General features: G+C 41.1%; 1 protein-coding gene and 1 long non-coding RNA gene across 2 annotated transcripts; one reads left to right on the top strand and one right to left on the bottom strand.

The window, feature by feature from the left end:
- Nucleotides 1-3,102: 3,102 nt before the first annotated feature.
- Nucleotides 3,103-17,001, bottom strand: ndufb9 (NADH:ubiquinone oxidoreductase subunit B9). The gene is made up of 4 exons (XM_072570802.1): nucleotides 16,831-17,001; nucleotides 10,880-11,072; nucleotides 7,026-7,139; nucleotides 3,103-3,402 (listed from the first exon to the last, which is right to left on the bottom strand). The coding sequence occupies exons 1-4, from the start codon at nucleotides 16,914-16,916 to the stop codon at nucleotides 3,274-3,276; spliced, it is 522 nt and encodes a 173-aa protein (XP_072426903.1). The 5' UTR covers nucleotides 16,917-17,001; the 3' UTR covers nucleotides 3,103-3,273.
- Nucleotides 17,002-33,592: 16,591 nt separating this feature from the next.
- Nucleotides 33,593-48,156, top strand: LOC140477242 (uncharacterized). Its single transcript, XR_011960685.1, has 3 exons — nucleotides 33,593-33,657; nucleotides 46,653-46,934; nucleotides 48,095-48,156. It is a non-coding gene; the product is annotated as an uncharacterized lncRNA (long non-coding RNA).
- Nucleotides 48,157-72,089: the final 23,933 nt, after the last annotated feature.

The raw sequence follows: 72,089 nt of genomic DNA on the forward strand, positions 1-72,089 counted from the left end.
CTCTTGCTCTGGCCTTTTACTGGCACTTGATTTTTCTCATCAAGGAATGTTGATGCAATATTGTCTGCCTTAATTTCTCTGCTCCCTTCAACTACTCTAACCTATATCTCTCTGAATAATGCCGCTCTCTGTTCCCTCCGGTGCAACCACAACCTTGCAATCAAAGTTGCTGGTATGGTAGTGCAGTTGTTGTCTGGTGTATCAGCCATTACCTGGCAGAGGCTGAGTGCCAACTCTCAGGCACATTCTCCCATCTTCCCCGAATCATGACACCACTATTGAATTGTAGTTTCCTAGATTGTCATGGATCTTTCTTTTCCATAGTTTCCCACTTCATAGTCCACCAACCCTGCATAGTTTTTCTCTTTCCAAAAAGACCCATCATTTCAGCATATTCTTGGCCCACTTAACTTATTTCTTCCTATCTTGATTCTATTTTTCTCCCCCTTGTTCAGTCTCTTCAAATTTACATTAGTGATTTGCATGATACTTTAGATCAGTTCCAATACTTCCAGTTTTCTGATGCTAGCTGCCTCCTCTTCACCATGGATGTGTAATCCCTCTACAAGTCCACTCTCTATGAGGATGGTTTGAAAACTCTCATCTTTCTTGAAAAGCAGCCTGAAGAGACCCCATCCACCATAACACTCCATCACCTGGATTAGCCTGTTCTCACTTTGAACAATTTCTCTTTTAACTCATCTCCTTTTCTCCAAGTCAAAGATTTGGCCATGAGCACCTGCATGGGTCCCAACTATTTTGAGTCTTTTCGTGGAATTTGTGAAACATTCCTAGTTCCAGCCTACATCGGGCTCCCCGACTTTCCCCCGTCCACAGCAGCAGAGACCATTCCCTCTATGACAACCTGGCCCACTCTTCCATCATTTCTAAAGCTTCCTCACACCCCATGCCACCTTCCTGTGCAATCACAGCAAGTGTAACACATGGACATTCACCTCTTCCCTCTTCACCGTCCAAGGTCCCAAACACACCTTACAGGTGAAGCATCATTTCATTTGTACTTATTTCAATCGAGTCTACTGCTTACAATGCAGTCTCCTTTACTTTGGTGAGACAAAATGCTGACTGGGTGACTGCCTTGCAGAACACTCCCATGGAATTACCTAGCTATTCTCAGGCTGCAAGGCCAAAATTAGGTGCATGTTCTCAAACTAGGATACAGACTCTTCAGTATTTAGATAATGTATTATTTGGGTGATAGTGAATCTTTGAATTTCTGTATTCCAGGAGGTTGTGGAGGCTTTGTCATTGAGTACAATACATTCTAAACTAACATCTAGAAATTTTGATTGAAGTTATCAAAAGATATGGGATAGTGAAACAAAATGGTTGTCTAGTTGAATGGTGGAGCTAGTTTATTCCCACTTCCTATATAAAAAGTACTTGATTAAATTATGAATTATACTACTGGGCTCATTAAAAACGTACAAATACATATCAGAACTTACCCTTGTGGATACAGCAAATTACATATTGCTAAAAATAACACTAAGTAGAAATTAACATGTAAACATAGATCCTACATTCACTTTGTGTACGTCAGATGCTTAATCTAGAAATTAATTTGAATTAGAGTGGTGAGCCATCTCAGTGCCCTTCATGAGCATTGTTGGAGGGGGTTGATATTGGAAAGCGGGGGGTTGCTGGCTACAGACTTGAAGAGAGATTTTGCAAGGCTTTTTTGAGTGGGATAGAAATGTTTTTGTCAGAAGGGAATTCCAGGACTTGTATCAAGGCAACTGATGCATATTCACAAATGATTGTTATGGAAGTTGAGAGGTATCACAAGCCAGAATTACAGCAGCATAGAAATTCCCGGGGCGTTTCACAGACCTAGAAGATAAAGAGAAGGCCTGACCATAGAGGGCTTGTTAGTTAAATATTAGGTAGTTTCCACTCAATATTTTATCTATTTAAAAATAACCCTGTTTTGACCAAATCCAGCAAGAGCACAAAAGTTGCTTGTTTCAGAAACAAAACCAGAAATTGCTGGAAAAAACTCAGCAGGTCTGGCATATCTGTGGAGAGAAAACAAACACAGTTAACATTTCGGGTCCAGTGACCCTTATCAGAACTGATTATAGCTAGGAAAAGGGATATAACACATATCATTTGGGACTTTCTGTTTCTGTTTGTGAAGGTAACATTTTCCTTTAAGAAGTCAAAGTCATTTAGAACATACATTATTTTCAAGAACCTGAGACACTAAGTGCCTAGTGGGGCACCTGTTGCATTAACTGAAATGTTTATACTGCTAAGTTTGACAAAGAGATAAAAGTCACTAGGTGAGTCTGACTTCAGCTCAGGAACGCAGTATCCATCCAGCAGAAGCATCAAATTTTCAATTTGAGAAACAAGTTTCACCCCATCAGAGGGTTTCGTTCTCAAGCTTCCATGTTGATAAAGACTTTATAGAAGTTTAAGATTTCGGAATTGAAGAGGTTTAGATCAATAGAGCTGGAAAAAAGTCAGAAAACTGGACAGTTAGTTATGAAAGAAATTTAGAAGTTTAGGTGGGAGTGATTTTTCTCTGGGATAGTGTACCTTTAAAAGGTATAACTGGAAGCAGATTAAAACAGATTTTGCTGTTCAGGATGTTTCTAAACTGTCATTTAGTTGTTTGCTTGTTTTCTTCTGTAAAGGTACTTGGTTAACGTTGTGCGGATATATTCAATGACAATCATCATGCTTACCACTACAAACAAATGACCCTCAAACCAGGCTTCACTGCTAGGATTTTGACTTATCCATTACTATTAGCTGGGTGAATAACAGCCTTTAGTGAACAATCAGATTCAAACTCTCAGATACCCTAATGATCATAGAAATAAAGAAATGAATTTTTTTTTGAAGTCGTGTCAGTTATGTTTGTTTGTGCACACATATTTAGGATAGGGAAGCAGTGCACTCAAGTCAGGAAGGAAGTGCTGGGGAAGGTGGATAAATGATTAAATAATAGGAAACATATAGAAACTTAATTTTAACAGCAGCAAAAATGGTCAAGGATTGAAATTAATATAAAACAAAATATCAATACAAAAAAATTAATAAAAATGAAAAGATCCTAGTACAAGTTTCACGTAGTGTAAAATGAAGCCAAATATTTAATTTCAGCTATTTATTAGACTTCATCAAATTCATTATCATCATCAGAAACATTTTGAAAAGGTGTCGACACCACTTCTTGATAAACAGTCTCCTGATGACCCCATTAGGATGATTTTATTTCTGTTCAGAATATCTGATGTGTGTCTATGTTGGGCGTTCACGGGGTCTTGTGACAATGTTCCACCACAGTGGAGGAAGATCACCCTCCTTACGAGCAGGGGGAAGAACCTCGCTCTTAGGATTATCAGTCACTTCCTGCTTCAGCTGCTTCACCTACAGAATGAATTAAAATGAAATGTTACTGTGTAGATTATTCTTTTGTTCCTCTAGTGCCAGCTATTACATTGTAACATCATCAAGCAATTCCTCAATGCAATTTTACTTGCCAGTCTGTAGCCATGATCTGACTTTAGTTCTAAAATCGATAACCACTGTAAATCAAGGCTGACATGGCCTATGACCAAATTGTGGCAACAATTTTATTTCTAAAATGTGTAAAGCAATTTTTACTATAGACTTTTAACATTAAACAACTTGATTATCAAATCACCTGGCTTAATTTTTTCTAAGGTTCAGACTTGCTGTTTAAGAAGGGTGGTAAAGACAAGCCAGTAACTATAGACCGGTGAGCCTGACCTTGGCAGTGGGCAAGTTGTTGGAGGGAATCCTGAGGGACAGGATGTACATGTATTTGGAAAGGCAAGGACTGATTAGGGATAGTCAACATGGCTTTGTGCATGGGAGATCATGTCTCACAAACTTGATTGAGTTTTTTGAAGAAGTAACAAAGACGTTTGATGAGGGCAGAGCAGTAGATGTGATCTATATGGATTTCAGTAAAGTGTTTGACAAGGTTCCCCATGGGAGACTGATTAGCAAGGTTAGATCTCATGGAATACAGGGAGAACTAGCCATTTGGATACCGAACTGGCTCAAAGGTAGAAGACAGAGGGTGTTGGTGGAGGGTTGTTTTTCAGACTGGAGGCCTGTGACCAGTAGAGTGCCACAAGGATCGGTGCTGGGTCCTCTACTTTTTGCCATTTACATAAATGATTTGGATGCGAGCATAACAGGTACAGTTAGTAAGTTTGCAGATGACACCAAAATTGGAGGTGTAGTGGACAGCGAAAAGGGTTACCTCAGATTACATCATGATCTGGACCAGATGGGCCAATGGGCTGAAAAGTGGCAGATGGAGTTTAATTCAGATAAATGCAAGGTGCTGCATTTTGGGAAAGCAAATCTTAGCACTTAATGGTAAGGTCCGAGGGAGTGTTGCTAAACAAAGAGACCTTGGAGTGCAGGTTCATAGCTCCTTGAAAGTGGAGTCGCAGGTAAATAGAATAGTGAAGGCTTTGGTATGCTTTCCTTTATTGGTCAGAGTATTGAGTACAGGAGTTGGGAGGTCATGTTGCGGCTGTACAGGACATTGGTTAGGCCACTGTTGGAATATTGCGTGCAATTCTGGTCTCCTTCCTATCGGAAAGATGTTGTGAAACTTGAAAGGGTTCAGAAAAGATTTACAAGGATGTTGCCAGGGTTGGAGGATTTGAGCTACAGGGAGAGGCTGAACAGGCTGGGGCTGTTTTCCCTGGAGTGTCGGAGGCTGAGGGATGACCTTATAGAGGTTTACAAAATTATGAGGGGCATGGATAGGATAAATAGGCAAAGTCTTTTCCCTGGGGTCGGAGAGTCCAGAACTAGAGGGCATAGGTTTAGGGTGAGATGGGAAAGATACAAAAGAGACCTAAGGGGCAACCTTTTCACGTAGAGGGTGGTACGTGTATGGAATGAGCTGCCAGAGGATGTGGTGGAGGCTGGTACAATTGCAACATTTGAGAGGCATTTGGATGGGTATATGAATAGGAAGGGTTTGGAGGGATATGGGCCAGGTGCTGGCCGTTGGGACTAGATTGGGTTGGGATATCTGGTCGGCATGGACGGGTTGGACCGAAGGGTCTGTTTCCATGCTGTACATCTCTATGACGTCAGTTTTCAGTACTTATACAATTATTAATGTCTGTACAATGATATGCACTGGAATATCTAATAGTACTATGGAGAGTTTTGTAATGACCATAAGATGCAGGAGCGGAAGGAGGCTATTTTCCCCATCAAGTCTGTTCTGTCATTTAACAAGATTATGACAGATCTTCATTCCCTCATTGATTAAAAATCTCTTGCAGTAAGGAATTCCATAGATTCACTACATTCAGAGAAATCTCTCCTTATCTGTCTTAAATGGCCAACCCTTTATTCTGAGATCATGCCCTGCATCTCCCCACAAGGGGAAACAACCTTCCTGCATCTACTCAACTATTCTAAGAATTTTATGTTTCAATGAGTTGCCTCTCATTCTTTTCACTTCAACAAGTACATTGGAATGCATATATCTTTGTCCTACCATCTACATTTCTGTGCAGTGAAGTGAGAAGAGACAGGTGTTCTCTCCCACTCACTCAAACACGAAAGGGAAAGATGTAAATGGGGAGGTTACTATACTGCATTCAACAGTTATATAAAATTCCATATTTCTCAGTTGTGTTTCAGTCAGTAGCACTTCCACCATTAAGACAAGGTAGAAAACCTAGACTGCAAAGATGATGTTGACCTTTTTTTATAAAACGTTTTTTTAAAAAAACTTTAATTCAACAAACTACTGAAACTATTAAAATTCATGGCTTTCTGATCTATGCACTTTATGATTTCTGATCTAAGATTCCCACCTACTCCTGATAACCATTTACCCCATATCCCAATCTACCTCTACCCTGACAATATTCAAGGACTCTTGTTCCAACAGTTTTTGAGGAAGAGAGTTGCAAATACCCATGGCCCTGAGAAATGTCTTCTCATTTGTCTTAATTGCATGGCACCTCATTTATAAAAAAAAGGACCCCCTTGTTCTAGATTCTCCCACAACTGAAGCATCTTTTCCACAAGCACCTGTCAAGACCCCTCAGGATTCTGCATTTCAAACAAGTCACATCTTACTAAAACTCTAGTGAATCCAATCCTAATCTGTCTTAACTTTTCCTCCCAACATTAGCCATTGTTTCAGAGATACGTCTGGTGACTGTACACAGTAGATGTGGTGTCACTAATGCCTTACATAACTGAAGCATAACCTTGCTATTCTTGTACTCAATGGTCTAGGAACAGCCTTTTAAATTACTTCCCGTGTGTGAATAGGAATGGTTTTGCAAATCATTCACAAGAACACCTGAATCCCTCGTAACACTGCAGTCTCTTACCATTTAATTTTTAAAATTTTTTTCCTGCCAAACTGTGCAATTTTCCTAATTATGCTGCTAAATCTTTGCCTACTCACATAACCTGTCGTTTTGTAGCTTCATTATAATCTCTTCACCAGAATATTTGGAAATAATTTTGTTAAGGTAATAAGCCAGGAAGAAAGTATCACAACACAAATTCTATGCTGTTTGTTTCTCCTCTCTGACAAGTTGCCTCTTCTAATTCAACTCTATAGTTTGCACACCATACTCTTGAATATTCCGATCTTATAATCTACCATCCAATTTTCTTTTGAAAAGAATTTAAGAAATTCTTTACAGATTGATGACAAAGAATTCTACATCCCAGAAAAAGACAGCATTTATCCATGTAAAACTTTGCATATTTTCAAATTGGAATGTAATAATAAAAGAAATTGTGATGATAATTTCTTTACAAATACTGGTTGACTTTTGTACAATAACTGCAATATCTTGCTGTTAATATGTTTGATTGTACTGATGATTTACTAGTCTCACAATGCTACAGAGTTCTATAAGATGCCATGATTGTGCTTTCTCAATGAAATGATTTTAAGTGAATGGAAAGCAAGTAAATGAAACAATTGGTTACATTGGTTTACACCATTAACTCATACCCACCTCTTTCTCCCAACTCATGAGACGCAGCTTCTTCCATTGCTCTCGCTTGGCAAAATAATCTGGATACATTGCCTTTTCAGATGGATGCCAATAATCCAAATAAAATTCTGGTGTCTAGGAGAAGTAGAGAAAAACATTTCAAAATAAAATTAAAAACTCAATTTGAAAAACCACTTCATCACAATAAAATATAGTTTGATTTCCATCCATTAGTAAAACAGTATCAAGGTCAGGGAATAAGTTGAGATGAGCAATCTTCAAGTCATCCATTAGATATGTCAAAGCATGTCAGAACTAAGTGCAGTTCTTCAATTAAAGGTCAACTCTAAATTTCAGTCCTGCTGATAACACTGTATGTTTCATTACAAATCTGAAGTACTAAGACTTCAGACTGCTTCTCAACCTTCTGATGTGGAGGTGCCAGTGATGGACTGGAGTGGACAAAGTTAAAAATCACACAACACCAGGTTATATTCCAACAGGTTTATTTGTAATCAGTAGCTTTTGAAGTACTGCTTCTTCATCACCTGATTAAGAAGCAGTGCTTCGAAAGCTAATGATTCCATATAAACCCTTTGGACTATAACCTGACATTGTGTGGTTTTTTAAACATCAAATAGCTCAATAATCAAGAAAAGTCACCAAGCCCCAGATAGATCAAGAGTAGTTGGTAGTAAACATGAAGATTGGACAATTCCAGTTATCTGCTGAGCTAGAAAATGCCAATGAATCAATAGCATTTGATAATTAACATCAATATGACCAAGCTGTAAAGAAATTTAAATAAATCTGATCATCCTCCAACAAACCCTCTCGGAAGCATGTATTTGCAAATACTGATAGAGGACTGAATTTCACTCTGAAAACAGTTGAAAAAAAAACAGACCTGCCAAAATGTTATCGGAGAGGAGGATTCTGGTGGCAATTGGAAAAATGTCAGAAGGTCATCAAAGACTTGGAGTCCTAAAACAGGTTAGAAAATCCTAATTGAAGGATTCATAGATTAAATGAGTACTTACTCTCAGACTTTATTAAGAGAATTAAGTGGTGCTATTAACAATAAAAAAGTATTAAGATAGATGTGTAAAACAAATTAGGAACTTAAAATAGAGGGTGCTGGGACAGATGATATTCTCAATGGGTACAAAAGAAAAGAGCTATGCCTGCCCGTAGTCTTCAGCTTAGTAGCTCATGGGAGTTTGGATTGTTCTGGGACACTACTAAAACAGCTCTATTCCTTGAAAAGACAATAAAAGGAGACTCGGGTTAAATGGAATGCATTAGATCAACACAATAAGTTGCTTATGGAACTCATGATGATTACAAAATGAAGGCAGTATCATAGTGGTAATATAATGGACTAAGAGACTATGAATCTGGGGATACATCTTCAAATCTCCCACAGCAGCTTGTGGAGCTTAAATTCAACTAACAAATCTGCAACTGAAATGTCTCAGTAATGGTGACAATGAAAGATTGTAGATTGTCATTAAAAACTCACCTCCTTCACTAATGACCTTTAGGGAAGGAAATTCTCCATCCTTATCTGAATGATGTAAGCTGTGAGATTTATATATTTTATTTTTGAATTTCAATTAGTGGCTTTTATTTGCATGCCTGAAAGAGGTTTAATGATTAACTTGCAAGTATTTTTGTAATCAGGGTGAGGTCTTTTAAATTAGTCTGAGAAAGACTTGTGGACAGTAACGGGATTTTCTTTAATGATTTTTGAGAAGATTTGTAGCTCAGGCTGATGGTAAGTATGTAAAGTTAGCTCACTGAGCTAGAAGGTTCGTTTTCAGACATTTCGTTACCGTACTTGGTAATATCATCAGTGAGAGTCTTCAGTGAAGCGCAGGTGGTATGTCCCTGCTTTGTCTGTATGTATGGAAACTAGTGATAGTGGGTCATGTCTTTTGGTGGCCAACTGGTGTTCATGTATCCTGGTGGCAAGTTTCCAGATGGTTTATCCAATGTAGTGATTTTTACAGTTCTTACATGGTGTCTTGTAAATTACGTTAAGTTTTGCTAGTTGTATCGAATGGATCCTTTAGGTTCATTAGTTGCTGTTTAAGTGTGTTGTAGGTTTTGGGCTACCATGATGCCAAGGGGTCTACGTAGTCTGGAAGTCATTTCTGATACATCTTTGATATAAGGTAATGTAGCTATAGTTTTTGGTTGCTTTGTGTCTGCTTGTTTGGGTTTGTTTCTGAGGAATTGGCAGATTGTGTTTACTGGGTACCGTTTTTCTTGAAAACATTGTATAGATATTTTTCTTCTGCTTTTTGCAGTTCTTGGGTGCTGCAGTGTGATGTAGTTCGTTGAAATAATGTCTTGATGCAGCTCCGTTTGTGGGTGTTGGGATGATTACTTCTGAAGTTAAGTATTTGGTCTATGTGTGTTGTTTTTCTGTAGATGCTGGTTTGAAGATCTCCGTTAACTGTACCTTCAACTGTCACGTCTAGAAATGGGAGTCTGTCTCCTCCTCTTTTGTGAATTTTATGCCTGTCAGGAAATTGTTGATGGTGTTGTAATTTTCCTCTAATTTGTTCCATTTTGTGATGACAAAGGTGCCAACACGTAGCAGACCCAAAGTTTGGGTTGGATAGATGAGAAGGCAGCTTGTTCAAGTTTCTGCATTACTGCCTCCACTATGAGACCTGACATTGGGACAGTTTACCAGCAAGTAAACATTGTAATGCATTATGTTTTCAGACAGAAGATTCTGGAATTTTCTTGGAGCTTGGGTAAAATATTCATAGCTGGGGGGAAATAAAGTTTATGTTTGTGTTTCAGTTTAGGCAATTCTGCAAGGTTTTTAGGGGTAACTGCTTTACATATTCAACTTCTACTGAGAAAGACATTAGATAGTTTAGAATTATTAAAAATAGATAATTAGTTTAAGCAGTTCAATAAAAGACCCAGAGCAGAAGTATTTGGTTAAAACCCTTAAGGGGTTATTTGAAGTTGAGAAGGTTTATGCTCACTTATATAAATCAATCAAGGAAGAGGCTAACAAATTTTCACAACCAAGAATTAAAGCCACAGATATGTCAAAACTTACATGGATTGGAGGAATTCTTCCAGTTCCATGTACTATAAAGGCATGTATTTGAAATTGATGGGGTTGTTCTTTTAACCATGTGTCTTGAATCTTTAAACATGTGTAATACTTAAAATAGCCTTTGCAAAATATTCCTTACTAACATCTGGGAACTGGGTCAAAATTGGGTGAGTTCTCCTACAGATTGGTCAAAGATACTATTCACTAAAGTCTGACTCTCAGAATCATGCTTTACACGCTAGTAGAGTCCCAGATATCACCATAACTATCCTTAGATATGGCTGTACAGAGGTACACAGTCTAAAGAAGGTTGCCCTGAATGTCCTCAACATCAACTCTGAATCTCATGAGGTTTCGATATACTGGGTCAAATATGGGCAAGCAAAACTCTTCATTATGACCCACTACGTGAAGAAAGCACCAAGGGTGGCAAGGACATTGATTATACTTTAGTGAGAAACTTCAATGTCCATCATGATGACTGGCTGCTAACCACTGATGACAAGAGCTGCACAAATTCATTCAATGCGATTCCTTTCCTTCCTTCTTATTTGTGCCCTTACTTCATTTCAAAATTCAACTAATTTGAAAAGTGAAGTTAGAAAAACAGGAGTTCTTTTTCTCTCTCTATGTCTCGCCCAATCTGTCTCATTTTCGAATGTGACCTTTTTGTAAGTGTAGACAATTAGGTTCCACCTTATTTCACTCTAAAAACACATAGAATATATAGATATTAAGGACTTAATATAGATAAATATTAGTTTTATATCGCATAGATTTCACCTCATACCTTGTAGCAATCGTATCTCTCGTAAGATGTGCCTCCTGGTGAATCAGGGAAGATGTAGGGCTGAGAATGCTGCGTTGCCCAGAATTCTTCCTCACCAGCTTTCAGCAGCTTAGTAGCCTTCACCATGTCCTTTTCATCTTTATGTTCATCAAACCTTGCTCGTAGCATGCAGGCATAAAAACGATACTTGTCTCTAATTAGGAATAAAAGTAAACAAACAGTCCAAACTACTGGTAGAGGTATTTTGTGCTAATCAAGGCAAAGTATTTTATAATTCATTCCAGCGATTTTGCATTCTAAAATGGTAGTGGATGTAATCAAGTATTACTATTGTGATTTTTTTTTGGCTGTTTCAGTTACCTAAAAAGGTTCCTTCTCCAGATAGCACTGGAAGGCAAAATGTTCAAAACTAGCATGCCATTGTAGATCACAATAGATAGTAAAGATATGACAGAAATAACATGATTTGATCCAAAAAAGCTTTTTCTTTAGTCTCTAATAATATGTTTCTTTCTTTTACCAAAATAAAAAGTCGTACATTTGAAAGATCTGTACTTAGTCAAATTTTAATTGTAAAGCTTTCTTGAATTTCTAGAATTTGAAGAAGGTTACTTTTACTCCACAGAACATCACAAGTACAGTGTGGTTCTGTTCAGAAACCTGCAGTCAATAGAAATTTTAGTGATACTTCATCACATTTATTAAGGTCCAACCCAAAAATAAAAGTGATCCTCAAATAAGTTCCTGATTTAAATGCTGCTTCATCCTCACAAGAGGACACCATGCATCACTGCTCAATATACAAAGCGACCAAACGGACCCCTAACCCTATCCAAAATGTTATCATTCAGGATTAAGAACCCAAGCTAGTAATTCAGAATATTAAAACAAAGCTGTCAAAGGGAAGAAGACAGAAGAATGGGGTTGAGAAACTTATTAGCCATGATTGAATGGTGGAGCAGACTTGATGGGCTGAATGGCCTAAAAATCTGCTCCTATGTCTTTTGATCTTATGGGTCCATCCATTTATACACAATTCTATGAACTGGTTTTTGTGATTTGAAGGGAAAATGAAATGGCAATTTCATAAGAAACAACAAAATCTTGGAGGTAACATCCAACAATGGAAGAATGTCTCCACTTAATCCAAGCATTATCAATGACTTCATTTCAGCACAAGTTTGGAAGGAGAGCTTTATGTTGACAATTGGACATTTTTTCACTCCATTCACAATTGCTCTGATAAAGAAGTGGGTATCAACATCCAGGTTTGCCCTGATAAATGGTGGTTAAAAATCATGCTAAACAAGCTGTCAGCAGTTACTGCCTATAAGAGAATGCCTAATTACACATCCACACATCCCAGCTGACTAATAATCTATTGGACTAGCCAGATCCAAGAACATGTAAACAGAGTAGAGCCTATTACTCTGCAACCAATGCTTCTATGTGTTCTCACCAACGATAAAGTTTTAGTCAGAAGTGTGATGGATTACTCATCAATTGCTTGGCTGCATAAAATTGCAGTCAAGAGCGTGGTGCTGGAAAAGCACAGCAGGTCAGGCAGCATCTGAGGAACAGTAGAATCAATGTTTTGGGCATAAGCCCTTCATCAGTAACTTTCCTGGTGAAGAGCTTATGCCCGAAATTTCGAGTTTCCTGCTCTTCGGATGCTGCCTGACCTGCTGTGCTTTTCCAGCACGACACTCTCGACTCTGATCTCCAACATCTGCAGTCCTTACTTTCTCCTGCATACAACTGTGGTAGTAGTCAAAAAAAGCACAACAGCATTTAGAACACTACGGTCAACGTTTATCATCAAACTAAATTTTAATCCATCCACAACGTATGTGTTATGTACAGGATGTATGACAGCATCTCAAAATTACTTTAACACCACCTCCAAGGCCTGCAACCTCCAACATCTAGATCAACAAAGGAGCTCCACCCTGGAAATGAACCTGGTGATTATGTTCAAGTCATATTCAATTCCAAGTCAAAATTGTGGAACTGTCTTTGGCATCGTCACAAAAATTCCACTGGTTCAAGGCATCTTCTCAGAGCAACTGGATGTGCAATTAATCCAGCTAAGATTGGCACATTACGCAAGCATATAAAATAAATTTTCAGGATTTGATAACTTTACAAAGTACCCAGTGAATGAGCAATAGTGTCAATGTTAGTTTGAGTAAAAGAAATATGGTTCATAAAAGTCGGTAAGAAGAAATAACAGTAATTCAATTTCATGCTAACACTGAATTTACTTTTTCTTTTAAAATACATATTCATGGGCTGTAGGCTTAACTGGCTGAGCCAGTATTTGTCACCCATCCTGATTTGCCCTCAAAAGCTAGTGGAGAGCTCACTTCTTAAACCACAGTTGTCCATTTGGTCTAGGTAGATACACAATGCTGTTATGGATGCACTTCCAAAATACTGACCAAGTGACACTGAAGAAATGGCGATGTATTTTCAAGACTAGATAGTGAGTGGCTTGGAGGTGAACTTGCTGTAGTATTCCCAGGTATCTGCTACCCTTGCCCTTTACTTGGTTCAGAAGGTGCTGTGTTAGGAGGCTTGGTGAATTTCCGCTGTGCATCTTACAGTTGATGGACATTGCTGCTAATCAACACTGGTGTGGAAGGGAGTTGATACTTCTGGATGTGATGCCAATCAAGTGACTTCTTTGTCTTGGATGGTGTCAAGCTTTCTGAGTGTTGCTGAAGCTGCATTCATCCAGGTAAATGGAAATCTTCAATAAGACTTCTGACTTGAACCTTGTAGATGGTGGACTGGTTTTGCCAAGTGAGGTGGTGAGTTACTTGCTGCAGTATTCCTAGCTGCTGACCTGCTCTTGTAGCCACTGTGTTTATATAGTGAGTCCAATTAAATTTCTGGTCAGTTGTTACTCCCATGATGTTGATAGTGGGCAAGTTAATGACATGAATGCCACTGAATGTCGAAAGTGTGATAGTTAGATTCTCTCTTAACTGTAGAAAGTAGGAACAGGTGTATGCCATTTGGCCCTTGAAGCCTACCCTACCATTCAGTTTGATCATGACTGATCATCCAACTCTATGTCCTATTCTGCTTTCCCCCTCTCCATTCCCTTTGGTTTCTTTATCCCCAAAAACTAAATCTAACTCTTCTTGAAAAGAGTCAATGTCTTGGTCTCAACAGCTTTCTATGGCAGAGAATTTCACAAGCTCACCACTCTTTGGGTGAAGAAATCCTCATCTCAGTACTAACTGGCCTCCTCCACATTCTTATTCAGAACTATGGTCACAATTTTTCAGGGTCATTGGGAATGTTCTTCCTTCTTTTTTATTGTCGTTTCCTGTTAAGACTTTTATAGGCTTCTTTGAAAATCCTATTGGAGATGGTCATCAGCTAGCACTCATGGGTACAAATGTCAACTGTCACTTGTCAGCCCAAATCTCAATATTGAGTCGAGACCATGGTGTGGAAAGGCACAGCAGGTCAAACAGCATCCGAGGTGCAGGAGAATCAACATTTTGGGCATAAGCCCTTCATCAGGAATCTTGATGAAGGGCTTATGCCTGAAATGTCGATTCTCCTGCTCCTTGGAAGCTGCCTGACCTGCTGTGCTTTTCCAACACCACTCTCGACTCTGATCTCCAGCATCTCACTTTCACCTAACAAATCTGGATATTGTCTAGTCTTGCTGCATTGAACAAGAGTTGCTTCAATATCTGAGAACTGATCAAGTATGATGGATTGAAGGTCATTGGTGAAACAGTTGAAGGTGTAAGTGCCCAGGACATATTTTTGAGGAATAAAGTGTACTGCAACAGGTTCTGGAGCAAAGGTCTTCAGTACTGTTGCTGGGATATTGTTGTAGGCCATAGCCTTTGCAGTAACCATTGCCCCCAGCCATTTCTTGACATTATATGAATGTAAGTGGTTAAAGAATGAGATCAGAGATGCTGGGAACCTCTGGAGGAGGTTGAGATGGGTCACCCATGTGTTATTTTTTGGATGAAGATTGTTATAAATGCTTCACTCTTATTTGTTGCAGTGATGTGTTAGGCTCCACCATCATGGAGGATGAAAATACTTGTGGAATCTCCTTCTCCAATGAGTTGTTTAATAGTTGACCACCATTTATGACTGGCTGTGGTGGGATTGCATACTTTAGATCAGATCTGATTGTTGTGGAATTACTTACCCGTATCATTTGTTGCTTATGTTGGTTGGCACACAAGTGCACTGAGTATAGGTTCATGAGGTTGACACCTCAGTTTTGCATATGGCTGGTACTGCCCCCGGCATGCCTTTTTACACTCTTCATTGAACTAGAATTGATCCCTGGCTTGACAGTACTGATAGACTGGGGAATATGCTAGGCTTTGAGGTTGCAGATTAAATTGCAGCACTATTCTGCTGCTGCTAATGGCGCACAGCACCTCATGCATGCCCAATCTTGAACTGCTAGATCTGTTTAAAGTCAATCATCCCATTTAACAAGGCGCTGGTGCCATACAACATAATGGCGGGTATCTTCATTGTGAACATAGGATTAAATCTCCATCTGGATTGTGCAAGGGTCAATTCTACTGATACCGTCATGGACAAATGCAACTCTTGCAGCCAGATTGGTGAAGATGACATTAAGTATATTTTTCCTAACTTTAGAAATTGCTGATGAAACTCAGCACCTGTGGGGAGAGAGCAAAGTTAATGTTTTGAGTGTGGTGACTCTTCACAAGACTTCCGCTTTCTCCCCACAAATGCTGCCAATTGTACTGAGTGTTGCCAGCAATTTCTGTTTTTGTTTCAGATCTCCAACATCTGCAGTTCTTTGTTCTATTTTAGAATTTTCCATTGTATTAGTTCTTTCATTGTCTGCTGCAGATCCAGTCCAGCAGCCATGTTCTTTAGATTTGGTAAGGTAGATAAGTAAGACAAAGATCAACCAAGTTGTTCTTTCTTTTTGCACTGAATTTCCATTTGATAAAAAATCCTGAGGGCACCTGCACTATAGATTCTAAAAGGATGTACCAGCTTTTGTGATAGAGTTTAGGTCAAGGGCCACATTTTAAAAGTAAGGGGCCTGCTCTTCAAAAGAGACATTAAAAGATTTTTTTTCCTCTCTTGGGATTTGAAACTCTGTGAAATTATCTTCTCCTGGCAGCAGTGGAGTATTTTTAAAGGGAGAGTTCAACTAAAAAGGGAGTGCAGAGGTCATGAGAAAGAGCTAGGTACAGTTGAGACCACATTATTTTGTCACAACTGATATTATTTAACAATTGGAATGGCTTGAGTGACCAAATGGCCACTCCTACACGCAATCTGTACATTCTATAATGTTGGAATGGTGAAGATGGCAAAATGTTTCTGAAGGAGAGTTACTGGACCCAAAACTTAACTCTGCTTTCTCTCAACAGATGTTCCTAGACCTGAGTTTCTCCAATAATTTCTGCTTTCATACAGAAAAATGTTTCATAGCTTCAAATTTACATTAATACTTTAAATTAAAGAATTGTAACAATGTCAGGCTGTTGGAACTAAAGCTGGAAGTAACAGAATGCTAGGCAGATTCTATACAAAAAGACAGAATTTGAGTTGATGTTTCTCTTGATCAAAATACTATTCCAAACAACCAAACAACTCCTCTCTTTCTTTCGCTCCACAGATACTGCCAGTTTTGCAGTGTTTGTACCGTTTTCGGTTTCCATCTCCCAGCATCCAGCAACATTTTCTCCTGACAGTTTGCAATCTAATGAATAAAGGTGTCAACGTAGTTTCAAAAATCGTGCATTTGTCGAATATTGCATGAGTTCAGTTACATGTAACATTCAAATAAAATATCTCGATATTGCATTTCAACACCAAGCGATGAAGAATTAACGATCAAAAGTCCTGACTACATAACTTGTCAATTCCTCTGGTCTCTCTGACACTCAATCCCCGTGAGAAGAAGACCAGACCTGAAAATGCACCAGGATTCCAAGTGTCGCAGAGCCCGTTTGTAGAGCCGAAGCACTTTTTGCTGGTGAGTCAAATAAGCAGCCATTGTTTCATCTGTCCTTTGCCGTCACCTTCCCACTCGGAGAACCCTGGGAAATTGGAGGACTGCGAACAGCCTCGCCGAAGGCGATCATGGGAACGTGGAGGATTGTAGCCAATCGGCAAATGGGGCAACGACAGGAAGGCGGAAGATTACATTTGCCACCGACACAAAGCCACCTGTGGGAACATTTAAAGTCAGTCATAAGCGAGGAGGTTTCTTCCACTCACTGAATATAGACCATAAACCATAGGGGCAGAAGTAGGTAATTAAATCTATCGGTTCTATGGCTTAATGGTTGGTCTGATAATCTTCAACTCCATGCCCATTTCCCCATTTGATTCCCTTAGTAATGAAAGTAATGAAACCCTTCAACATATATAATATTCCAGTCTCAAGCTTTGTGATAAAGAAATTCACAGATGCACAACAGTATGAAAGAAGAAATTCCTCATCAATTTTAAATGTACTATCTCTTATGCCCTCTGGTGTTAGGTTTCACGACCACATTTCCACATTTACTCTGTCATGTCCTTTAAGATATGTTTCAATAAGATCACCTCTCATTTTTCTGTATTCCAACTACACCCAGAATAACAAACAGAAACTCAACACAATAGCAGGTTTATGATTCTACTCAATGTTCCACAGGATCCCCACTGTCTCCAAGCTGGATGACACTACATCAAGGCTGATTTAGTTTTTAATGCCAAATGTATTATCGTCAATGAATATATCTGTTATGTGCAATACGTATTGTAGCATCTTTAAAATAGTAAAATGTCCCAAGGACCTTCAAATAAGTACTCAGGTGAAATTTGACACAGAGGTAACATTAGGATACATAATCAAAAATTTGGTCAGTTTTAAAAGGACAGTTTTAAGAAACGTCTTATGGGAGGAGAGAGAAACAGAGAACATTGGGGAAAGAATCCAAAAATTAGGGCCAACAATAAAGGTATCCTTTTAAACATTGGTGAGGGAAATCAGGGACACTCAAGGGCAAAGCAATTGAAGAATGAAGATTTCTCAAATGTTTGTGGTGATTAAGGAGGATACAGAGATATGGAGGGGAATGACAAATGATGAGTTTGAAAACAAGCATTAAAGTTAAATCTGAAGTGTTACTGGATTAGGAGTAAGTCAATGTGTCGACAGATAATGGTTTACTGGTGTAAGCGCGACTATAGGTGGAGTTTTGGATGAACTCAATTTTAAAGAGTGTCAAAATGGTTGGTCAGAAGCAATTGTCAATAATCAAATCTAGAGGTAATAAAACCTTGAACGAAGGTTTCTACAGAAGATGTGTAGACAGGTTATATGGAGGTTAAAATTAACAGACAGCGCCAGGTTGGAAACTTAACTTCGGGTCAAATCGGATGCTGAGGTTCTGAATCGTCTGGATCACTCTCAGCGGGGATGCTTAAATAGTGGATAGAAATGGGCACAGATCGACAGAGAGAGAAGGGGTGATTAAACAATGGTTAGAGAGGGATATAAGAACTGACAACCAAAAGTAATGAGTGAGTGAGTGAGTATCAGAGGAAATTGATTCAATTCACCACCAATGCCTGATAAAAGGAGTGGTTTTGGCAGATATTGTCACATTAGGCTTCCATCGGATCATTTACGATGTGGAAGGAGCATGAAGTTCTATACATTCTACTTTTCCGTCCCGTTGGAATTGATGTGAATTTTGGTGTTCTTCAGCAGTGTTTGTTATGATATTTGTCATCATATTCATGATATTTTTCATTAGCATAACTAAATAACATTCATTCTCATGAATCTCCATTAGAACAATTAAAATGTGCATAAAGTATTAGACTAAATGAGCCAGTGGAAGGTGAGGGAATAAGAAAAGAATGCTTCCAGATGACAGAGATGACTCAATCTCTTTCCTATATGGTATACTAACACAGGCCCATCGTAGTCACAATTACTCCGCAGCAAATGAACAAAGATGATCCGAGATTTTGCCAGTTCTCTTCTATAAGTGACAGCACATTCTAAATTTGTGACCTCTATCAAATAGGTGAAGATTTTGCAAGATTGTTTGGGATTCCCAAGAAAGACTATACGTTTATGTAGTGTTCTCCACCATCCGGATTTCACAAAAGGCTCTACAGTCACAGATATAGATTTGAAATGTATTCACATTCGAAACTTTCCCAGGAATGGGAATACCTTCATCTACAAGTTCAACTCCAAGCCGCACACCACCTTAACGAACAGCATTGCCACATTTTGACGTTGTACTGTATTTTGCTGATATTTCTGATTCGGAACAAGCAGGTGGACTAATGTGCGTTAATTATTACGATATTTACATGTGTTTTTCTTGCAACACAACAGTACTTAGGCTTGTCGTTGTTTGTGCGTGTGCGCCAGGATTCCTCCTGCTTGCTAATCTTTGACAAGGATGAAATGCAACGCGTGCACCCGGGCGCGCAGGATGTTCCTCGCGGGATGGATCCGGACCGCGTTCCACTGATGCCAGATTCGAACCGCTGACGGTTACGGAGGTTTGGCTCCGAAGACCAAACACCCTTAATGTCGCCTTTGCGAAATCGGAGCGAGCAACTATTCGCGGCTTGAATACGACAGGATCCTTGCACATGGCCGGAGTAAGACAAGAGTTAACACCACATTTAGTTAGACCCCAGCCTCAACTTCACCCTCCCCGCGGAAAAAAAAATTAATGGAGCGCCAAGCTCTTGGGTGAAGACTTTGCAAAACTGTTTGGGGTTCCCAGGAAAGACTAGCGTTCATTTGGTGCTCTTCATCTGTCGCATTTCACAAATTTCACATAAATCTACAGTCAGAGAAATAGATTTAAAGTGTACTCACGTTCGAAAAGTGTTGTCTTGCAGCAAAATATGTTCACAGAAAGCTCCCACAAATAGTGACTTTTTTTGCAAAGTTGATTTATGAAGAAATTTTAACTGGCCAGGCCACCAGGAATGCAATCCCTTATGTTCTTCAAAGTAGTGCATTGGAATTTTTAATGCCCAGTTGAGAAAACAGGGTCTCAGATTAAGGCCTCATTCCAAAAAGGCAGAATTTTTGATACTGCCCCATTCCTTCAGTTATTGCACCAGCGAGCCAACCATGATTCTTGTGCTCAAATCCTGACGTGCAACTTGATAATAGAAAAACAACATTTCCTTCCAATAGAGAGAGATTATAGAACTACAAGGGATCTGGGTGCCTAGGTATACAAATTGGATTAACTTTGTTAGCAGGTACAGCAAGCGATTACAGTCATAGAGATGTACAACATGGAAACAGACCCTTTGGTCCGATTTGTCCATGCTGACCAGATATCCTAAATTAATCTAGTCCTATTTGCCAGCATTTGGCCCATATCCTTGTAGACCTTTCCTGTTCATATAGTCATCCAGATGCCTTTTAAATGTTGTAGTTGTACCAGCCTCCACTACTTCCTCTGGCAGCTCAATGTTGCCTGTTAGGTCCTTTTTAAATCCTTCCTCCTCACCTTAAACCTATGCCCTCTCATTTTGGATTCCCCTACACTGGGGAAAAGACTTTGACTGTTTACCCTATCCATGCCCCTTCTGATTTTATAAACTCACCCCTCAGCCTCTGACCCTCCAGGGAATATAGCCCCAGCTACCTCATCCTCTAGCTTAAACCATGGAAACATCCTTGTAAATCATTTCCTAACCTTTTCAGGTTTTACAACATCTTTCCTATAGTAGGGAGTCCAGAATTGAACATAGTATTCCAAAAGTGGCGTCCTGTATAGCCGCAACGTAACGCCCAATCCTTATACTCAAAACACTGACCAATAAAGGCTAGCGTACAAAATGCTTTCTTCACTATCCTGTCTACCTGCATCTCCACTTTCAAGGAACTATATACCTTCACTCCAAGGTCTCATTGTTCAGCAACACTTCTCGTGACTTTACCTCCTGCCCTAATTTGTCTTACTAAACTGCAGCACCTTACATTTGCCTAAATTAAACACTTTCTGCCATTCCTCAACCTATTGGCCCATCTGATCAAGGTTCGGTTGTACTCTGAGATAACTTTCTTGGTTATCCACTACACCACCTTACCTCCTATATTCAAGTCCAAATAATTTAAATAAGTGACAGAAAGCTGTTTACCCAGCACCAATCCTTGCAGCACACCACTCATCACAGGCCTCCAGTCCGAAAAGCAACTTTCCACCACCATGCTCTGCTTCCTACCTTCGAGCCAAATTTAGTTGCATGGTAGTGCTCTCCTTCCTGGAGAGCAGTATATTTGATATATAACAATAATACTTTTCTTAAGTGACTAAAAGTCTCAGACTACAAAGTTGCATTTACAGTTCCTGCTTCTACGTTCTTGGAAGTCAGATTTCATTAACATATAACTATACCTTCAAGGGACATCATATTGCTGGGATCTCTTGACATAACTCTCCTGAGCGTTTAGCTATTTAATATATTGCAATGATACATCCTAAAAATCACACATTAATATTTTAAAAGTTAGTTATGCAATCATGTGGTGGTTCTTACCACAAAATACAAAGACTTGCTAACATAAGAAATAGGAACAGGGGAAGACCGTATGTTCTGTCAGGCCTGCTCCGTGCTCTCTCCTTCAGTGTAATTTATAGTCAAAAGGGGTTTGATTCCACTTTCTGCCAGTTTCACATATGCAGTCATGAAATGGTAATGTCACTGCACTAGTAATCCAAAGGTTGAGGCTTATATTTTGACAACGTGGGTTTGAAAACCACCACAGTTGATGGTGAAATTTGAATTCAGTAAAATTTGGAGTCAAATATAAGTAAGTCTTAATGCTGACTGTAATGATTGTCGCAAAAAATAAATCTGGTTCACATATAATGCTGTTTAAGGAATGAAATCTGCCATGTTTACATGGTCTGGCCTACTTTGTTTCAAGATCCACAACAATATGGTTGACTCTTAACTGTCCTCTGGGATGGGCAATAAATGCTAGTCTAGCCAATGATAGCTGTATCCCATGAGCAAGTAAAACAAACAACTTTGAAAAGTTTATTGCGTTCATGATGTGTGCATATTAGTCGTGGTAAATGGCAATACTCAATCAGGATACGGATGGTAATGAGAATAAAGTTTCAGGAGCATGGTTTCTAGAAGGTTTCCAGGTGCCTTCTGGGAGCCAGTCTGCAGCCTGGTTTGAAATTGCATTTTTTTTAAAAGGAAGCTCCCTATTTGGACTTGGTGAAGGTCCAAGAAGACTGGAAAATTGTAAACATTACTGCTTTATTCAAGGAAGGTTGTATCCCAGCAATTATAGATTATAGTTTGACTTCAGTGGTGGGGAAGTTTCGTGAAATAATTACCTGGGATAGAATTAGTAGTCATATGGGAAAAGGTGGGTTGATTAGGACGGGTCAGTTTGGATTTCTAAAAGGGAAATTGTGTTTAACTAACTCAGAATCTTTTGAAGAGGTAACATAAAGGTTTAATGAGAGTAATGTTGTTGATATGCTATACGTGGATTTCCACATAACAAACTTGTGAGGAAAGTTATAGGTCGTGCTATAAAAAGTTGAGTAGCAATGTGATTGTAAAATTGGCTGAGTGAAAGAAACAGAAAGTAATGGTTGATAGATATTTTTTGGGCTGGAGGAAGATGTGTATATAGTGGAATTTCAACTTCCTCTCCCACTCTGCCAAGGACATGCAAGTGCTGGGCATCCTCCACTGCCACATCCTAGCCACCCAATACCTGGAGGAAGAACACCTCATCTTCCACCTTAGGACCCTCCAATCAGACGCCATCAGTGTCGATTTCAGCAGTTTCATCATCTCCCCTGCCCCTACTTCATCCCATATCCAACCCTCCAACTCGGCACCGCCTTCTTGAACTGTCCCACCCGTCCATCTTCCTTCCCACCTATTTGCTCTGCCCTCCACTCTGACCCATTACCATCAACCAGCACCTGCTTCTACCTATAGCCTTCTAAGATACCTTGCCCCCAGCCCAACCCCCTCCTATTAATCCCTCCACTACATTCCTGATGAAGTGCTTATGCCCAAAACGTTGACTGTCCTGCTCCTCGAATGCTTGTGCTTTTCCAGCGCCACACTTTTATACTCTGATCTCCAGCATCTGCAGTCCTCATTTTCTCCATGTAGTGGAATTCCCCAGGGGTCAGTATTGAGGCCCTTGCTTTTCCTGATATGCATTAATGATCTGGATCTTAGTGTGCAGGTGACAATTTTAAAGTTAATTGATGACAGAAAACTTGGAAGAAATGTAAACTGTGAGACTTTCAAAAGGACATTACCAAATTGGTTGAATGGGCAGATAAGTGGTAAATGAGGTTCAACGCAGAGAGAAGTGAGCTAATACACTTTGGTAGGAAGAACATTGAAAATCAATACAAAATAAGGGTACAATTCTAAAGGGGGTGCACGAGCAGAACACCTACATGTGTATGTCCATAGATCATTAAAAGTGACAGTATAGGTGGAGAGAGCATGCTTATTCTCAGCTTTATTAATAGGGGCATAGAGTACAAGAGCAAGGAATTAATGTTGAACTTATACAAGACACATTAGATCTCATCTGTGTGTAGTTGTGGGTATTACAATATAGGTAAATGTGAATTCATTGGAGAGATTGCGGAAGGAATTTACAAGAATGGTTCCATGAATGTGAAATCTCAATTATGAGGATAGATTGAAGAAGTTGGGACGTTTTTCTTTGGAGAGAAGAGGAAATTTGGTAAACGTTTCCAAAACTATGAGAAGCTGGACAGAGTAGGCAGGGATAAACTGTTCATCTTGTTAAAGGAACAAGAATGCGAGGGCATGGATTTAAAGTGAAGTGGAAAAGAAGCAAGGATATTGAGAGAAAAAAATGTTTTCACTCAGGGAGTAGCTGGGGTGTGAAAATGCAATATCAGGAGGTGTGGTGATGCACTTTCAATTGAGGCATTCGAGATGGTGTTGGATGATTATTTGGATAGAAATAGTGTACAAGAGTTTGGGGAAAAAGCAGGAGATTGACATTAGGTAATGATGCACATTGGAAGACATAGATGGCTCCCTCTGCACCAGAATAATTTTGTGATTCTGTGATACGACTTTGCTTCCCATAATGATATTTGGGTGGCACAGTGGTTAGTACTGCTGCCTCACAGCGCCAGAGACCCGGATTCAATTCCTGCCTCAGGCAACTGTCTGTGTGGAGTTTGCACATTCTCCCCGTGTCTGCGTGGGTTTGCTCCAGTTTCCTCCCACAGTCCAAAAATGTGCAGGTTAGGTGGATTGGCCATGCTAAATTGCCTGTAGTGTTAGATATAGGGGAATGGGTCTGGGTGGGTTGCTCTTCTGGGGCTCGGTGTGGACTTGTTGGGCCGAAGGGCCTGTTTCCACACTGTAAGTAATCTAATCTAATCTAAAGAGCACCAGACTGGCAGGGGAAATAACTCTTGTTCTCATGTGCTCATGTTCTCGTTGATGAGTTAATAGAGCAAAGTAAGTTGGTAAAACAATGAAAGGTGAAGTTCAATGTCAAGTCATAGAATCATACAATACAGAAACAGACCCTTCAATCCATGCTGACCATAATCCCAAACGAAACTAGTGTCATCTGCCTGCACCTGGCCCATATCTCTATATCATATATGGAAGTGAACAAACATTTTTATTCACTCACGAGTTGTGGGTGTCGCTAGCTATGTCAGCATTTATTACCTATCCCTAATTGTCCAGAGGGCAGTTAAGAGTCAACACTGTGAATCTGGAGTTACGTATGCCAGACCAGGTAAGAACAGATTTCCTTCCTCAAAAGGAATTATTCGAACAGGTGGATTTTTGTAGAAATCAACAGTGGTTACTATGAGATTAAATTTTAATTCCAGATTTTACTGAATTCAAATTTCATTATCTGCTAATGGTGGGGAACATCAATATGGAGTTCAGGATTACAAATCCATTGACATTAGTGCTACACCAATAAACTCTCAACTGATTGTTATGGAACCCCATTTTGAAGTGAACGCATCACATCCAAGTTTGAGTGGTTATACCTTCTGGCGATTTGCAGAGCTTGCCCATGGCAAATACCTCTCACTGTCACTTTCCAACACAGAGAAACTGTCACGATTACACATTCCTTTTCAGCCTTCCCAGCAAATGAAAGCGATCCCTCATTTGGACCTTTCTGTTTCAGCAATGCTGAGCGTGCAATACACCAAGCAGTTACTAATAAGATCCATGCAAAGAAAAGTGGCTCAAAGTGTCTGCTGTGTTATGCAAAATAATTTCACGCTTTTTTCGTTCTTCAGTTGGGTGCCATAAAGAAATACCTTTATAAGCAAACTAATAATGGGTCTTTTTTTCTGGCACAGATATAGTTGCAGTGCTACTATCACACACAATTACTCTTAACCTATCTTGAGTTAAACTTTTTTGTCCATGTTTGACTCAAACTGTACTTACCTTAGGAGCTACGTGGCTTTAGCAGAGTACCAACAGTTATTGCAATATAAATGGTGTTTAAGGACCCTTGTCACTTTACTGATGATTGAGGGAAGGCTGTATTTGGCCAAAGTGGATTTTCCCTATACTTTATAGATAGGATGTATCTGATCAATTTTGCACATTGTTGGTGGATATCAGTATTTTAGAAATATAGAATTAATAATGTGGATTAGAAAAATAAAAGTTGGGATATTTTCTTAACAGCCAGAGATGAGAAGTTTTACAGAAGCAAAGAGAAAATTTATTCATGCACACAAATCATTAAAAGCTAGGGTGAGGTACACAGGATAATCAAAAAGTCTATTTGAGTGATTCTTTTTAAGATCAAGAGCACTGGAATCAAAAATTGAAAAAGAAATATGCTTCAGTTTGTAAATCTTAGTTAGACTCCATGTTCTTATTTAGTTTTGACAACTAAGACTCAGGAAACATATGCTGGCTTTCGAAAGGACACAGTGGATAGTCACTAGAATAAAGCAAGGTTTAATGGTTAAATAAATGGTTAAATTGTGAAGACAAATTGTTTGATTTGATAAAAGTTTGACAAACTTAATTTGTCTTCGCGTAAAGTTTAAAATTGAACAGGTGGCTTAATCAAGGTATGTAAAATGATACAAGGGTTCAGTAGCTTAGATTCAGAGAATGTATTTCCTCTGGTAGAGGAATTCAGAATAAGAGGGGATAAAATTAAGAGGGTCATTTAGGCATTGCAGAATTACTATCACGAAATCACAGAATGTTTATAACCATTCAGCCCATCATGTCTCTACTTGCTTTCCAAAGGAGCAAGTTGCCTAGTGTTACTCCTCCAATATCTGCCCATAACCTTACAGATTCTTTTTCAGATAATTCACAGTCGATTGCCTCAATTAACTTTGCCTCCACTGCACTCAAGCAGTATATTCCAGATCTTACCCAATCAATGCACGAGAGAAGACTTTTCCACCATGTTGGCATTGTTGTTTTTGCCAATGAATTTTAAACTCTGACATCTTGGTTTTGATCCTTCCAATTCCAAAACAATAGGAAATTGTTTTACCCTATCTCTGTCCAGACCCTTCACGATTTTCAATACCTCTATTAAACTATCTCTTAAGTTTCTCTTATCCAAGAAAGCAGTGTCAACTCCTCCAAGCTATCTTTGTATCTGAAGATCTTCTATCTGTGGAGCCATTTTTGCTATTGTTTTCTGCATTTTTGCTAATATAGTGCTTTCGTAGGGCAGTGGGGCATACTGGAATTGGGAGGGAAAGAAACACTTAGACGTGTGAGAGAGGTGTGTCACAATGCTGGTCTGGTATAAGGTTACTTTGCCTTGAGTTTTTTTTTCAGAAGTTGGAATGGTTCATTGGGACCTTGTTGTTTACCCTAACAGATAGTGCTTTAGACCAAAAGCTTGAAAGATCTTTTGAAAACGGGTATAGTCAAGGGGGTGTGGCCCTCTCTCTAGCTGTGTAGTTCAATTCAGTTCAGGAATGAGTTGAGTAGGAGTCAGAGGGGAAACTGGAAACCTTCTCTCTGTTCTTCTGCCCTTATGATTTCAAACTGTGCCATTTGTTTACTGTTTGTGCTAAGGGATGTGTGTATTGGACTGCTGCAAGTATTTTCGGAACAGCATCACTAAGTTGGGTTTAGACAGGATAAGTTATCCGGTATTGTGTTTTCTGTTCTTTCTGTTTCATTATATAATTTTATAAATAAATTTTGTTTGTTTAAAACTTGGCAGTTGAACCAGCTAATTTACTCCAGGAATATCCACTCTCCACCTCGCTAAACAAATAGCAAAGTTACACTCTGGGGTACATGCTTAAAAATGTTTTGAGGGGACTGGCCCTGTCCATAACAGACTGGGGGCTGTTTGCGGGACTGAACCAGTAATTGATAGTTGTTAGTCTCTTTTATTTTGGGTGCGGATTTGGTTGTTTTAAACAGTGCTCGGATAGCAATGGCTCTTTCAGTCACTAAGGAGTTTCTGGAGATGTGAGAAGTGACCTTAGGGGTTTAACAAAAAGCAAATAAGACCAAGCTGTATGAATTGATAGAGAAGCTGGAGTTGAATTTACCTTCTTCGTGAGGAAAGATGATGTGATTTCAGCAGTGGCTCAGCATTTAAATTTGCTGGAAACACCATCAGGATCTGGAGAGATGGCAAGAATTCAATTGCAAATGAAGCAGCCGGAGTTAGAGGTGAGAGAGAAGGAAAGGGCAGCAGAAATGAAACAGTTTAAGTTATGATTAAAATCAGAAGAAAACAAACAAAGCTGAAGAGAAGGAAAGAGTTTTGACTTCAGAAATTGACACTTAAAAAGGGAAATCAGTATAAAAGGATGGACATAAAGGCTGAAGGTAGGCATAGTGAGGAAGAGAGTGAGGATGAGCAACCCCCTGGTAGTCAAAAGCCTGGTGAGAAACTGTTTAAACATGTTCAAGCATTGCCTAAATTTGATGAGAAGGATATGGAAGACTTTTGCATCTTACTTGAAAGACTGGGTAAACAAATGCAGTGGCCATTGGCAATGTGAGTTTTATTGATCCAAACCAAACTTGTAGGTAGAGCTAGTGAGGTATTTGCATCACTATCAGAAGAGGTATTTGGGGAGTTTGAAGAAGTGAAAAAAGCTATTTTAAGTGCATATGAGCTTATATCAGAAGCCGATAGACAATGTTTCAGGAATCTAAGGAGGGACCCTGGTTAAACCTATATTGATTATTTTGGAGGAGTTCAAAATTCACTGCCTGACATAGTGCGATCTCATGTGGAAGAGCAGAGTTAAAATGACAAGGTTAGCAGCTGAAGTGGCTAATGATTATGAGTTGGTCCATATACCATGGTTTGGCTTCTTGAATTAATTTCAGTCCATGAGGGATAGAAGTTCGGGAAAAGGGAAATCTTCACGATGAAAGGGAAAGGTAGACCTCAGTAAAGCTTATAAGGCGAACTTACCACAGAGTAAAAAGGAGACCCTTGAAGGGGACAAAGAAGGCAAAAAGCTCTGGTGTTTTCATTGAAATAAAGTAGGCCACATGAAATCGCATGGGCTAGGAAAAGCACTTGAAAGCCAGATGTGGAAAAGCAGGATAAGCCTGGAAGTTTTGTTGGAATGGTAACAGAAAGCACAGTGGAAGCTAGAGAGTTGCACCAGAGTGCACAAGCTGATCAGAGATTGGTTAAGGAGGAAGTGCCAGATCTGCTTAAAATAATACCTGCAAAAGGTAAAGTTTATTCACATAGGCCAGGAGTAGCAGGTAAGGAGGTTACAATGTTAAGACCAGTCTGTGGTGCTGAAGGACTATGTACTCTGAAGGACTATTGCCAGAAAAAGTACTGGTAACAGGAATTCATGGTGAGACAAGTGCTCAACTATGTAAATGAGGATAGAGTGTCCAGGAAAGAATGGAGAATTTGTGGTCGGAGTACTGGACAAACTCTCGGCTCCAGGAATACAATTTGTCCTTGCGAATGATATGGCTGATTCACCAATAGGGTGTGCTGTCTACTGTAGTTGAAAAGCCAGTGGAGACTCATGCAATTGAAGCACTGCAGAAGTCTTATTTGGGAATCTTTCCTGATTGTGTAGTAACAAGGTCACAGAGTCACCAGTTGAAGGAGAGATAAGGAAGCTGAAGTGGCTTTAGCAGAGACCGTGTTCAGTCAGGTAGTTGAGATAAAACAGGAGCATAAGACCATAAGACCATAAGACATAGGAGTGGAAGTAAGGCCATTCGGCCCATCGAGTCCACTCCGCCATTCAATCATGGCTGATGCGCATTTCAGCTCCACTTGCCAGCATTCTCCCCGTAGCCCTTAATTCCTCTAGACAACAAGAACCTATCAATCTCGGCCTTGAAGACATTTAGTGTCCCGGCTTCCACTGCACTCCGTGGCAATGAATTCCACAGGCCCACCACTCTCTGGCTGAAGAAATGTCTCCGCATTTCTGTTCTGAAATGACCCCCACTAATTCTAAGGCTGTGTCCACGGGTCCTAGTCTCCTCGCCTAACAGAAACAATTTCCTAGCATCCACCTTTTCAAAGCCATGTATTATGTTGTACGTCTCTATTAGATCTCCCCTTAATCTTCTAAACTCCAACGAATACAATCCCAGTATCCTCAGCCGTTCCTCATATGCTAGACCTGTCATTCCAGGGATCATCCGTGTGAATCTCCGCTGGACACGTTCCAGTGCCAGTATGTCCTTCCTGAGGTGTGGGGACCAAAACTGGACACAGTACTCCAAATGGGGCCTAACCAGAGCTTTATAAAGTCTTAGTAGTACATCTCTGCTTTTATATTCCAACCCTCTTGAGATAAGAGACAACATTGCATTCGCTTTCTTAATCACAGACTCAACCTGCATGTTTACCTTTAGAGAATCCTCGACTAGCACTCCCAGATCCCTTTGTGCTTTGGCTTTATTAATTTTCTCACCATTTAGAAAGTAGTCCATGCTTTTATTCTTTTTGCCAAAGTGCAAGACCTCGCACTTGCTCACGTTAAATTCCATCAGCCATTTCCTGGACCACTCTCCCAACCTGTCTAGATCCTTCTGTAGCCTCTCCACTTCCTCAGTACTACCTGCCTGTCCACCTAACTTCGTATCATCGGCAAACTTCGCTAGAATGCCCCCGGTTCCCTCATCCAAATCATTAATATATAATGCGAACAGCTGTGGCCCCAGCACCGAACCCTGCGGGACACCGCTCGTCACCGGCTGCCATTCTGAAAAAGAACCTTTTATCCCAACTCTCTGCCTTCTGTTAGATAGCCAATCCTCAATCCATCCCAGCACCTCACCTCGAACACCATGGGCCCTCACCTTGCTCAGCAGCCTCCCGTGTGGCACCTTATCAAAGGCCTTTTGAAAGTCCAGATAGACCACATCCACTGGGTTTCCCTGGTCTAACCTACTTGTTACCTCTTCAAAAAATTCCAACAGGTTTGTCAGGCATGACCTCCCTTTACTAAATCCATGTTGACTTGTTCTAATCAGACTCTGCTCGTATAAATCTTTACATCTGCAAACTCATTGAGTTGCAGGAGAAGGATGAAAATTTAAAACAGTTGTATCAAAAGACACATACAGAGAAATAGTCTGAATGCATTCCTGTGTGTTATTACCTGAAAAATGATGTCTTAATGAGGAAATGGAGGCCATCACATATTCAAGCAGTTGAGAAATGGGCAGAGATTCATCAAATTATATTGTCAGTGGGATATAGCAAGGAGGTGTTACGAGTGGTGCAGGAGCTACCACTTGGAGGTCATTTTGGAGTGAGGAAAATACACACTAAAATACAAAGACATTTTTACTGGCCTGGACTGCACAAGGATGTGGTTGAATTTTGCCAGATGTGTCATACATGTCACATAATTGGAAAACCACAGGCAGTAATAAAACCTGCACCTTTAATTCCTATTCCAGCATTTGAGGAACCTTTTACAAGATTCTTAATTGATTGCGTAGGTCCCCTACCTCAAACAAAAAGTGGAAATCTGTATTTGTTAACAATAATGGATGTATCAATGAGATTTCCAGAGGCTGTTCCATTACACAATATCATAGATAAAAGGATTGTGGAGGACTTACTCAATTTTATTTACTAGATACAGACTACCAGTAGAGATACAGTCAGATCAAGGGTTAAACTTCACATCCAAACTATTCAAGGAAGTTATGAGCAGCTTAGGTATAAAACAATTCAAATCTACTGCGTACCATTCAAAGTCACATGGACCGTGAGAAAGATGGCATCAAACACGAAAGACCATATTGAGGGCTTATACTCAGGATCATCCAGATTGAGATATGGGAATTCTATTTTGTGTTTCTTTTGCAATCAGGGATGCACCATATGAATCAACCAAATTCAGTCCATTTGAATTAGCTTTTGGGCATGAAGTGAGAGGACTATTAAAATTAATTAAGGAGAAATTAGTAAGTCAGCATTCAGAGACCACACATTTGGATTATATGTAAACTTTTGAGGACAATTAAATAGAGCTGGGGAGTTGGCTGGTCAGCATTTAAAAGTATCGCAGAATGCAATGAAACAGGAAATGGATAAGAAATCAAAAATTAGCAATTTTGCTAAGGGGGATAAGGTATTAGTGTTACTTCAAGTGATAGGTGAACCTTAAAAGCAAGGTATAGTGGACCTTACCAAATCAAAAGGAAATTGAGTGAGGTGAACCACTCAGTGAGTGAAGTGGGCTTCATACAGAAAGAAATCTCACAGTGTGTGTCATGTGAATATGTTCAAAGGTATTTTGACAGGGAAGGAAAGCAAGAGGAGAAGATGTTAATGATTACAGCACAGAAGGAAGAACGAAGTCCAGAGGATTCTGAATTGGACATTCCTCAAATTAAATTGGACACAGGAAATTGTCAAAAAAATTATTGAGTTACCTTCCTGAGAGAAATCAAAATGATCCGAAAGAGTTATTACTATCACATTTGAAAATACACGGAAATAAACTGGGAAGTACTAACCTAATCATGCATGATGTCGATATGGGCGATGCTGTTCTGATTAAGCAACATCCTTAAAAGCATAACCCTGTAAAGTTGGCACAGGTTCGGAAGGAGATAGAACGCATGCTCCAAGACAGCATAATTGAACTGGGTCACAGTGACTGGAGCACACCCATAGTAATGGTGCCAAAGCCAGATGGTACCAAACAGTTATGTATGGACTATCACAAAGTCAATGCAGTTACAAGGACTAATGCACATCTAGTTCCATGGTTGGAAGACTGTGTTGAAAAAGTGGGACAAGTAACTTAACATTTCTAAGTTGGACTTGCTCAGATGCTACTGGCAGATACCCTTGTCAGAAAGAGCAAAGGCAATTTCGGCTTTCGTAACATCAAATGGACTGTATCAGTTTAAAGTCATGCCATTTAATATGAGAAAACGCTCCGGCCATATTTCAGAGACTAATTAATAAGGTCATTGCGGATTTCCCAACTGTGTTGCGTACAATGATGACCTGGTGATTTGTAGTCACTCGTGGAAGGAACATTTACAACATTTATCGGACTTGTTCGATGGACTTCAGAAGGCAGACTTGGTGGTAAACCTAACTAAAAGCGAATGTACCAAAGCCCAAGTCACCTTCCTGGGCCATGTTATTGGACATGGACAAATGGCCCCACAGGATATGAAAACAAAAGTAATTGGGGAATTTCCCATACCATTGACAAAAAGAGTCGTACTACAGTTCCTGGGATTGAGTAGATTTAATTGAACATTTGTGCCAAATTTTAACAGTGCGGCAGTTCCACTCACTGAATTGCTGAAGAAATGCAAGAAGTTTCAGTGGACAGCGGAATGTCAGAAGGCATTTGACAGCCTGAAAACTGTGTAATCACTGCCCTGGTATTAGCCACACCTGATTACACAAAGTCTTTCAAGGTGATCTGGGTGTCGGTTCAGTGCTCCTGCAGGAAGCCGACGAGAAGATAGAAAGACCTATTGGGTAATTCTCCAGGAAATTGAATGTTCATCAGTAGAAATATTTGACGGTTGAGAAAGAGACTTTAAACTTGGTATTGGCACTGCAACATTACAGTGTTTATAGTACCAGCAACGCATCTGAGACAATCGTATAAGCTGATCATAACCATTGAAGTTTGTGGAGAAATTTAAGGGCAAAAATGCCAGACAGTTTAGATGGAGCTTGTTATTACAGCCATTCAATTTAAACATTGTGCATGTAGCAGGTCGAGAAAATATGTTCGCTGATGCATTGTCTCAACTCGTGTGAGAAATAGAGCCGTTTGATGGTGGGAGAACCACAGACTGAATCCAAATGTAATTGGGCATGTTTGCATGTTTATAGTTAGTGAATGGATATATGTGTTTAAAGTACTAACCAATTTTTAATCTTTTTTAGGATTTTGAAAAATGAAGCCACCTTTAGATATTGATGGTTCATTCTTTTTTAAGGGAGAAGGTGTCATAATGCTGGTCCGGTAAAGGTTGAGTTTTTTCAGTGAGGGGTTAACTGGCCAGGCTCCATCATGTCTGAAGTTTGAATAGTTTATTGGGACTTTGTTGTTTACTCTAATAGATAATGCTTCAGACCAAAAGCTTGAAATGTCTTTTGAAAAACTGGTGCAGTCAAGGGGGCGAGGCCAGCACTCTAGTTGTGCAGTTCAATTAGTTCAGAAGTGAGGTGAGTAGTAGTCACAGGGGAAACTGGAAGCCTTCTCTCTGTCCTTCTGTCCTTATGGTTTTGAAATGTAAGTTGCCTATGCTACTGTTTATTATTTGTGCTAAGGGATTTGTGTATTGTGGTTTGGATGGATAAGTTTTCCGGTATTCTGTTTTCTATTCTTTGTGTTTTATTCTGTAATTTTGTAAATAAATTTTGTTTGTAATAGACCTGTCTAAACAAACAGCAAAATTACAATCTGGGCTGCCTGCTTAAAAATGTTTTGAGGGGTCTGGCCCAGTCCATAACAGGTGTGACAGCAAGAGAAGGGGTGAAGTATTTAATCTAAGCAGAGCTTTTAAGTAAAAAAAAACCTAGTATCCACTTCAGGATAGGATAAAGACCCACACAGGTGGCAAATAAATGAAAATTAAAGCACCTGGAATATGCTAGATTGAGGTCTGGTTAACAGGCAGAAGGCAACAAAAGAATAAATGGTCTTTCTTAGGTTGGCATGCTGTAGCCAGTGGGGTATGGCAAGAATCATTCCTTGGATCCCAGCTGTTCATAATATATATCAATGATTTAGATGTACCATTTTAAATATTTCCAAGTTTGCAGATGTTGCAAAAGTTGTTGGGAATGTGAGGACAATGCAAAGAGGCTTCAAGGGGATTTAGACAGGCTCACTATGTGGGAAAGATCACTGTGGATGCAAAAAATGTGGGTAAGTGTAAGGTTGTCCATTTTGTTACAAGACCATATATATAGGAGCAGATTTAGGCCATTCAGTCCACTGAGTCTGCTCTGCATTTGATCATAGCTTTTGTGTTTCTCCACTCCATTCTCCTGCCTTTTTCCTGTAACCCTTGATCCCCTTACTAATCAAGAGCCTGTCTATCTCTGTCTTAAATACACTCAGTGACCTGGCTTCCACAGTCCTATGCGGCAATGAGTTCCACAGAGTTACCACCTCTGGCTGAAGAAATTCCTCATTTCGGTTCTAAAGGGTCGTCCCTTCACCCTTAGGCTGTGCCCCCAAGTCGTAGTCTCTCCAAATAGTGGAAACAGTTTTTCCACACTCAGACTATCCAGACCTCAGTATCCTGTAAGTTTTAATCTGAAACCCTCCTCATCCTTCTAAACTCAACTACTACTCATCCTGAGGATCATTCTTATAAATCTCCTTTGAACCCTTCTTCAATGCCAGCACATCTTTGCTTAGATACGGGGCCTAAAACTGCTCACACTATTTCAAATGCAGTCTGATCAGAGTCTTATATAGACTCAGCAATCCATCTCTACTTTTGTTTCCTAGCCCTCTTGAATGCCGGTATTGCATTAGCCTTTCTAACTGCCAACTAAACCTGCATGTTAACCTTAAAAGAATCCTGAATTAGGACTCCCATGTTCGTTTGCATTTCTGAAGCTTTTCCCGATATAAGAAATAGTCTATGCTTCTATTCCTTCTAAGTGTATAATCTCACACTTTGCCACATTTTATTCCATTGCTATTTCTTTGCCAACTCAACTAACATATCGAATTCCTTCTGCAGCCTTTCTGCTTCCTCAACAGTACCTGTTCCTCCACCTATCTTTGTGTCATATGCAAAATGAGCAAAAATGCCCTCAGTTCTTTGGTCCTGATTGTTAATGCATAACGTGAATAGTTGTGGTCCCAACACTGATCATTTTAGTCACAGGCTGCTGTCCAGAAAAAACCCCTTTAACCACACTGTCTGCTTTCTGCCAGTCAGCCAATCCTCTATCCATTGCCAGTACCTTTCTCTTAACACTATGGGTTCTTAATTTATTAAGCAGCCTCCTGTCTAACACCTTGTCAAAGGCTTTCTGTAATCTAAATAGATCTTGTCCACTGCTCCTTTGTTGAATTTACTCATTACCTCCTGAAAGTATTCTAATAGATTTGTCATGAATGACCTCCTCTTGATGAAACTGTGCTGCCTCCATCCTATTTTACCAAGCAATTCCAAGTATACCACAATCTCATCCTTAACAATGGACTCTAAAATTTTACCAATGACGGAGGTAAGGCTAACTGGCATTTAGTTTCCTGTCTTTTGCCTCCCTCCCATCTTAAACAGAGAGGTTGTATAAGCCACTTTCCAGTGCTCTGAGACCCTTCCTGATTCCAGTAATTCCTGAAAGACTACCACCAATACCTCTACAATCTCCTTAGTTATTTCCTTCAGAACTCTAGGGTATAGTCCATTCAGTGCATGTGCTCTATCCACCTTCAGACTTTTCAGCTTCACTAGCCCCTACTCTTTAGTGATGGCCACTACACTCACCTGTGCCCCCTGACTCTTTTGAAGTTCTGGTGTGTTGCGGATGTCTTCCACTATGAAAACTGATGCAAGGTGCCAATTCAGTTACTCCACTATTTCTTTATTCCAATATTACTTCTCTAGTCTCACTTCCCGGCAGTCCAATGTCCACTCTTGTGTCTCTCTTATCTTTTTGGTAGCTAAAATTAAAGTCTTGCAATCTTCTTTCATATTACTAGCTAGCTTACCCTCATATTTCATCTTCTTCCCCCTCATTGCTTTTTTAGTTATCCTCTGCTAGTTTTAAAGGATGTCCCAATCCTTTGGTTTTGCACTAATCTTCACCACATTTTTATAACATAGAACAGTACAGCACAGTACAGGCCCTTCAGCCCTCGACGTTGTGTTGACCTTTTATCCTGCTTTAAGATCAATCTAACCTACATACCCTTCATTTTAATAGAACATGGAACCTTGAATACTTTTCCTTTGCTTTTATGATATCCCTAACTTCCTTGTCAGCAATGGTTGCAAAACTGGACATATATCCAATAGAAGAAAAACCAGGGCTCCATATCTGTGTAATATACTATCCTTGTTTCTGCATTATAAACCTTATTAATAAAACTAGAATGCTATATGCTTTATTAACCCTCTCTTAATCTGTCATGTTCTCTTCAACAATTTAGGCTATTCTGATCTTGACGCAGAGTATTAACTTTGGCAAAATAATTGAAATTACAGCTAATATCTGAAACAACTACACTAAAGTTTAATTCTTTAATCAAGACCATTCAGTCTGCAGGAATTAAAGTGAGTATTATTAATTTAGCATAATATATTGTATATCAGTTCTTCAAATTTTGAAAATCTTAACAGATCACTTTCCATCTGCTTTTTAATTCCATCCAAGAATTTCCCATACTTTCTAGAATTTTGAGACTTTTTTCACTTCTCTTGGGAAAAAAATCAAGATGTGTCCAGAGCTCTCAGGAATTCATTTTGGTCTTTTCAGTTTCAAACATCCAGAGCTATTTCTGTCATGAAGGATTCAATTGCTGTTTCTTCCTCAGCTTTATCAAGCAGTCTGACGACTTTAATTCTTTGTTGGTTTAGCTTTTTATTCAGAGCTTGGGCTCCATTCACAATTCATGGTTGGTGAATATAGACATAAAGAACTATTGTTTCTTAATATCTACTATGCCCTTTGAACAGACTGCTGGGCGATTATCCACTGACTTTTTGCAATCTGCCAAGCTATCTGTTTCTGTGAGAAAAATACACTCATAAACCCAAAACAAAAAAGATTGCCTCCCTGAATCTATCCTAAAGAAAATGTGGCACACATTGGATGTTTCAGATAGAGATTCAAATTAATAAAGTTGAATTTTAAGCTGTATTTGAAAAGTATGTGGGTACATTAAAAGCTTGCCATTTTTTACTCATTGCTTCCAAATCTTTCTTCGATCAGGTATGCACATAAGTAACTGAAAATCCTTAAGACGACAACTGTAGATACCTTGTATCCACTAAAACTCAGGAAAGGGCCACATCACGTTCACTGTTTGCTCCTCTTTAGCACTAATCCTTTGAACTAAATCTTGGCTGTACTTTCAACCATAATTATCTTGGAGATATTGACCAGTTTCTTTGCCCATTTATCTTACATTTGAAAATTCAGTTCTTAAAACATGTGAATCATGAAATGAAATATTTTCACAACAATGTGCATACAGTGTGAAAGCAGGCCATCTAGTCCACACTGACCCTCCAAAGGACACCCCACCCAAACCCCTCCCTTCCCATCCTTGTATCCCTGTATTTTCCAAGGCTGATCCACCTAAACCCGCATATTTTTGGACTATGGGTCAAAACCAGAGCACACGGAGGAAACTTATGCAGACCCAGAAAGAATGTCTGTGTGGAGTTTGCACAGCCACCAGATGGTGGAATCCAGCCCAGTTCCCTGGTACTGTGCGGTAGCAGTGCTAACCTCGGAGTCACCGTGCCACCCAATATCTTCCTGTTCCTGCATTCCCTTTAGAATTATACCCTGAATTTTATATTATCCCTCTGTGTTCTTCTTACTAATCACAGAGTGTACATGCATCCACCACTTTCTCTGGCAGTTCACTTCATACAAAACCACCCTGTAAAAAAGTTGCCCTTTATATCTTTTTTAAACCTTCCTTCCTCTCAACTTAAAATTATGTCCCCTATTTTTGAACCCCCCCCGTCTAGGGAAAAGATCCTTGTCATTCACCTTATCTATGACCTTCATAATTTTATAAACCTCAATAAGGTCACCCCTCAACCTCCAGTGAAAATATTCCTGGCCTTTCCAGTCAATTTGTATATTTCAAACCCTTCATTCTTGGCAACACCCTGATACTTTTTTTCTGAACCCTCCAAATTAATAATATCCTTCCTATAACAGGACTACCAGAGCACACAGTACTCTAGAAGAGGCCTCACCAACGTCCTATACAATATCAACATGACATTTCAACCCCTATACACAAAGGTCTGAGCAATGAAGGCAAGCTTGCTAAATGCCTTCTTAACCACCCTGTCTACCTGCTACATAAATTTCAAAGAATGATGTACCTGAATCCCTGGGTTTGTCTGGTTCTGTAGCACTGCCTAGGGCCTTACTAATAATTGTGTAAATCTTCCTTGCTTGTATTACAAAAATGCATTCCCTCACACTCTTCCAAATTAAATTCCATCTCGATCAAGATCTCTTTATCATCTTAAATAACCTTCTTCACTGTCCATAAAAGCACCAAATTTGATGGTTTCTGCAGACTTACTAACCATGCCTCCTATGTTCTCATCCAAATCATCTAAAAATCAATCACTTCACACTCTTCTGAATTAAATCTAATATGCTACCTGACCCTCCTTCCACCAACTTGTCCACATCCCTTGAACTTCTGTTGTATTCTCCTTACTGTTCACCATACTTCCAAGTTTTATATTTGGCTCCAGATTTCTAAATTATGCCCGGTATACCAAGGTCTAGGCCAATAAAATGTACATCAGGAAGAAAAGGAGCCCGAACTGACCCCTGCATAGCTCCACTATGAACTATCTGCCAGACTGAAATACTTCTATTAACCATTACTGTCTGTTTCCTATACTCTCAGACAATTTTGTATCCATGCTGTTTATGTTCCATGAACTATAAATTTGCTCACAGGTCTGTCAAATGGTGCAGTTTTAAATACCTTTGGAAATTCTTGCTTACCACATCATTAGGATTACTTGCACAGACTCTCTAAAATACCTCATTATCGTTAAAAGAAGAAGGAACGGTTTCACACAATTAATAGCAGAAAACTGGCATTCTGTCCCCAAACAGATGCCGATTCTGGATCAAATGATATTAATACAGATATCTTTTTAATATGCCTTTGTTTTGTAAGATTATCTAGGGCTATGGCATAAGTCTGTGTATTTTAAATTTTGATAAAGATCAATTAACAAGTGTTAAACTGGTTCCTGGCAGTTCTTGTTTCAAGGATGTTTTACAGATATGGTTGTATACATTGGTGTAGAAATCTATACTGTGAGCAGGGATCAGTTAAACAGTATTGAAATAAACTTCTAGAGCTGACTGTGGAATGGTTGAGGCCAGACACAAAGATGTTGATCGTGAGGGAGAAAGGAAGTGCCTGGAAATAGTATTGCTAGTTCCAGAAACCTCAGATGGTGAGGCCATAAGAAATGATAAGATTAAGGAGCTGACTGTGGAGACTGGTTCATGGGTTGACATGTAGAGTGTCAGTAAAAGTAGGAGTGCACAGAAATTAGGAGAGGGTGATGAAGAATGTAAGAATCAGTTGAAATTCTTAAGGATACAAAAGCAAAATAAGAATATTCCTTCACAGCAGAGATTACAAAACGAAATCTGTAAATAACAGATCTACTGTAATTCAGTAATTGGAATGGGGGTTGGATAAAATTGATTTAGTGTGGGACATGTATTTCAACACTGGCAAGGAGAGCAATGTAGTCAAATTGAGGTGATAAAGGAATTTGTGATTTTTTGCAGCGGAGAAGTTGAAGTTGAGTGGAAGTCAGGGTAATAAATCTTACAGAATTGAAATCTATGACTGACAAGAATTTTCCAATGAATCAACTGTAACTGCCTCCCTATGTCTATGCCTATTCACTTGCGAACAAAATCTGTGCCATCCATAGATTTACTGACAATGATTACACTGACATCATAGCTTTGTCTGAAACTAGTTCACAGGTGTTGACATCATGGTGAAGTCTCACTCTGACAATATTATTCTGCCCAAGCAGTTATGATGGCAATGCAGATTTCATCATCAAACCCCATCTTGATTTCTTTCTATTCTGGTATCTTCTTCCTTAATCACCAAACCTTCTTCAACAGCACATTTCAACCCCGTGACCTCGATCACGGATAAGGGCAGAAAATGCTTGGGATCACCACCATCTATAGGTTTCCCTCCAAGCCACATATCATACTAACATTGAACTAAAATTGCTGTTTTGTTCACTATTGTTGGCTCAAAATTCTGAAACTCCCTTCCCCACAATATTATGAGTGCAACTAAAATCTCCACAGATTGAAGCAACCTCATAATCCCCTGAACAAATAAAACAAAATTGTTTAAAGTTCTTGTTCTTTACAGAACTCAAGAATTTTGGCAGCCTATTGTTAGAGTCAGAAAGATGTACAGCACTGAAACAGATTCCTCGGTCCAACTCGTCCACTCTGACCTGATATCGTAAATTAATCTAGTCCCTTTTGCCAGCGTATGGCCCACATGTCTCTAAACTCTTCTTATTCAAATACCTATTCAGATGCCTTTAAAATGTTATAATTTACAGCTCATTCCATATATGCATCTCCTTCTACGTGAAAAAGCGGTCCCCTAGGTTCCTTTTAAAAATTTTCCCTCTCACCTTAAACCTATGCTGTCTAGTTTTGGACTCCCCCACAATTGTGGGAATGGCCAGGTTAACCTAATTGGTTACACGTTGACAATGCCGATCCTTTCATGGATTCTATGTTTTTGGTCATTTGGATACCCAATGAAAGTCCTTGGATGTGCATAGACGTCATTTGTTAAACACGGGTCAGTGATCAAAATGTTGCGAGCATCTTTTGCAATACATGGAGTCCTGAAGAATTTGGTCTCAGACAAAGGGACATAATTTACTGGCAAGAAATCAGAGTAGTTCCTAAAATGAAATGGCAGCTCCATTTCATTTAATCGTTTAATGGTCTAGTGGAAAGATAAATCCAAACTTTGAACGCAAACTTAAAGAAACAGTCTGCATCGAATCATAAAATCCCTACAGTGTGGAAACAGGGAAATTGGCCCAACAAGTCCACACTGACCCTCCGAAGAGTATCCCACCCAGACCCATTCCCCTACTCTAATACTCTATATTTCCCTTGACATCTTTACTTGATACCAAACTGTCCCAGTTTCTGTTTGATTATAGGCTGGAGCATCAGAGGCTGAGGGGTGACCTTATAGAAGTTAACAAAATTATGAGGGGCATGGATAGGGTAAATAGGCAAAGTCTTTTCCCTGGGATTGGGGAATCCAGAACTAGAGGGCATAGGTTTAGGGTGAGAGTGGAAAGATATAAAAGAGACCTACGGGGCAATGTTTTCACATAGAAGGTGGTACGTGTATGGAATGAGCTGCCAGAGGAAGTGGTGGAGGCCGGTACAATTGAAACATTTAAGAGGCATTTGAATGGGTATATGAATAGGAAGCATTTGGAGGGATATGGGCCGGGTGCTGGCAGGTGGGACTAGAGTGGGTTGGGTTATCTGGTCGGCATGGACGGATTGTACCAAAGGGTCTGTTTCCATGCTGTCTATCTCTATGACTACCCCTCTCATACATGGGTAGCTACAGAATTGCTAATGGGGAGAAGACTCTGCACCAGGTTAAACTTGATATTCCTGGATCTGGGGTGTGGATGTAACGGCATCAGGACTGCCAACACCGCACACAAGACTCCTCAAAGTGCAAGACACAGTTTACTTCAGAGGATGAAGTTTAATGTCGAAGCCTCGGGAATGGCCCTGCATGGATACAAGGTGAGGTCGATGCGAGGTCAAGTACTGTGATTACCAAGGTTTGGGTAGGAGAGGTGGTCTTGAACAAGTTTGTGGACCACATGAAAGCTTCAGTCTCTCAAATGGAGCAGGAGCAAAACAAATCCGCTTCCTCAGAATATGCAACAAGACTGTCAGAACCCATGGGTTCTCCCCCTAAGCTTAGCGTTAAAAAAAACCTCTGAGGATAGATGGCAGATGTCCCAGCCTTGACACTATTATTGCCCGAAGATGAATTTCGGCTAAGCTGTTCCAGGCACCACAGGCAGGCAATGGTCCAGTACATGCCGCAAGTATCCGAGGCAGAATCAGAGGAGAAGCTACCGGAAGAAGACTATGTCCCAGGAAATAAAGGGAGAAGAATGCAGTGATTGGAACGAGGTCAGGCAAGGAGACCTCATTGAATAGGAGTTCCCGGATTGGGGCCGCTTTTTGACTGACAGATATAAATAGGAGTATCAGGGGTTCTGTTCACTTTCGGAGCTGGCTCTAAGTCCATGTACTATGCACATTTAAATAAAGGGTGACTTGGTGACAGGGTAAAGGCCTCTGTGGAGTTATTTCAGCATCCAGATAACATTTTGTTTTCTGCAAGCCAAGAGCATCCCTCAATATCTGTTAGTTACCCCGCCCATCCCTAGAGATGTCTGACAGCATACAGAAAGTGACTTCACACTTTAGCAATGATTCCCTTGATGGATTTCAGCTAGCAGTCTAGGAGAAAGCGAAGTCCCATTTATGTGGAACGGCAGCATCTTTACTGACAAAAGTAGCGTGGTCCAACATCAGCATCTGTGGGCAGTTTAAGAGAACATATATCTAACACTGCAAGAGGATAACTAAATCTTTATGTATTGTTAGGGCAAGTGCAAATGTTTAGCAAATGCTTTATGCCCCTGTGAATATGTTAACATTCTAAATTTGCCACTGCAGAGGACTGATATGAGATTGGGGGGCCAATCTGCATCAGATGCTTTATTTCAGGGGAATATACCTCAATTAATGAGAGCAGTCAGTTGCACAACAGTGGTACTTGCTCTCTCACATCAGCTAGGGATTGCAATTAAAATATAAAAGGAGCTATAACACTCACCGGTGCATGCAAAATCAGGTTGCTGATGTTCCATCTTAACTCTGAGAATTTACATATCTGAAAGTTTCAGCAAATAGTTTCCTGGGACTAGAATACAACCACAAAAGATGGCTTTGATCAGCACAGCTCAGAGATACTTCAGATTTACTGTCTTTCTCTAATTCTTTGAACAAATCAGAAATCTTGACTGCTCAGAAGCTCCAAACCACATTCTTCGAAAATAAACATTTACAGCTCTCATTTGGTGTCAATGTTCCTGGGCTGTAAATTTTCTTTGTTCTTCTTGACTATGTCGGGGTGGTGTGAATCAGATGGAGATTTGTGCAAAACCCATCTTCCTATTTTCTCAGAAAAATCTGACAGTTTTCACATCTGCCAGTTGCAAAGTTGGGGTACTGCTGTAAAGTGTATGTGTGTGTGTGTGACCCAGATGTTTTTTAAATTATTCCTGAAAAACTGACAAAGAAAGATAACAATTAACATTTCATGTTCTTGTGAGCGTAAGAGTGTTATTTTCAAAAGCTCAGATGTGAAACCTTTGTAATGGGCTGGTGGGTTCTTTATTTGAGAATATTCAGCACTCTGAAAATATGGGCAAATTCATTCAATCTGTCTTCGTTTGGAAAGAGAGCGAGAGAGAGGGAGGGAGGTTAGTCATTTGGAGACAGTGCCTGGACTTCCAGGACTGGTCTCGGCAGCATTTCAATAATCTGAATTGACTTTTAATCAATCAATATAAACAAAAGATGCGATCATTGCACCAGTATTGGTAACACCTCTTTGATGTAACGTATTTATAGGACCTTGAGATCTTAGCTTGGATAATCCGAAATTCAGATAATTGATGTTTGGATGACCAAGGTTGTTCTGTATTTGAATCATATTTGGAGACAGTGTGCTGAGTCCTGAGTCCTAATGTATTATGGTCCAAGTTCACTAGACCAATTGTCTGCTGAGTGATGACCCTAGTGGATCCATGGACAGCATTGTACAGCTGTTTAACATCAGTATACAGGCTATGCATTGGGACCATTAGTCAACTTTTCTAGGAGTGTCCCTTGTTTTTCAAAAGCCAACTCTAGCGATGATTCTAGCAAGTGAGCATCTGTGGCACTAGAGTTGTGTGAAACAGAAGCATTCAGACAGTCCCCTGGATAGCAGGTACACCCCAGCAGGAATTGTTGCCTGTGGTCACCAGCAAGTTCAGTAATCTAGCTGGATGTTGCCAGAAAGTCTGAGTTCCACATGTAGTCAATATCCCCTTAGACAGGAGAGGACATAGCAATGGATGAAAATCTAGCAGTTCAGTTTGCTTGGCTCTTTGTTCATGGTGAACTGAAAAATCAGATGTGCTTGCATGAGAATGTCATCTGTGACCTTACAAATGCAGTTGAGAGGTTGATTGGGTGATGCCACCAAAGGTCCCACTTGAGTTTTGAAAGGTGCCTGTGGTGAAGAAATTCAACCTTGATGTGATTTTCAGCACTACAGGCATAGTACATTCTCAAGACATCTGACTGCTGATTCTCCTACAGGCAATGGCATATGTAGTTAACAGTGTCCTGAGTCATGGAAAGAAGCTTATGGCATTGATGTTCACACATCTACAGGTCACAGCAAATCCTTCAGACTCTCTCACGATACATTGTAAAATGGTACTGAAACACTGTGTTCCCCTGTTCAGATACAGCTTGTTGCTCCACAATGAGATCTCAGGTCCTGTTAGTGCTGAGCATTCCTATGTCTTGTCATACTGGCGTCCACAACACCACACCATTTAAGTTTAACCAAAAACCGAAAGAACTACAGATGCTGTAAATCAAAAGCAAAAACAGAAATTGCTGCAAAAGCTCAGCAGGCCTGGCAACATCTGTGGAGATAAATCAGAGTTAGTGTTTCAGGTCAAGTTCTGAGGAAGGGTCACTCAACTCAAAACATTTACTCTGATTTAAGTTTAACTCCTTTAGCTGCCCCCCTTTAGCTGTAATTTTCATGTTGAACTCTTTCTATCTTGAGCCCTTTGCTGTTGAACTCCTATCCTCATCCTGCTCTGGTCAGGTTTGCTCATGTCAGCCAGTGTGGCTGGACTACCTCACTTAGATGTCACGATTTGGAGATGCCGGTGTTGGACTGGAGTGTACAAAGTTAAAAATCACAACACCAGATAATAGTCCAACAGGTTTAATTGGAAGCACACTAGCTTTCGGAGTGACGCTCCTTCTTCAGGTGATTGTGCATGGCTCGATCGTAACACAGAATTTATAGCAAAAATTTGCAGTGTGATGTAACTGAAATTATACATTGAAAAATTGATTGTCTGTTAAGCCTTTCATCTGTTAGAATACAGTGATAGTTTCACTTCTTTCATGTGTAAATCACAAAACTTTTTTTAAAAGTTGCATTCTCGGGTTAGCTGTTAACAATGGTGATAGCTAGACAATATGTTGAAGGTGTTAGCCCCCTGTATTCTCTGTCTATGCCATGATGTTTAGATTGTTATCTCTCTTTTTAGATTAGAATCAGAGTTTTACATAAATTCATGCAGTTTTTGAGCTCAGAGTTCTACATGAACGTATGCAGTTTTTGAGCAAAGTGCAATGTAACTCTGCAAGTACAAATTCACCACACAAAATATGTGTGCATGTGGGTCTTTATCTGTGTGTGTGTGTGTGTGTGTATCTGGGGTGGGGGTTGCGAGTGTGAGAAAGTGTGTGTGTGTAGTGATGCAGTGTCTTAAGTCTGTGAGGGGGTGCATGTGTGGGAGTGTGTGTGTCTATAAGGGTGTGTGTGGGTGTCTGTATGCGCGTCTGTGTGTACCTGTGTCTGTGTGTATGAGAGAGTGCATGTGTGTAGGAATATCTGTGTGTGTGTGTGTGTGTGTGTGTGTGTGTGTAGTGCAATGGTGATCACCTGTAATGTGACATGAACCCAAGGTCCCGGTTGAGGCTCTCCCTATGGGTACCAAACTTAGCTATCAGCCTCTGCTCGGCCACTTTCCTCTGCTGCCTGTCCCAAAATCCGCCTTGGAGGATGGTCACCCGAAGGTCCGAGGCTGAATGTCCTGGACCACTGAAGTGTTCCCCAACTCGGAGGGAACCCTCCTGTCTGTTGATTGTTGTGCAGTGCCCATTCATCCGTTGTCCATGCCTCCGGGCATCCTTGCCTGCAACATATAAGATAGACAACGTTGGCTGAGTCACATGAGTACCTGCCATGTACAAGGTGGGAGGTGCTGCAACTGACAGGGTACCCTTCGTTGTTCAGTACTTCCCAGGGGCTGAAAACTTATGCCATGTTCTTCGTGACCTGCAATGCATTATCAATGAGGATAAGCACCTCACCAAGACCTTCCCCACACCTCCACTACTTGCCTTTAAACAACCGCCAAACCTCAAACAGATTGTTGATCGTAGCAAACTGCCCGGCTCTCAGGACAACTCCATATAACCCTGTCACGGTGGACGCTGCAAGACGTGTCAGATTGTGGACATAGATACCACTATTACACGTGGGGACACCTCCCACCTTGTACATGGCAGGTACTCATGTGACTCAGCCAACGTTGTCTATCTTATACGTTGCAGGCAAGGATGCCCGGAGGCATGGTACATTGGGGAAACCGAGCAAAGGCTACAACAACGGATGAATGGGCACTGCACAACAATCAACAGACAGGAGGGTTCCCTCCCAGTTGGGGAACACTTCAGTGGTCCAGGACATTCAGCCTCGGACCTTCGGGTGACCATCCTCCAAGGTGGACTTCGGGATAGGCAACAGAGAAACGTGGCCGAGCAGAGGCTGATAGCTAAGTTTGGTACCCATAGGGAGGGCCTCAACTGGGACCTTGGGTTCATGTCACATTACAGGTAATCACCATTGCATTACACACACACACAGATATTCCTACACACAGGCACTATCACATACACACGGACACAGGTACACACAGACGCACACACAGACACCCACACACACCCTTATAGACACACACACTCCCACACATGCACCCCCTCACAGACTTAAGACACTCTGCACACACACACACACACATGCACACACACACACACATTCTCACACTCAACCCCCACCCCAGATAGACACACACACACACACAGACAGAAAAAGACCCACATGCACACATATTTTGTGTGGCGAATTTGTACTTGCAGAGTTACATTGCACTTTGCTCAAAAACTGTAAACATTCATGTAGAACTCTGAGCTCAAAAACTGCATGAATTTATGTAAAACTCTGATTCTAATCTAAAAAGAGAGATAACAATCTAAACATCATGGCATAGACAGAGAACACAGGGGGCCAACACCTTCAACATATTGTCTAGCTATCACCATTGTTAACAGCTAACCCGAGAATGCAACTTTTAAAAAAAGGGTTTTGTGATTTACACATGAAAGAAGTGAAACTATCACTGTTTTCTAACAGATGAAAGGCTTAACAGACAATCAATTTTTCAATGTATAATTTCAGTTACATCACACTGCAAATTTTTGCGATAAATTCTGTGTTACGATCAAGCCCTCCACAATCACCTGATGAAGGAGCGTCACTCTGAAAGCTAGTGTGCTTCCAATTAAACCTGTTGGACTATAACCTGGTGTTGTGTAATTTTTCACTTAGATGGGTACTACAGTCTGTATCCCTTAGCATTCAGAACTCAGTTCTGACAAAGAGTCATACCAGACTCGAAACATTCTCTGTTTCTCTCCACAGGTGCTGTCAGACAGGCTGAGTTTCTCTCGCATTCAGTGTTGATCCCATCATGGTTGGGAAATGTTCTGAAAACTTCATTTCAAAGCTTTAATCTGATATCACAAATCTGAATTTTGTCTTCCTGCCCAATTAATGTACTCCTCCCACCTTCCTAAACACATTCAACAGCTCAGTACAATGGTAATAGAACAGATTGTTTATTTATTTAGTATGGGGGGGGTGGGTTCAGGTGCAAATACAGCAATTGTAATTTCAGTAACAATCATATTTACTTTCATTTCTGTGTTGGTGTTAGATTATTTCTGGACTTAAAAGAACAAAGAATACAATGCAGTCTAAACCAAAGCAATATGAGAATATTAAAAGGAATGAAAGTAACACTGCTCCAGGTAAGTGAAATCCTAAAAATATTACAATTTTCACAAAATTTCTTCAAATGTTATCACTGTTGAATTAAACAATCCAGGTCTGTAAACATTTTCGTAGTGCAATTTCATGGAGTACTTTATTAGAGATCTGAATTATTGTTCATTAATGCACCCCATGGATTGTGTTGGTGAAGGCAAGAAAAAATCCATGACTAGTGCCTGGATAGGTGATAGAAATGTGCAAACAAGGGGCCAATGGTCATTTAACTCAGGCACTCTGCTGCATTGAAGAAAATATGTTTTGCATTTCACCAAAGCAGGAATTCTTGAAGTGTCACCACCAATAAACATTTTAAAAAGTACTCAAATATAGAGCTGAAAAGTACAGGAGTGCTAGTGCCACTTTTGGCTAAACTGCAATAATACCAAATTCTACTCAGCCTCTGCTGATCAGCTTTTCCCCTCTCTATTGGTTGCTTTGTCTATCAACTACTTTGTTCCCTCATCCACCCAAGATCTACTTAAGGGTTTCTGCCAACATTGCAATATCCAAAAATTGAAATGCTGTTCATCAGTGAGCCGCCCACTGATGCCATGCTACTGTATGGAGCTCACGGTCATCCTGTAAAAGAAGCCTAAAACACAATATCTTGTTCCTTCTATTTGTCCCAGTTATGACAGCCTTAGTAGCAACATCCCTTTAAAATATCCAGATGTGTTCCTAGTTTGAAAATCAATAGCCACTTCAGTTGTTTGTAAATAAAGTGACAAAAATGATGAAAACGTGAAGAATTCTATGAAGAATGGTGGGAATGTAGAGGCCACAATGAATGTATGAGCAAGTATCATAATTAATGTATCTGGGAGTATCTTGCCTTAAATTAGTTAATGCCACAGAATATTCAGAGATAGAAAAACAATACAAAGGAATATATTCTTCACACAAAGTATTGCTTAATTTAATATCAAAAGGGATCTTAAGCAAATAATTGTCTACTGATATGGAGAATCATGTGTGAAGTTTAAATGTGGACCTTGAGAAAGCTAGACAGTTGTGAAATGTGATTTTAAAAATGTTTGGAGCAGATCAGTTGGAAAGAACATAAGAACAGTGGAGAACTCCCTTTGGTGGTGAAGGAAAAAAGATTGTTAGTCAGTAGCCCAGTTTGGGTTCTGCCAGGGCCACTCAGCTCATGACCTCATTACAATCTGGGTTCAGACATAGACAAAAGGCTGAATTCCAGAGGTGAGGTATGAATGACAGCCTTTGATATCAAGGCTGTATTCGACATGGTGTGGCATCAAGGAGCCCTCGCAAAACTGGAACCAATGGATATCATGGGGTAACCTCTCCTGTGGTACACCTGACACATAGGAAGATGGTCGTGGTTGTTGGAGGTCGGTTATCTTAGCTCCAGGACATCTCTGCAGGAGTTGCTCAGGGTAGTGTTCTAGGCACAACCATCTTCAGCTGCTTCATCAATGCCCTTCCTTCCATCATAAAGGTCAGAAGTGGGGATGTTCATGATGATTGCACAATGTTCAGCACCATTTGTGACTCCTCAGACACTGAAGCAGTCCATGTTGAAATGCAACAAGATCTGAACAATATCCAGGATTGGGCAGACAATTGGCAAGTAACATTCATGCCACACAATGCCAGGCTATGACCATCACCAATAAGAGACAATCTTGAAGTGTTTGAAGTCTTATGAAGTAAACTTAGAAGGGTGTTAAAGAGGCATATGAAAATATATGGTTTTATAGATAGAGACATAGGTAGAATTTTATTGATGTAGACTTGTTTACAAGCAGAGTAGGGTAGGTACTGGTAGTATGTTGGCAACATTTTTGATTTTATTTGTCACATATAATGAGATGTAATGAAAAGTATTGTTTGGTGTACTCTGACAAAATCAGACATTACATACCTACATCAAGGTTTTAGAACAGAAAGCAGAATATAGTGCTGCAGCTACAAAGAAGGTGCGAGAAAAATCAACTCTAATATATGAGAGGCCATTTACAAGTCTCATAACAGTAGTTGAGAAGCTGTTCTTGAATCTTTGATATGTGTTTTCAAACTTGTGTATATTCTGCCCAAGAGGGCGGAAGAGAGTAAAACTGGGGTGGGAATGGATTTTGAGGATGTTGGCTGCTTTTTCTGAGCCATCGCGAAATATAGATTGACTCAATGGAAGGAAGGCTGGTTTTCAAAATGGACTAGACTGTGTTCACAACTGTAGATTCTTGAAGTCTTGAGCAGAGCAGTCAACATACCAAGCTGTGATGCATCCTGATAGGATGCTTTCTTTGGTGTATCTATAATATTAGTAAGAGTCATTGTTGAAACACCAAATTTCCTTAGTCTTCTCAGGAAGTAGAGGCATTGTTGTGCTTTCTTGATTGTATTGTCAATGTTGATGGACCAGGACAGATTGTTGATGATATTTATTCCTGTGAACTTGAAACTCTTGACCATCTCAACCTCAGCACCATTAATAAGAGTATGTCCTCCACTCTGCTTCCTGACGTCATTGACCAGCTCATTTGTTTTGCTGACATTGAGGGAGAGATTGTTGTCTTACACCATGCCGCTAAGCTACTGTGACTTCTTTTGTCAAAGAAGTGGCTATGTAGTGCATGTTTAACTGTGCAGCAACAGGTTCCTACTTCCAGGTTTCCTGAGCAGAGTGTGAGCCTGATGATGATTTATGCTCTACCTACTTCTTGATAGAGATTAGTGCGGCTGAATTCAACATTTTCTTCCCTGACACTTCAGCAACCGCAAGAATGGAAAAGATTTAAGGCTGACCCTGCTTCTTCACCCATGCTCCCATCTACCTAGCCTCTGACACTCCCTTAGTGTCCTGTTACAGAATCTATTAGACCAAAGTCAAATGCTGTTTCCTGTGGACCGAATAGATCAGCTTCTCAAATTGACAGACATGAATAGAAGTGTCAGAGGAAGTGAGTAGCAGGAATATGGTCATTTGAACCTGAAAACATGCTCAAAGAGGTTCAGTGATCTCATGAGAAAATAAATCACGAATAGAATCCCACTTTCATGTGCTAATTCCCATACTCTGACTTCTCCATTATTCTCTACACATTACTTCTCCTACGAGCACATCTTACAACTTTGTCCTTTCCCCTCTTTCTAAGCAACTTTTCAAATTGCCATCTGAACAACCAAAGTCATATTCCTTGCTGATACCTTGCAGAGATTCTTCATAATTGCCCTCTGCAATATATTGTAATTGCATCACTTCTACAAAAGCCATTTTTCACATGCAGAACTCTAATTCTCTCTAAGCATACTATTCCAGGGAGAGGCAGAGAAGACAGGGTGGCCTTACTGTGATAGACACTGATGACTGTTGGCAGTGCATGCCCACTTATTTCACAGTAAAGGTTGTCTTTCTCTAGGACATTGAAACATGCGCTGCAGCCTGCTGTGAAAACTTGAGCTTCATGAGGGAGTAAAATTCAGATATGTCACAAAAGCTGATCAGCATCTGTGCCGTTTCATTGTCAAAAGGCTTTCGCTATCTAAAGTCTAAATACTGTCAATTTCTGTGATTCAATTGGTTTCTACTGTGTAGTCTCTATATTGATCATGGCACCATCCACAGAGCTCAGGAAACCAATCCAGTATTGCAAATTCAGACTTAATGACTTAATTATTAATTCATTTAAATGATATACCATTGCTCCATGGACTGTTCCTCTCATCCCCAATGATGTCAGACATTTGAAGGCATCTAGAGATCTCTGGAAGATCATCCACTTAGGTAGTTCTGGCTGAAGATTGTTGAGAATTCTTCATCCTGATGTTCTTTATTTTCCCTCCCTGCTCCTCAGCTCCCTGAGTTAAACAAATGTAAACTAATTGCGGTCTCTTTTATTTTGGAAGAAAACAGTGAAAGTATATAAACAGTTTTATTTTTTGATTCCCACCTTATGGTTGACATGTTTGTGGAATTTGAATTCAAGGATAGGCCATGGAAACTCTTTTGGTTATACTACAAATATTATATCTTCAGGTTTAATTAACTTATTAATGACTTGGATGCTGAAATTTAAACAGGTTGTCTGTTTATTCTTATCACTTCTTCTGTGTAGCTATTTATAGAAAACAAAGGGTTAACTAATACCTGACCAGACCTCAGTATATAGCAAATAATTTGTAAAACCATAAATTTGATCACCAGGCAATGTGTCTGATAAGAAAGTGAAGGAAAAAAAAGAGGAGATATTTTCATTTTGTTATGTTATTTGGTGAATATGCATAATCATGTGGTGCTTATTGCTATCTAAGATATTGTAAATATTTTATTCTATAGAAGCAGCAGTATGCTTAATATATTTCTTTTCCTCACAGCTTCTGGAGTTCTTCCTCGTACCTTTTCAGGTTTGGAATGGATAAACCTTACTGCTCTGGAAGTTGATCATGACTTTGAAATGATTGCTGAAGCAGAAAATTCAGTACAATTACTAAGTGAAGCCTTGATCTACCATTTTATTTCTGCAGCAAAATCAAATCAACCAAATGCAACGGTACTATAAAACTTGGCATTGTAGTGAATGGTTGTTGGAGGTGAAAGGTGTTGAAAAGGCATATTTAGCACTGAATATATCATCAGAAAGAATAGATATTTTCCAGAATTGTCAATACTCCATGTGCTATAAATACAGGTATTTGTACATTTTGGTGCATCTTAAGTGTGCCTTTGTTCCTTGAACTCTGAAAAATTGTTGGATTAAATCAGACATTTTATGTAATTCACAATGCAGCATTCCCATTCTCTGGAATAGAATCATATGCGCTTAGGTTCTCACTAGTTGTGAAACAGGTACAAAATAAAATATATTGATAATTTAGTAATTCTTCCCCTGAACAAGTTCTGCTCCTTACTCTGATAGAATTTCCATTTGATTCTTCGACCTTGTTCACCTTCTTTGCTTTGTATTTCCTTTGTGTTTTGACAAATAAACAAAATCTACTGCTGCAGTCATATTTCCTTCATTATGAAATATCTCTGGCTTCAATTTATTCCTCATGGATTCCAACTTAAACTCTGCTCTTCTTATTATGATCATAGATATCTCCAAGACATCCATAACTCCTTGAATTGCTGTTTCCACGACACCCCAAGAAGCACTCGTAATGTCATGTGCTGCCACATGCACATTCTTGATCTTCCCCTTTCACTCTTCATCTCATTCAGCATTTTAACAATAAAACATTTTATCCTTCATACCAGTTGTGAAAATCACAGGCTCCATGAACTCATGGTTACCAACACCACTATGGATATTTCCTCCTCTTCCCTCTTATGCCCTCTGATCCTCAAGATTCATCTCTTGCCTCAGTTTCATTCTTAATGTCCCTATCTTAATGAATTTCAAGCTCCTCTTCCGTTACCTCTGAAATGATGCCCAACTCGACCTCTCCCTCTGGCCTGTTACCCTCCTTGGATCATTTCATTCAGAACTCCAGCCGTGACATTGGTCATCCTCAGTTTCTTTTCTACCTAATTCTAACCTGCACTCGTTTCTTTGAGGTCCACGCATAATATTATCATTAGACCTGCTAACAAGTATGCCAATATTGGTGGACTGGCCTGTACTTAGCACAACTCAATGCCAATGCTTTGACACTTCCTCTCAGCTCCACTTGCACTATGACCCCACACCCAAACACCAAGCCATTGTTCTAAGGACCAAACATGGACAAAAACACTGAATTACACAGGCAATGTAAATGTAACAGCCCTTGATATCAAGTTCACATTTGACCCAGTATCAAGGAGCCTTAACAAAATTAGAGTTAATGGAAATTAGGGGAAAATTGCCAGTCATAACTGGCACAAAGTAAGATAGTTGTGGTTGGAGATCAGTAACCTCAGCTTCAGGACATCTCTACAGGATAGTGTCCTTGGTCCACCCACTTTCAGCTGTTTCCATCAGTTATCTTCCCTCCATTGGTAAGGAGGGATACGTCTACTGATGTCTACACAATGTTCAGCACCATTTATGACTCCTTAGACACTGAATCGGTCCATGCCCAAAAACAACAAAATTCAGACAATGTCCAGGCTTCAGCAAGTAACATACATGCTACACAAGTGCCAGGTCGTAACCATCTCCAACAGTAGAGAATTTAACCAATGTCTCTTGACTCCTTTATCGGTCAGTGTATTGAGTACAGGAGTTGGGAGGTCATGTTGCGGCTGTACAGGACATTGGTTAGGCCACTGTTGGAATATTGCGTGCAATTCTGCTCTCCTTCCTATCGGAAAGATGTGGTGAAACTTGAAAGGGTTCAGAAAATATTTACAAGGATGTTGCCAGGGTTGGAGGAACTGAGCTACAGAGAGATTCTGAACAGGCTGGGGCTGTTTTCCCTGCAGCGTTGGAGGCTGAGGGGTGACCTTATAGAGGTTTACAAATTTATGTGGGGCATGGATAGGGTAAATAGGCAAAGTCTTTTCCCTGGGGTCGGGGAGTCCAGAACTAGAGGGCATAGGTTTAGGGTGAGAGGGGAAAGATATAAAAGAGACCTAAGGGGCAACTTTTTCACGCAGAGGGTGATACGTGTATGGAATGAGCTGCCAGAGGATATGGTAGAGGCTGGTACAATTGAAACTTTTAAGAGGCATTTGGATGGGTATATGAATAGGAAGGGTTTGGAGGGATATGGGCCGGGTGCTGGCAGGTGGGATTAGATTGGGTTGGGATATCTTGCGGTTGCAGGGGAAGGTGCCGGGAGTGGAGGTTGGGTTGGTGGGGGGTGTGGACCTGACGAGGGAGTCACGGAGGGAGTGGTCTTTTCGGAACGCATCTGCTCCCAGGAGGACCAGTTCCAAAACCGTACAACCCAGATGGCCTCCTTCGTCAAGGACCGCAATTTACCCCCAGACGTGGTTGACGATGCCCTCCACCGCATCTCTTCCACTTCCTGCTCCTCCAGCCTTGAACCCCGCCCCTCTAACCGCCACCAGGACAGAACCCCACTGGTCCTCACCTACCACCCCACCAACCACCATATACAGCGTATCATCTGCCGTCATTTCCACCACCTCCAAACGGACCCTACCACCAGGGATATCATCAGGTCCATACCCCCCACCAACCCAACCTCCACTCCCGGCACCTTCCCCTGCAACCGCAAGAAATACAAAACTTACGCCCACACCTCCCCCCTTACTTCCCTCCAAGGCCCCAAGGGATACTTCCATATCCGCCACAAATTCCCCTGCACCTCCACACACATCATCTATTGCATCCGCTGCACTCGATGTGGCCTCCTCTATATTGGGGAGACAGGCCGCCTACTTGCGGAATGTATCAGAGAACACCTCTGGGACACCAACCAACCCAACCACCCTGTAGGTCAACACTTCAACTCCCCCTCCCACTCCACCAAGGACATGCAGGTCCTTGGACTCCTCCATCGCCAGACCATAGCAACACGACAGTTGGAGGAAGAGTGCCTCATCTTCTGCCTAGGAAGCCTCCCACAAAGGATGAACTCAGATTTCTCCAGTTTCCTCATTTCCCCTCCCCCCACCTTGTCTCAGTCAAATCCCTCGAACTCAGCACTGCCTTCCTAACCTGCAATCTTCTTCCTGACCTCTCCGCCCCCACCCCACTCTGGCCTATCACCCTCACCTTGACCTCCTTCCACCTATCGCATTTCCAACGCCCCTCCCATAAGTCCCTCCTCCCTACCTTTTATCTTAGCCTGCTGGACACACTTTCCTCATTCCTGAAGAAGGGCTTATGCCCGAAACGTCGATTCTCCAGTTCCTTGGATGCTGCCTGACCTGCTGCGCTTTTCCAGCAACACATTTTCAGCTTGAATCTTGTACTATCAACATACAAGGACTTACCAATAACCAGAACTGGACTCATCATATATGTCCTGTGGCTACAAGAGAAGGTCAGAGGCTAGGAATCTTATGGCCCCTCCTGACTCACCAAAGCCTGTTCACCATCTCCAGGGCACAAGTTCGGTGTGTAATGGAATACTCCCCGCTTGCCTGGATGAGTGCAGCTTCAAAGACAAAGCAGTTCGCTTGATTGGCACCACATTCATAAACATCAGTCATGACTGTCAATAGGAACAATGTACGTCACCTACAAGACACAAAGCAGAAATTCACCAAATCTCCTTGGGCAATACTTGTCAAATCTACAACCACTGCCATCTAGAAAGCTTAAAGTTGCCAATACATGGGAATACTACAGGTTTTTATCCAAGCCTTGCACCATCCAGACTTGGGAATATATCTCTTTTACTGCAATGTCACTGTGTAAAATCCTGAAACTGCCTCCCTAATGGCAGCTGACTGTAATCTTCTCAAGCACATTCAATGAATATTGGCCCAACCAGTAACAGTTACATTCTAAGAGTGAAAGTAAAATCTTTGTTTGAGACTGTTCCTGCCTTATTCATAAAGTCGGTAAAAACAATGACTGCAGATGCTTGAAACCAGAGTCTAGATTAGAGTGGTGCTGGAAAAGCACAGCAGTTCAGGCAGCATCCAAGGAGCAGTAAAATCAACCTTTCGGGCAAAAGCCCTTAATCAGGAATAGAGGCAGAGAGCCTGAAGGGTGGAGAGATAAGTGAGAGGAGGGTGGGGGTGGGGAGAAAGGAGCATAGAGTACAATAGGTGAGTGGGGGAGGGGATGTGGAGGGTGGAGTGGATAGGTGGAAAAGATAATAGGAAGGTAGGACTAGTCATGGGAATAGTGCTGGGCTGGAAGTATGGAAGTGAGGTAAGGTGGGGGAAGGGGAAATGAGGAAACTGTTGAAGTCCACATTGATGCCCTGGGATTGAAGTGTTCCGAGACGGAAGATGAGGAGTTCTTCCTCCAGGCGTATGGGGGTGAGGGAGCGGTGGTGAAGGAGGCCCAGGACCTCCATGTCCTCAGCAGAGTGGGAGGGGGAGTTGAAATGTTGGGCCACGGGGCGGTGAGATTGATTGGTGCGGGTGTCCCAGAGATGTTCCCTAAAGCGCTCTGCTAGGAGGCATTCAGTCTCCCCAGTGTAGAGGAGACCACATCGGGAGCAATGGATACAATAAATGATATTGGTGGATGTGCAGGTAAAACTTTGATGGATGTGGAAGGCTCCTTTAGGACCTTGGATGGAGGTGAGGGAGGAGGTGTGGGCACAGGTTTTGTAATTCCTGTGGTGGCAGAGGAAGGTGCCAGGATGGGAGGGTGGGTTGTAGGGGGGCGTGGACCTGACCAGGTGGTCACAGAGGGAATGCGGAAAGGGGTGGGGAGGGAAATATATCCCTGGTGGTGGGGTCCATTTGGAGGTGGCGGAAATGTCGGCGAATGATTTGGTTTATGCGAAGGTTGGTAGGGTGGAAGGTGAGCACCAGGGGCGTTCTGTCCTTGTTACGGTTGGAGGGGTGGGGTCTGAGAGCAGAGATGCGGGATGTGGACGAGATGCGTTGGAGGGCATCTTTAACCACATAGGAAGGGAAATTGCGGTCTCTAAAGAAGGAAGCCATCTGGTGTGTTCTGTGGTGGAACTGGTCCTCTTGGGAGCAGATACGGCGGAGGCGGAGGAATTGGGAATACGGGATGGCATTTTTGCAGGAGGTAGGGTGGGAAGAGGTGTAATCCAGGTAGCTGTGGGAGTCATGGGTTTGTAAAAAATGTCGGTGTCAAGTCGGTTGTTATTAATGGAGATGGAGAGGTCCAGGAAGGGGAGGGAGGTGTCAGAGATGGTCCAGGTAAATTTAAGGTCAGGGTGGAATGTGTTGGTGAAGTTGATGAATTGCTCAACCTCCTCGCGGGAGCACGAGGTGGCACCAGTGCAGTCATCAATGTAGCGGAGGAAGAGGCGGGGAGTGGTGCCGGTGTAATTACGGAAGATGGACTGTTCTACGTAGCCAACAAACAGACAGGCATAACTGGGGCCCATACGGGTGCCCACGGCTACCCCTTTTGACTGGAGGAAGTGGGAGGATTTGAAGGAGAAATTGTTAAGGGTGAGGACTAGTTCGGCCAGATGAATGAGTGTGTCGGTGGAAGGGTACTGTTGGGGATGTCGGGAGAGGAAGAAACTCCGGAGGGCTTGGAGGCCCTGGTCATGGCGGATGGAGGTGTAGAGGGATTGGATATCCATGGTGAAGATGAGGCCAGGGAAACGGAAGTCTTGGAGGAGGTGGAGGGCACAGGTGGTATCTCAAACGTATGTGGGGATTTCCTGGACCGGCTGGGATAAAGTCATACACTTATTCAGCTCAGAAACAGACACTTTGGTCCAACTCATCCATGCCAACCAGATATCCGAAACTGATCTAGTTGATTTGCCAGCATTTGGCCCACTTCTGTCTAAATCCTTCCAATGTTTGTGCCTATCCAGATGCCTTATTAAACCTATTTTATCTCAAATCCAGTTTTTCTGCTTTGTACCTTTTGATCTAAATCCATGACTCTTGATTCCCTGCATCACTTCCAATAGCTTCCAATGTCCTGGCTATGTTATAACACAAAGGTTAAACCCCTCTGCTAATTAAAACCAAAACATCCAGAAAAGCCTGCCTTACCTTGCAATCTGCTAAAAGTAAGTGAGTGAAAAAAAACTGTTTAAAGAAAAAAAAGCAATTTATTTTTCTAACACTAACAGTGAACTAAGCAAAAACTATGAACAAACCCAAGAAGCAACCTTTTTCTTAACTAATCATTATCCGACCCTAACTCTATTAAAATGCTGCTCCAATAACATAATTATTAAATATTAAATTAACTTAATCTCTCAAAGTCCATACAGTCTCTTATACTGTCTACCTTTCAGTCTTCCGAATCTGCTGTCTTCTCCCTGGGTCATCTTTTTACTTTTTACTGCGAGTGTCTTTGCATAAAATTTCATACCTTTAAAAAATGAGGCCTTCTGAGACATTTCTTTTGAAAACAAGATGTTTATTTCTTCAGACGGCAGTTGGCTGTCTAGTTCAATGGACAGTTAGCTCTGATCAATTTTCAAAATTACCTTTATTTATATCCCCAACATCGTACCCTCTCGTTGATCTAATGTTGTCAATACAACAAATTCAATTGGTTTTTGGTATCCTGGGCATAATTTAAATTAATTGGTTAAACTCAATTCCAGTCGCCTTAACATCAAGTCACAACCCCAAGCTGATTGTTACATATTATCAATTCTCAGCACTCTCAGTACCTGTCAGCTTATCACAGACACATGTGTTGTCACAATTTCTCAGCTCAGTACAGGCACCTGTCTCTTAAAGTGACCATACACTCTTTTGACTTTGTAACAGCTGTAACCATTTCCTCTTCACTATGGACATTCAAATCTCACTACCATCAGTCCTCCAACCAGGATAGTCTCAGGACCCTCTGCTTCTTTTTTGAACCGATCTCTTACTTGACCCTGTCCAAACACTCTTCCTCCATGGGTAAACTTCTTCTAACTCTGAATTACTTCTCTTTCAACTCCATTCTATCCTATATCTTCGCTCTTATTATGACTTATTCAGATTTTCTTTTGTCCTGAGACAAAAAAACTGCAGATGCTGGAATCCAAGTAGACAAGCTGGATTCTGGCAGGACACAGCAAGCTAGGCAGCATCAGGGGGTGGAGAAGTCAACGTTTCGGGTCTAACGCTTTTTCAGGATTTGAGAGTGAGTATAAGTGGAGCTGCAGATAAGGTTGGGGATGAGGGGTGGGTGTGGTATAGGGGGTGGGAGGGGTTGGCAGGGTGCTGAGGTGGAGATGGGTGAACACAGGTAGAGGGTATGACCTGGTTGGTTGATGGAAGGAATGAATCCAGTTCGTAACCGGATTCGTCCTTCCAATCGGGCACCCTGGTCATACCATCTACCTATGTTCACCTATCCCTACCTCACCACCCTGCTCTCCCCACCCCTGCCTCTTATCTGAAGCTCCCTTGCACCCACCCACAGTCTTGAAGAAGGGTTACACCTGAATTGTTGACTTCTTCATCTCATCTGCCTGGCTTTCTTTTGTCCTGGCCTGCTGCCTTTATGTACCTAGCCCTTTCATATACAAGTACCATACATACTCGTGTAGAAGTCAAATTCTTTGGACTACTTTTTAATGTTAACTTTATTGGTCGACTATTACATGGATACTACTTTTGAGGGGCTGAAATTTATGCCCATCAAAATTCATACCATATCATTAGCAGAAGTCCAATTGATCTGTGAATGAATAATAAAAAAATGAGTTATGGTAATTACCAGATAAAGACAATAGAAACAAAAATGAATTAGGAATTGTTCTTTCGATTGAAAAAAAACCTTACCTAGGAGCAACAATGGCATCATCGATGCAGCTGAGGGCCAGAACGGAATGGAATGGGACAGCCGGCAGGCTGGAAGCTCAGAATGGAGTGCGACAGCCATATAGAAAATATACTAATTATAGTGCTCAATAGATATTGAACTTAAGAAATCCATAGCCTAAAGTTGGTGTGTATTTTTAATCAAAACACATAATAGCACAAAAACAATTCATTTCCTCATCATATCATTTATGTACAAGATAATACCTGATTCACAAATGTTGATCTGTTATCTGTGAATATCAATGGACAATTTTTACATGAGATATATGGAAAATTCCATATTTTTTTGCCAAAAATAGGTTGATTTTTATATGTGATTGACTTTTACTCGCCTATATATAGTATCTCCCTGTCTCTATCTCTCTTGCTCTCTGTCGCTCTCTCTTTCTCTCTCGCACTCTCTGAGCTCTATCTCCACCTCCTGGCTCATCTCTCCCCCGCACCCTGCCTCACCCTGCCAACCGTGACTTTTGCATAAATACCACCTTTCTTAGCTGCTAACAGTCCTGATGAAGAGGCACCAGATTTGAAATATTAACTGTGCTTTCTTTCTACAGATACTGCCAGAGCTGCTGGATTTTGCCAACAATGTCTCTGTTTTTTCTAATTTCCACCATCTCCAGTTCTTTGTTTTATTTTTATGTAAGGTCACCTGCCTGAACAGATTGATATTAACAGTATCTGAGATTTGAGTTCTGAAGGTCCTTAGTAACCAGTAATTCCTGTTTTAGATGTGATGACACATGTTTGGGGCAGCTAGCACTTGAACCTGAACCTTCTGACCCAGAGATGTGGACCCTTCAACTACACCAGAAAACTCTTCAAGAATTCAGCTATCTTTTTACCAGATCTACCACCAAATTAATTGATTAAAACAACTAAACAGTAACAATTAACAAGCAGTGCCCACCAGGGACAGTGGAATAATGACAAAGAATTCTAATGGTGCACAATAGTGTTCCTACCTCTGAACCAACAGGCTTGGTTTCAAGTCCCACTTTCTCCAGAGGTGTATAATAATATATCTGCAGGTTGATTGGGAAGGTATCTAGAATAACGACAAAAAGTAAGCAGGAGGATTTGGATCTAAATGGTATCATCAAGAAGAGGAAATGCATTTACAGCCACCACAGAGCACACCTCTCTCTAAACACTTATAAGGTGTTGGCTTAAGGTTAGAATTAGGGTTATGAACACCAGAGCATGAACATAACTACAGAAGAAAGGCAAGAGCTCAGCTTTTATTTTTATTTTGATGACCATCACCAATTCACCCAAATTATCTACTAAACAAGCAATTAAGAATGCCCATCAGCAGCAGTGCAACAACAAAAATAGGAAAGGGTCGGAGAGAAGGAGGGGATAAATTAAAATGGATTTGGATTGAGAATTAATGTACTCAAGCCGTGGTACCTATCTGTTTCCAAAGGCTTCAAGGCTGTTGGTGAACACTAAGGATACCCAAGCATGAACATAGCAGTGGAGGAGAGGCACGAACTCAGCTTTTATTTTTGAAAACCCACTACAGAATCATCCAATTAATACTACTAAACCATTAGTAAGCATTGCTAACGCAGCAGTGCAATAATAAAAGAAGTAGGGTAGGGTTGAAGGAGATAGAGGGGAATACATTAAAATGAAATTGAAGGCTATATTAATGCACTCAAGCCCCATGATGCCCACTTTTCTTTGAGGGAGTTGAGGGTGTCAGTGGATATTACATGCTTTCTCTCTAAGAACATTGAGGCATGAAAAACATGAGGATCAATTGTTTCACACAGAGTGTGTTTCACATGTGAAATGAACTTCCAGAGGATGTGAATGTGAGCCCAGTTACAGTGTTTAAAAGACACTCAATAGTTGAAGACAGAAGGTTTGGAGGAATATGGTCCAGGAGCAGTCAGGTAGGACTAGCTTAGTATTAGATTATGTTTACATGGACTGGTTGGACTGAAGGGCCTGTTTCTGTGCCGTATGACTATGACTATGAACATAGAATTCTTTTTTTGAAAGCCCACCACCAAATTAACTAATCAACGTGTTCAGACATGTTATGGCACATGTCTGGAGCATGCAGGACTTGAATCCAGGCATTCTGGCCCAGAAGCAGGGGCATTACCAATGTACTACAAGAATTCCATTCTTAAGATGTTTTTAATTAACCTGTTGAAACATGTCATGACAGACCACTGGTGCAGGACTTTTGGCCCAGAACTTAGCTCTTCGATATTTTCTAATCAACCTGTTCAGAGATGTGATTACATACCTGTAGACCAGGTTGCACTTGAATCTGGGCTACCTATCCCAGATGTAGCCTGTGTCCTCACTTCCTCTGAGGAAAGATTTTTGTACTGCTTGGAGAAGACAGCGACTGCTCCTGCAAGGATTTGGAAATATCCATTCCTGGCACCTCTTGTGTCTTACAGACAGACTCATCCTTTTGTCCTAACCAGCCTATCTCCTGCAGATGACAGTTTCTTGACCTCCCCAGTTATTGTAGGAAAAGATTGGAGGGATCATCATTTGCATTAACTTTTAGACACCAGCATCAGTAATGACAACATATTGTCAGGCGCTGTGAAATCATCCATTAAGTTTTACACACCTGCATCTCTGCACATTGGTGAGCGATAAATACTCCTGGCCACTTGCAATTGGAGGACTGCTGGAGACTAGGTACCTGCTGAGTCCCCAGCTGAGGTCTTTGCCAAGTTGGCCTTTGTGCAGATATACAGAGAAGAGCACCAGTGCAGGCAGACATTCATGACTCACTGGCCCTTATTGCTGAGAAGCTGGAACGATGCAGCAACTGCGTCGATTTGCTGCTTGTCATTGTTCAGATAGTACAACCATGCAGACAGTCTATTGTTACTGCCTGAATGCCCAGACTCTGACTCTCTATAGCCAAACTTACAACCTGTTTGCCTCCATGAACAGGCTGCTAGAGAATCGACGGCATGTGTACTCCTCAGCACTGAAGGCAGAACAGAAAGGGGGACAGGGAGCCTTGACCTAGTCCAGGTGCTCCACCCTAACAAGGAAACAGGGCAATGTCACGAGGCAGCCAGCCAGAGGAAGAGTCATACGCATACCCTTTTGCAATCTGCACTTAGAATACTGTGGTGGTGGCTGGGCCCTCCTTTTCCTTCTAAATTGACCACTCCATCCATTGGAAGTTTCAGCTGAGGCAAAAAGGTGTTCAACATTTCTGGTGTGTGCAGACCCAAAAGCACCAAAGGTTTCCAAAAATAAACCTCCAGGGCCATTGGTCTCCACAACACAGCGGGCCTCTTTCACCACATCTACAGAGTAGGGGAGCTCAGTGTGGCACATTAGGAGGGGCAGGAGAAAAATGTGCAAATGTCGCACATGGGTGACAGCTGGAATACAGTACTTGAATATAGTTTGTTGATCATTATGTCTGATATAAAGAGTTTATAGCTTGTCTAGAATATAAAGAAAAGTATTGCCTACTGTTCAATTGGCTGTGTGCACAGGGGTATGATCTCAGAGTTTCTGAGCAGTGGCACTGATATGGAGGTGCACTTCAGATAGTCAATGCTGCACGATGTCTAGAGAACTGATAGCTTGAAGGTCTGTGTGGACAACATATCATTAGTTTGTGGACAGTGTCCCCTGTGAAGGCCCAGTGAACAGTTACAGATGCAAACTCAGCTCATCTAGCCTGCCCATTGAGAATGCCTTTTCAGCTGGTTCTCTTCAACTTTGTGTAGTATTCATAGTAAGCAATAATTATCATCAATTTTGAACTTGCTGCTCCCTGCTGGGAATTTTGTCATGCAACCTGAGCAAAGGGGGTAAGTTTTGGTGAGATCATTGAGACATCTGTTCGAAGCCTGATAAGATTCCATCCCTTACCTTTAACTCAGCACTCTAATGCCATCTGGACTCAACAATGAGTTCAACAATTTTAGATTCTACCCTCTGCTTTCATTTTGTTCTGTGACTTTTTTCCTTTTTGTTTTACTGCATTTGTCTTCATCTTGTTTCTTTCTAGATCCATTCACATTACATTTACATAATTTTCATGTAGTAATTCACATCTCCTTTGGAATCAACCTTTTCTATACCTGTTATCACTCTTTGCAGCTTTTATATCATGAAATCTTTTGTCATTTTATTTCCTATGAATGCCATTCCTGTGTATGTGTGGGTTTCTTCTGGATGCCCCCATTTCCTCCCACAGTCCAAAGATGTGCAATATTGGTGGATTGGATTTGGCAAATTGTCCTGTAGTGCCCAGAGATGTGCAGCTTAGTTGGTTGAACATGGTAAATGCAGGGTAACTGGGATAGATTGGGGGGCTGGGTCTGGGTGGGATGCTGTTCAGAGGGTGCAGACTCAATGGGGTCGATGATTCTATGATGAGTTGTTACTATTGCTCATAGTACCCCTTACTGCCATAGGTAGCAACAGCAGTCTGAACCCCACACATGGCTGTTGTCAAAAAGCAAAATCAACCACATCTAATTATGGAAATTTACAGCACAGAAATAGGTCATTACCGCATTATTTCTGCGGTGGACCTTTGCTAGAACTGTCCAAAACTAATCTTATTATCTTACCAATAGGCCTTTCAACACCAAGCACCCCCTCCCCATCTCCATAAGATCCATAACATCTCCAGATGCTGCATCCACTCCTCCCTGCTGCCACAGGCTATCTGATAACACTCTCATTTCCACACCTACATGCTCCCCTCTGCCCACTCACCCTGGGTCTTGCCTCATGTCCCCTTCCTGACACACTACACTTACCCAGTCTTGAATTCTGAGACACAATGGGCAATTTAGCATGGCCAATCCACCTAACCTGCACATCTTTAGACTGTGGGAGGAAACCGGAGTACCCAGAGGAAACCCATGCAGACACGGGAAAAATGTGCAAAACGCCACACAGTCACCTAAGGTGGAATCTAACCTGGGTCTCTGCTAACCACTGAGCCCACCATACAAAGATTGGAAGAAAAGTTGATAAATGTTTCTAATTCCGGATAAGAGAGGGAGGCAACATCAATGAGGTCATTGATGGACCAGAGAAAGAGTTTGGGGACCCAAGTAGGATTGAGCAGACAATGTTCCAACAATGATTCTTAAATGGTTGCAGGGCAGCCAGTTTTGGTAGGAAGTATTCCCCACCAACACATCAGGTGATGAGCCAGGAATCCTCCCACCCTGGCTTTGCTGTTATAACACTAAAAGCCTGTAAAATGTCTAATATATTTTATTACAAATTGCAGTGAAATTTGATTGAACAAGATCCATTGTGTTCTAGGTAAATCTGGAATTCGTAAATAAGTTATTACGAAGGGGAGCTAAAATTGATACTGCAGACAAACATGGACAAACATTGCTTCATGAGGTATTTCTAACATTTTTTTAATGTGTTGTAATAATTCCTTTCAAAACACATTTTGAAATATTTTAATTTGTTCATGAGATATGGATGTCACTGGCAAGGTTAGCTTTACTAGCCCTTCCCTAATGGTCCTTGAGAAGATGATAGTGAGCAACCTTCTTGAGTCTGTTGTATTCCATCTGCTGCAGGTGTACACACATTGCTGCCTGGAAAGAGACTTTCAAGAATTTGATTCTGAGATAATGAAGGGAAGACAATATAGTTCCAAGTGAGGAGAATGTGCAGTCTGGATTAGCCATGGGAAATACAGTAGATTGGATAGGGTAGCAGGATGGGTCTGTGTGGGAATGCTCTTTAGAGGGTAGATGTTGAGTGAATGAAGGGTCATTGCAGATAGTGATTTTCCCATGTATCTGTTTCTCTTGTCCCTCTTGATGATAGAGATATAAAAGGTGATGTTGTGGGAGCCTCAGTGAATTACTGCAATGTATTTAGTATGTAGTATATAAAGCTGCCACTGTGTGTCATTGGTGGAGGGAGTGAATGCTTTATTTGCTGAATGGAGTGCCAGTAAAGAGGACTGCTTTGTTCTGGATATTGTCAAGCTTCTTGAGTATTGTTGGAGCTGGTCACCTCTGTGCAAAACATTTGATCATGACGATTTAAGGTGGACATCCATAGCAGTCGGGAGTGTGAGTTACTCATCTCAAAATTCTCACTCTCTGACCTGCTGTTGTAGGTACAGTATTTATGTGACTGACCAAGTTCAGTATCTAGTTAGTGGTAATGCCCAGGATGGGAGATTTCAACAATGGTAATATTACTGAATGTCCAGAGCAACTGTTAGATTTCTCATCTGAGAAGGTTATTGCCTCGCGCAAATGTGGCGCAAATGTGATTTGCCACTTATCAGCTCAAGCCTGGATGCTATCTAGGTCTTGCTGGACATGAACATAAGCTGCTTTAACATCTGAGGAGTCGGACTCGGCAAGATGGCAGCGATTCTGTAGAACTGCTGTGGACAGCTCTGCCTAACAGCCAAGGCATACTGGTGTTTTTTGCCATCCCTGGCCAATTTATGTGGTGGAATTATTAGTTTAAAACCTTACAGAACACATATTTGTTAATATTTGGGAGTGGGAAGGATGCCAAAGGGAAAAGGATTGAGCAAACAGCAGCAGGGAGGACACTCCCCTGCAGCACCTACCACACCAGAGACAGCAGCAGCAGCAGTCTCTCCTGAACCCCCCAGGGACCTGACAGACTCTCAGGAATTGGCTGTGGTGATGGAGAGACTTACCTTGAAAGTTGGGGCTGCGATTGAGGAGATTCGTGGGGAGATTTGTGCCCAGGTCCAACCTATCGCATCCATGCTGCAGAAGCATAAGCAAGAGATCCAGGGCCTCAGGAAGAAGCTGGAGGAGGTGGAGGGTCAAACTAAGGCCTCGGAAGCTGCGATGGAGTCCTCATCCAGTCGGATCCAGGTGCTGGAGCGAGAGGTGCGGGCCTTGCAACACTACATCGATGACCTTGAAAATCGAGGTGGGAGGATATATCGCCGAATTGTCGGGCTCCCTGAAGGTGAGCAGCCAGTCAACTTCTTTGAAAGCTGGCTGCCAAGGTTTTTGGGCCTTCATATCGAGTCCGGCAGGCTGCAGATTGAAAAGGCTGATCAGGATAGAATGCACAGGTCAGGCCCAGTGCAGCGCCCCCACTCAGTCCTAGTGCACTTCCACTCATTTAAGGACAAAACAAAAAGTCATAGGTGCTTCCAGATCCCTGGGAAAACATCCGCAGGCACTGCTGTACAAAGGGTCAAAAATTATGTTTTTCCAGGATTTCTCTGCAGTTGTAATTCGAAAGAGGAAGTCCTTTGATGAAGTTAAAAAGAGGCTGAGGAACCTGGGCATCCAGTACTCTATGAGATACCCCGCAGTGCTCTGTTTCAGCCACAAGGACTCAGTTTATACATTTGACTCAGTGGATAAAGCTAAAAACTTTATAGACACTTTAAAATGGATGGATTGGCCTGAAGAATATGGTTAATGTTTGTTCTCTTTACTATCTTTCCCCATGTTTTCTCTTCCTTTTTAAAATTCCTTTCTTTCTCCCTAATAATTTCTTTTTTGGAAAGGGGGGAAAAGACCTTGGAATAAGTTGTTCCTTTTTTTAATAACTGGATTTTCTGATGGGAAATTTTGTGGATGTTCTTTGTTGTCTCTCCCCTTTTTTTATTTGTTCTGTTTCTCTTTTAGTCACAAGTAGGAGTGACATAAAGCCAGGGATGGGTGGCGTGCTCATCCTGACTTTGTCTTTTTTCTGTTGATTTAAGGATCATCTCCTCGTTTTTTTTCTGGCCTAAGGGTGGGGCACAGCCCAGGTTTGAAGGAGCTGTGAAGAAGGGGATGGGTAGGTAAGTGCCCCCTATGGGCAAGGGCAAGAGTCTTCCATTCAAGGTTTTACAGTTGGTTTTCTTTGTAGTGATAGTTGTTTAAAGTTATTAGATTTAGATTAGATTACTTACAGTGTGGAAACAGGCCCCTCGGCCCAACAAGTCCACACCAACCCGCCGAAGCGCACCCACCCAGACCCATTCCCCTACATTTACCCCTTCACCTAACACTACGGGCAATTTAGCATGGCCAATTCACCTAACCTGCTCATTTTTGGACTGTGGGAGGAAACCAGAGCACCCGGAGGAAACCCACGCAGACACGGGGAGAATGTGCAAACTCCACACAGTCTGTTGCCTGAGATGGGAATTGATCCTGGGTCTCTGGCGCTGTGAGGCAGCAGTGCTAACCACTGTGCCACTGTGCCACCCACGGTTAGTTAGGAGTTGAATTTCTTAGTTATGATAGTGTAGTTTTTGTATATATAGTTGTTTGACTCTATGAGTCTTTATTTACTTATGCTAGGTGCTTTGTAAGCAAGGTTCTCCCTCTGAGGGGTTCAAGGGTCTGTGAAAGGGGATATGGCTAAGTGTCTTATTAAATGGTGCACCTGGAACATTAAGAGAAGTCATTCACCTGTTAAAAGGAAAAAAGTGCTTTCCAGCCTTAAGAGAGAAAGGGTTGATATCGCTTTGTTGCAGGAAACTGATCTTAATGGAGAACACCTGAAATTACAACAGGGGGTTATGACGGGGTCTTCTTTTCATCCTTTACTATTAAAAATGGGGGAATGGCGGTACTTATCTAGAAAAATCTCCTGTTCACCTTATTAGAGCAGGTGAAAGATGAGCAGGGACGGCTTGTGATACTTAAAGCCCTGATACATGGGGAGGAATATGGCATTTTAAATGTCTACTGTTCTACGGCACATCCCCTCAAATTTTTGATGAGTACTTTCTCTAAGTTGAGTGCTTTTGGAACACGGCACATTATTATAGGGGGGGATTTTAATTGTCTTTTGGATCCGACGGTGAACAGGATGCGTTGTGGGCCTCCAACTATTTCTTTGCAGGCCAAGCAGATGGTTGATTTATGCGAGGAGTTGGGGCTGGTGGATATTTGGAGATGTCTTCACCCTACCGGCAGGGACTTCACCTTTTTTTCAAACCCACATAAATGTCACACGAGGATTGACCTCTTTCTGGCTCCCTCAGCCCTTCTGGATTCGATTATGAGTTGTAAATTTGGGAATATAGCTATCTCTGATAATGCGGCAGTATATTTGGAGGTTAAATCCAAGAATGAAGGACGAGATTTGCAGCACTGGCGTTTGGACGCTTAAGGATTCCAAATTTGTGGAATAAGTTTTGAAGGAGTTTCAGGAATTCTTGACTATCAACTCAGGCATGGCTAGTAGTCCCTCTATGCTATGGGAGACTGCTAAGTCCTTTGCTAGGGGATTAACTATTTTGTATTCGGCTAACTGGAAATGACAGAACGAGGAACAGCAGTATCTACTTGAGATGCTGTTGAAAGCTGCCGAGGCGGCACATTTTGCGCGGCCTTCAGTGACTAAGCTATAGCGGATCACAGCCCTCCTGGCTGCCTTGAATTCAATACTGACACAAAATGCAAAGAAAGAACTTGCTTTTGCTAGACAAAGGCAGTTTGAATATGGGGATAGGCCAGGGAAGTATTTAGCGTACCTGACTAGGAAAAAGCGTGCTCCCCAATCCATTATTGCAATCAGAGACAGTGCCGGGGGTCCTTACACACGATGCTACAAAGATTAATGAGGCTTTTCGGAGCTTTGACTCTGAATTGTATCAGTCTGAAGTTGGGAGGACAGGAGGGCTAAAAAGGAGACTTTTTTTAAGAACCTGACCCTCCCAGGGGTAACCTTGGAACAGGCCTCTCTCCTTAATGCTCCCTTGACAGTTCAGGAAATACAGGAGGCAGCTAGGCAACTTCAGAGTGGGAAAGCGCCTGGCCCTGATGGTCATGGGCAGGATTCCGATACCTAGGCATTTTTATTACCCCCAAGTTTGATATGTTATTTTGGAATAACTTTGCTCACTTGCTGGACAATATTAGGTGAGATCTCCAGAGATGGGAGGCTCTTCCAATTTCATGGCTGGGCCAAATATCTCTCATTAAGATGAATGTTCTTCCTCGTTTGCTTTATCCCATGGGTATGCTCCCTTTAATGTTTCCCAGGTCAACGCTGAAAAGCTTATGGGGTAGTTTGGTTCCTTTGTCTGGCATCGTGGACGGCCCCTCATCAAACTTAATAAATTGCAGTTGCCTCAAGGATGGGGAGGAGTTGATTTCCCAGACATCAGGAGGCATCAATTGAGTTCCCTGCTGCCCTTTGTCTGTGATTGGGTAGGTAACGATCCAAACTCAATATGGCTGGATATTGAGGCCTCCCAGCCAAAGTGCCCTCATATTAACCTGTTATTCATGAATAAGATGAGGACAGTTATGGACCACTGCCAGAACCCCATTGTCATTAGTCAAGGCATGGAGGGCAATGTGTCAGAGTGAGGGTCGCTTATCCAAGACTTCGCCACTTACACCTATAGTTGGCATGCCAGGGTTCTGACCAGGGATGATGGACTCAGAGTTCAAACCATGGGCAGCAAGAGGAGTTTCTAGTTTGGGAGACTTGTTTGAGGGGGAGGTTATGATGTCTTTTGCGCAACTGAGCCACAAATACAGGTTACCCAGCAGAGATCTTTTCTGTTTTTTTCAGGTTAGGGATTTCACCAGAAGAAGACTATGCTTCTCTCTAAGCCCTATAAGCCCGATACAGAGAGGTTGTTGCTATGTTCCACAAACACCCTTTCGGTTAGTGCCCTCTATCACCTGCTGGGTGGCAGGGCCTGGCAGGATATTAACCGATTATGTGAGGTCTGGGAGCAAGAGCTAGGAGTGGAGATCTCTTCTGAAACATGGGAGAGTATATGGGAGAATACTCGAAAGATCTCAATTTGTAATAGGACATGCGCTACGCAGTTAAAGGTTCTGCTCAGGGCTCATCTGGCACCAGACCATCTGGTGAAGTTTAAAAAAGGGGCATCTTCAGTGTGCCCCAAATGTAAAATAAGTGTAGGTACTCTTACCCATTGCTTCTGGACGTGCCACAGGCTCCATGTGTATTGGAGCGTTGTGACAGGAGAGATAGGGAGGGTATTGAGGACTGAAGTCAAAATAGACCCGATATCTCTCCTCTTAGGTCTACTGAATTTACCAACTTTAGACGGGCATGGAAAGAAACTATTTAATATTCTTGCATACTGTGCATGGAAGAATATTCTGATGAATTGGTTGTCTGAGAACCCGCCAGACTTGCTGGGATGGCAGAAATTAATTATGGAGCACATTCCCTTGGACTTTTTCACAAGCATGGTGCACCACACAACAGACCATTTTTATATGACATGGCAGCCCTACTTGAGTTATTTGGATATAGATTTGTCAGTTATCTTAACTAGGGCGTTTGTTTAACCAGGATGGTTAGATTTGTCAAGCCCTGAGTCCTGGAGGGGTCTCCAGAGCTAATACAGGTACATATACAATGCTCCCACTCCTTTGTTTGGGAGCTTTGCGCCGAACATAGCTGTTCTGTATTTTGTGTATTTTTGTTGTTTTTATTTTGCTTTTCTTCTTTTTTTTGGTGTTGCTTTGCACAGTGTAAGCGTTTGTTCTGTATTATAGGGTAGGTTTACAGTTAGTAGACAGTAGTTGTATTGTAATTTGTGTTTTTTTTCTTTTTATTATACTGATAT

Source organism: Chiloscyllium punctatum, chromosome 5, assembly GCF_047496795.1.
Source record: "Chiloscyllium punctatum isolate Juve2018m chromosome 5, sChiPun1.3, whole genome shotgun sequence".
NCBI lineage: Eukaryota > Metazoa > Chordata > Chondrichthyes > Orectolobiformes > Hemiscylliidae > Chiloscyllium > Chiloscyllium punctatum.

Excerpts from the sequence above, each read along its gene's own strand:
- ndufb9 (XM_072570802.1), bottom strand. The coding sequence starts at position 16,916 with ATGGCTGCTTATTTGACTCACCAGCAAAAAGTGCTTCGGCTCTACAAA. Across the intron at positions 11,073-16,830 it reads GAATCCTGGTGCATTTTCAG|AGACAAGTATCGTTTTTATG; the intron begins GTCTGGTCTTCT and ends ATTCCTAATTAG. Across the intron at positions 3,403-7,025 it reads TCATGAGTTGGGAGAAAGAG|GTGAAGCAGCTGAAGCAGGA; the intron begins GTGGGTATGAGT and ends TTCATTCTGTAG.